The sequence below is a fragment of the Pseudorca crassidens genome, chromosome 19 (genome assembly GCF_039906515.1).
Source record: "Pseudorca crassidens isolate mPseCra1 chromosome 19, mPseCra1.hap1, whole genome shotgun sequence".
Taxonomy (NCBI): domain Eukaryota; kingdom Metazoa; phylum Chordata; class Mammalia; order Artiodactyla; family Delphinidae; genus Pseudorca; species Pseudorca crassidens.
This window is the reverse complement of record NC_090314.1, coordinates 41,565,758-41,634,623: the sequence shown is the minus strand read 5'-3', so window position 1 is coordinate 41,634,623 and position 68,866 is coordinate 41,565,758. Positions and strand designations below refer to the sequence as shown.

General features: G+C 50.8%; 4 protein-coding genes and 1 long non-coding RNA gene across 7 annotated transcripts; 1 reads left to right on the top strand and 4 right to left on the bottom strand.

Annotated features, from left to right (window-relative positions):
• Window positions 1-16,902: 16,902 nt before the first annotated feature.
• Window positions 16,903-18,235, bottom strand: HOXB1 (homeobox B1). Its single transcript, XM_067715470.1, has 2 exons — window positions 17,668-18,235; window positions 16,903-17,231 (listed from the first exon to the last, which is right to left on the bottom strand). Exons 1-2 carry the CDS (start codon window positions 18,233-18,235, stop codon window positions 16,903-16,905), a joined length of 897 nt encoding a protein of 298 aa, XP_067571571.1.
• A 9,335-nt stretch (window positions 18,236-27,570) lies between these two features.
• On the bottom strand, window positions 27,571-30,000 carry HOXB2 (homeobox B2). Its single transcript, XM_067717602.1, has 2 exons — window positions 29,439-30,000; window positions 27,571-28,673 (listed from the first exon to the last, which is right to left on the bottom strand). The coding sequence occupies exons 1-2, from the start codon at window positions 29,815-29,817 to the stop codon at window positions 27,991-27,993; spliced, it is 1,062 nt and encodes a 353-aa protein (XP_067573703.1). The 5' UTR covers window positions 29,818-30,000; the 3' UTR covers window positions 27,571-27,990.
• A 64-nt stretch (window positions 30,001-30,064) lies between these two features.
• Window positions 30,065-36,050, top strand: LOC137213134 (uncharacterized). 3 transcript variants are annotated; one of them, XR_010937797.1, is made up of 5 exons: window positions 30,065-31,591; window positions 33,297-33,375; window positions 34,835-34,892; window positions 35,307-35,357; window positions 35,925-36,050. It is a non-coding gene; the product is annotated as an uncharacterized lncRNA (long non-coding RNA). The 3 variants fall into 3 exon arrangements; XR_010937796.1 differs by having other exon boundaries at window positions 35,896-36,034; XR_010937795.1 differs by lacking the exon at window positions 35,925-36,050 and having other exon boundaries at window positions 35,307-35,447.
• HOXB3 (homeobox B3) lies at window positions 33,788-58,815 on the bottom strand. The gene is made up of 4 exons (XM_067717601.1): window positions 58,769-58,815; window positions 40,572-40,659; window positions 36,994-37,590; window positions 33,788-36,133 (listed from the first exon to the last, which is right to left on the bottom strand). The coding sequence occupies exons 3-4, from the start codon at window positions 37,439-37,441 to the stop codon at window positions 35,301-35,303; spliced, it is 1,281 nt and encodes a 426-aa protein (XP_067573702.1). The 5' UTR covers window positions 37,442-37,590; window positions 40,572-40,659; window positions 58,769-58,815; the 3' UTR covers window positions 33,788-35,300.
• A 1,817-nt stretch (window positions 58,816-60,632) lies between these two features.
• HOXB4 (homeobox B4) lies at window positions 60,633-63,348 on the bottom strand. Its single transcript, XM_067717604.1, has 2 exons — window positions 62,741-63,348; window positions 60,633-61,913 (listed from the first exon to the last, which is right to left on the bottom strand). The coding sequence occupies exons 1-2, from the start codon at window positions 63,195-63,197 to the stop codon at window positions 61,615-61,617; spliced, it is 756 nt and encodes a 251-aa protein (XP_067573705.1). The 5' UTR covers window positions 63,198-63,348; the 3' UTR covers window positions 60,633-61,614.
• Window positions 63,349-68,866: the final 5,518 nt, after the last annotated feature.

The window sequence follows — 68,866 nt, the reverse complement described above, 5'->3', positions numbered from 1 at the left end:
ACCTCCCTGGTGGTCCAGTGGTAAAGAATCCACCTTCCAGTGCAGGGGACTTGGGTTCAATCCCTGGTCGGGGAACTAAGATCCCACACGCCACGGGGCAACTAAGCCCGCGTGCCACAACTACTGAGTTCACACGCCTCAACTAGAGCCCATGTGTCGCAACTAAGACCCGTCGCAACCAAATAAATAAATAAATATTTTAAAAAAAAGAAAAAAGTTCTGCAGTTGGTTGCACACCAGTGTGAATGTACTTAACCCTAGGGCTCTGTATGCTTAAAAATTATTAAAATGGTAAATTTTATGTGACGTGTATTTTAAGATATTTTGGGAAAGTTAGAGAAGTTTGTAATGATCTGGGTATTATTGCTACATTTTTAAAAATACATTTATTTTTATTCATTTATTTTTGGCTGCATTGGGTCTTCGTTGCTGCAGGGGCTTTCTCTAGTTGCAGCGAGCTGGGGCTACTCTTCGTTGCGGTGCGAGTGCTTCTCCCTGCGGTGGCTTCTCTTGTTGCAGAGCACGGGCTCTAGAACGCAGTCTCAGTAGTTGGTGGCACACCGGCTTAGCTGCTCCGCAGCATGTGGGATCTTCCCGGACCAGCGATTGAACCTGTGTCCCCTGCATTGGCAGGCAGACTCTTTTTTTTTCTTTTTTTTTAAATTAATTAATTAATTTTTTTATACAGCAGGTTCTTATTAGTTATCTACTTTATATATATTAGTGTATATATGTCAATCCCAACCTCCCAATTCATCACACCACCACCATCCCCCTGCCACTTTCCCCCCTTGATGTCCATAGGTTTGTTCTCTACATCTGTGTCTCTATTTCTTAGCAGGCAGACTCTTAACCACTGCACCACCAGGGAAGTCCCACTAATTTCTTTTAGGTGTGACAACTGGTTATATAGGACAATGTCCTTTATTCTTAGGAGATGCACACAAAAAAATTTAAAGGTGAAGTGCAACCTATTTTGAAATGCGTTGATGGAAGGATGGATGCATAAATAAAAAGTTATATGAAACCAACCTGACAAAATGGTAACCACTGAATTCAGGTGGTAGATGTACAGTGCTCATTGTACTATTCTTTTAATATTTTCTCAATATTTGACATTTTTCATAATAAAAATTTGGAAAAAAAAACCTTTTAAATCACTGTATGAATCCAGGTGAAGAAAATAAAACCAAGCCACCATATATGCAAAAAATAATTAGATGTTTCAGTATGAGTTACCTCTGGGTATGACTGCCAAAGAAAAAGTCAACAAAGCAAAAAATAACCACGAGCTGTATTAATAGAAACACAGTATTTGTAGCGTGACTCCGTTCAATGTATTTATCCTCTGTAAGTCTCAGTTCCATTGTGAGCAAAATGGGAAAAGAATTAAAGGAGACAATGTGTGTAAAGGGCTTGAAACAAAAGCCAATGTTCAACAAGTCTCCATAAGTAGCTGGTAGGACTACAAGAATGAGGAAAATGTTATAGTCTTAATGGATTTCTATGCTGGTACACCATGCAGAACAGTTTACATTTTGCTCTGGGCATTGTCAGAGGATATTCCTCTGGTTCCTTGTGTGACACTGTTGTGTCATATAATGAGTTGCTGAAGGATAACAGGGTTTCACCTGGAGTGGGAAAGACTGAGGCAAGGAAGGCGTTATGAATGTCTTCTGGTAGCTGAAGGAATAGCAATAAGAGCAAAGGGGGAAAGTTTCAGTAAAACAAATTTCATCTTAAATGAGGAAAAGGAGTCAGAGTGGTTTGAAGAGAAAATTGACTGTCTCAGGAAGTTGTGAGCTCCCTGGATCTGGTGATGGGTGGGTTGCAATCAGAGGCTGGACAACCACTTGATGAAAACATTGTCATAAAAAAGGAGATTGGGCCAGATAATCTTTACAGTCCCTTCCAATCTAGGGAGTCTAAGATGCTCTTAAAATATGGCACCTGGGGGCTTCCCTGGTGACGCAATGGTTGAGAGTCCGCCTGCCGATGCAGGGGACACGGGTTCGTGTCCCGGTCCGGGAAGATCCCACGTGCCGCGGAGCGGCTGGGCCCGTGAGCCATGGGCACTGAGCCTGCGCATCCAGGGCCTGTGCTCCGCAACGGGAGAGGCCACAACAGTGAGAGGCCCGCGAACCGCAAAAAAAAAAAAAAAAAAAAAAAAAAATATGGCACCTGGAACTGAATGTGATGCTATAGATATGACTTAGTGAGCCAAATACCCGCCTTAATAAAGTTATTGTTATTTCAATCTTGAAGATCTTTATGTTAGCAGGAAGAAGATAGAAAACCAAAAACTAAATACATTTGCTATATCTATCAGCTATTAATATCATGCCACCTATGCCAAATGTTGCATCTGTCTCATCTTTACTCTTGTATTCATTCATCTTTTCAATATTCCGTATATATTTACAAGATATGTCTTTTCCCCTAGGTACTAAAGATACAAAAATGAACAGACATATAAACAAGTGATACATGCAACATAAGGGCCCAGTGGTGGAATTAAGGAGACATGGACTCCAATAAAAATTAATAAAATTTTTTTAAAAAGGAGACATGGGTAGAGCAACAAGGATAGAGATTCACTCTGTCTAGGGATGGTGGGAAGGCTTCCTTGAGGAAGTGATGTTTCAGCTGCATCTTGGGAAACAAATAAGGTTTTCCAGGCATAGAATGAGTAGAAAATCTTTCAGAAAAATGGAAGAGCTTATTAGGAGTCAAAATAGAAAGAGTGTGCCATGTTTTGGAGGGGAAATTAACCAGGTAAGACCGGGTCTCAAGGATATATGAAAGGCCAAGAACGTTAGGAACATGTATCATAATTCTAACAGGAGAGAGAGAAGGAGAGAGAGAGAGAGACTTAAACACCCAGCCTTCTCTTTCTTCTCACTTTTAGAGATCTCCCTCCTAAAACCTGGTGTATTTTCATTCTTTAAGCTGGTGACCCCATTCACACTATGTTTATCCTTCCAGTTATCCTTCAAGAGAATTTGCAGCTATAGCAATCTGGAATTAATCTTTCTCGTTGTACATTTCAGATTATTGAAACTTCGAAGTACACCCCACCTCCTTACTCTACCTTTCGATGGGCTTGTCTTGGATTTCCCATCAGAACCCTCTCTGCAAGCTTGTCATGTGTGGGGCACTCTCGGGTTCCTCCAATATTGCCTCCAATTAATTGAAATTTCTTGTTCCTCCATTTCTTTAGCTAACAAGCAGGGCTGATGATGGGAAGGATGAAAGAGTGGAAGAGACTCATGAAGCCTTAATTTTTTTTTAACATCTTTATTGGAGTATAATTGCTTTACAATGGCATGTTAGTTTCTGCTTTATAACAAAGTGATGAAGCCTTAATTTGACCTATAAAAAGAACTCTAATTCCTGGCCCCTCATCACTGCTATTTAATAATTTTTACTGATTCTCAGCAAAAATTGATATTCCCTTTGGTCAGGGGGCTGAGTGACTATCTGCAAAGTAAGTGAAGTATGGCGTGCTTGGAGTCCCTTAGCTTGTGAAATTACCAAGACCCATTATTTCAGCATGGTTGTCTCCAGGCTGGCTCCAACACAAGAAAAAAGGACTGGTAAGATGCCTGGCTCCTGCCTTCCCATCAACTCTTTAATTTGTTTGACACATCTTACTGGTAAAAGCTCAGGTGAAGGGATACTGAAGCCGGATGAGGGCTGGGATCTCTAAATATGTTGAAAATGTTATCTGTTCTTTCTCAAATATGTCTCTCCCCTTCAGGTATTTGCTCTGTGATAGCCTTTTCCCTTGGCAGTCGTTGAGTCTCTGTGCCTTGTATTTCAAAACCGATAAGGAAAGGCGCATTGCGGGGCACCTGGGGAAGAGAGACCATGTGTGACTTGGGCTGCGTAGCCTCACAACCAGCGCTCACCCACCTCCCCCTTGCTGTGCATGCCTTGCTCGGCTAGAGAGCAGAAGGTAACAGAAAAGGAGAAAATAAATGGGCTTTCTCTGAGGGACTCACACATGCATTCTCTCTAGTGATCTCCTTATCTGCAGACTTTGCAAATTCTTTACAACATCTGATCAAGGAAGGGCTTTTTTGATGTTTCTGCATGTTCTCGATTTACTGCCCTGCTGCTGGGATATGATGAGATGCCCTTATCGGGAGCCCCTTCAGAGCTTTCCAGACGGGTTGCAAAATCTGTGTATTTTTAAATAAACAGCAAACTAGTCCCGGAATGTGGCTTCTTTGGAGCTAAAGCAACATTTGCATAAAGCAGGAGGGTAGATGCCAGACACAAGTGATCTACTACCCCTAATCTGACTCTGTGTCCCTCCTCTCCCCGCTTCCTGTCTCTCCCTAGACTCCCCATCATGTTAATTCTGCTGTCAGGACCACTCTATAAGTCCCCAGGACCTGGCCTGAGTTACAGGATGGGAAGCCGCTCATGGCCTTCAGGCTTCTACCTTGCATCTGCCTTGTGCCTGGCTCTGCCGACCAGTCCTGGGAAGGTCACAGGTGGAAGGGGTTGGAGACTTGGACTTTCTGATCTGCTTATTCCTCAAAGTCTTCAAAGCTCTGATCTATATGTCTACCGTGATTAGGATCTCCAACGAAGTGGTGGGGTGGCGGAGATATAGGGGGAGGCTGATTCATGTGAGAGCGGGCGCATGAGGAAAAAAGCTGAAAGCCCCCAATTCTTTTTTTAAAATTAATTAATTTTTATTGGGCTATAGTTGTTTCACAATGTTGTGTTAGTTGCTACTGTACAGTGAAGTGGAGTTCCCCTTGTGCTATACAGCAGGTTCTCATTAGGTATCTATTTTATACATATTAGTGTATATATATATATATCTATGTATATATATATACACTATATATATGTATATAATATGTATAATATATATGTATATATAATATGTATATATACATATATGTATATATATGTATATATGTATATGTATGTATATATATGTGTATATATATATACACACATATTAGTGTGTGTGTGTGTGTATATATATATATATATATATATATGTCAATCCCATTCTCCCAATTCATCCCACCACCCCCCTTTTCCCCCTTGGTGTCCATATGTTCTTTCTCTACATCTGTGTCTCATTTCTGCCTTGCAAACCAGTTCATCTCTACCATTTTTCTAGATTCCACATATATGCGTTAATATATGATCTTTGTTTTTCTCTTTCTGACTTACTGCACTCTGTATGACAGTCTCTAGGTCCATCCATGTTTCTACAAGTGACCCAATTTCGTTCCTTTTTATGAAAGTTCCTACTTCTTATCCATCCCTGTATCATGACTCCCAGTACCTAGGAAGTCATAGCATTTGCATACCCATCATAAGAATTTGGAAAGATGTGTCCTCAAGGAGAACCCCTTCCCAAATTCATGTTAATAGCCCCCTTCCCATTGCCCCCAGGGTTGCTGTAATATGCCAAACCTGAACCCTTTCAACATCCAGATCCATCATGTCCGAAGTGCCTACATCTTTCCAAACTTGGAGAAGACCCCCCACTTCAAGTGGAAGGTCCCTAAAGCAAGACCTCCCATAATGGCCAAACCCTGACCTTTAGAGGTTTTCACAGAATTTGCGAGTCAACCAATATCTGAATTGGACACTATTTGTAGGCATTCTCAGTTACAAAGACAGAGAGAGAGATTCCCTAGTTAAACCTGGTAATCTTGAATATTGGGGTAGTCTGCTTGATTTCTCTCCTCCAAAAGGAAAAAAGCAGTCACCTCAGACTCTAAACAACGCCTGGTGGTCTGATAGCGAAGGCAGCGTGAAGAGGAGAATGAGGTGGAAGAGAGGCTGACATCCTAAATGCATTGCCTAGTCCAGATATGTGGGCTTATATATAAATCCTAGAGGGCCAGAGGCACAAAAAGAAAAATGATATGTTGCTTTTCAGGTATGTGATCTTGGGTACCTTATTTATTTTCTCTGAGCCTCGGGCTCCTCATATGTGAGAATAATGATCATACGAACCTCCCAGAGATGTGATGAGAAGTAAAGGCTAACAGCAAAGTTCTATATAAATGTCAATAACAACAACAGTGATAACAAAAATAATAACAGCTGACACCAAGAAGGGAAGTGGAACAAGCATTGTGAGAGAAGTAGAGTTACCTGGGCAGCAATGATAAGCAGCAGAAGTGGAGTAGCTGCCTTAGCCTAGGTAAATCGGCACTTCCTTCCCTTGAGATAACGGGGCCACTCCTTCTCACCTTTCACATTGCTTCTCTACTCGAATGCTCCTTTCCCTTCTCACAAATTAAACAGGCTCTGCTCAGCAAATGTTTGTTCCCCATAACGGCTGCCAATCTGGCAGCTCCCTCACAGAGCTTGGGGATTTGTGGCTCATGGTCTCAGTGACTAATGCAGCCCTAGAGGTCAAGTAGATGGACACAGTCTGAAAGAGAGAAAGGACTCCTCCCATTCATCAGCAGCCACCAGCCTGCCCCATTGCCCTTTCCTGCCCAAGCCATCCTGCCTGTATCAACAGAAATATAGTGCCCAGATCGAGGGATATAATATTTCCACTCTACTTAGAACTGATCCAGTCACACTTTATATTTTCCGTTCAGTTTTGGACACTTTGTTTTGTGCAAAATATTGACTAAGGAAGAAAGAACAGGATGGGGAAAGAGCTGGAAATCAGGTCTTAGGAGAAACAAATTAAGGAATTGGGAATGTATATTACTCTAGGGACACACACGACAGCTGTCTTCAGATATTTGGAGGGGTAGCATGTGGGAAAGGAATTGAGTCATTCGATTGGCTCCAGAAGGTAGCAAAGAAGTAAGATCAATGGGTGCAAGTCCCAAGAAGACGAACTCATATTCCTTATAAAGAAGTATTTTCTAGCATTTAGAGCAGTCCAACATCGGGAGAATCTCCCTTATAAATAGCAATCTTCCCATTGCTAGAGGTGTCCAAGCCCAGGATATTGTAGTAAAGATTGGGTGAAGGTATAAAGGGTAAAGTCTCTACGTTCCTTCCATATCCAAGCTTTCAGTTGTCGTTTTGCTTTGATTCGTGCCACTTTCATTCTCCTAAGTCTATCTCAGGCGGGCACTAGTAAGGTTGAGAAAAGCAAGGAATTCCCAGCAGATGTCAACTTCAGCCCTGATATGTCTTGGGAAACTCACTCACCTAAGGAGAAATAAAAAAGCTCCTGGGTTATGTTCAGGAGGTATATGGGGAAAGAGAGAAAGGAACCAAAAAGAGTTCAGTGATGCAGATTCCTCACCTCTCTGTATGAGCTAAGAAGCAGCTAGATGGCCATCAAAATATCCAAATGCAATGTTGATTTGAAATCTGGATCAGTAGTTAATGGTATCTCATTCTTGGGCAGGATTTTCTCTACATCTGCCAAAGTTCTGAAGAAAACACCTCTCCGTGTTGCCCGGAAGCAGATTTACAAGTAACTCCCTCCTCCTCTGTCTCCATTCCCTTAAACAGTAAAATTCCTTCATTAAGCTTGCAGGGTGATTGGGGGTGTGTGTGTGTGTGTGTGTTTGTGTTGGGAGGAGAGGAAAGTCCTTTCTCTCCAGGTTCGCCTACATAGAAAGACCTGCTCTTCACACCTATCAGGGACCCATGAGCTTTTCTCTCTCCTCTCCCAATCAAGGGCTTCAGACCTCAACAGAGAATGGACCCTGTGACTAAGGAGGCTGCTCTCAATTCCATGCTGAAGTGGAAAGGGGCTCTAAGGGTGCTGAGTGAGACCCTCTCTGACTCCAAAAAAACTATTTACGTCTGGAGCCCTGCCTCAGTTGAAAGGAGAGGATGGAAGAGGGCTCCTGACCCCAGAGAAGAATCTGAGTTATGTCTCAGCAACTGAGCAAACATTTACACTTGTCACCAAAAATAAAACTGAAAACTAAACTTTAAAGTTCTGGGGAGGGAAAAAAAAAAGAGAGAGAGAGAATCCGGTCTTCTCTTGTTTTCCAAGGGGAAATCTAAGATTGGGAGCAGCTTAGCACCTGGCCAATGCAAAAGACATAAAAGCAAGAAGTTTTTGTACTGATTAAATTAAATTCAAACCCAGGACCCCCTTTTTTCCAGAGAACTGTGTGCAAGAGGGCTGGAGGAAGAGAGAGAGTAAAGCAAAATTTTTTCCGGTTTCCACATCCCTTTGACTTAGAAAGAGTAGAGACGGAAGGAAGACTGCTGCAGATAAACCCCTTTCTTATTCAAAGAGAGGAATTTAAAAAAAAAAAAACATTTTTTTTCTCTAGTGAAATAGAGGGAGTTTTTCATAAAGGGAGGATTTGGGAACACACTCAGATTATTTTTGGTAGATTATTTTAACACCCTTTTGAAACTTTGTTTTTTCTTTTTCTTTTTTTTTTCCAAAATAGGCTGTTGAAGAACCCAAAGTTAGTATTGGTATTGGGCACTAACTGGGTGCTACTTTTCCTTTATTTTTGTATCTGTCCCTCTGTTCTTCATCATTAAATTCTAGGGATGAGCACAAGCTCTTTTTTCTTTTTCCTACTTAAGGTGGGAAGACTCAGGTAAAGCTTACTAAACTCTGGGTCCAAACACCCAAATGAAAACCAGGGAAAAAATCAGCTTTCCAGATCTTTGGTATTCTGTGAAGGAAAAGTAGGAAATTAGTCACGTTTGGGATTTTTTTGTTTGTTTCGTTTTCTCTTAATTTTTGCTTTCCCTCTGAGCGCGCAGCCACACACCACCCAACACAGAGAGATAACTCATTACTCGCCTCCTTCCTTTTCACTTCCATTCTGGGAATTCTGTAGAGATGAGACTGAAGCATTTTTAGCAAAAGGCCCTCTTCCTTTTCACCTCTATGCGGAGAACTCTTCTATTTTCCACTCACACTTCTCAGGAGCTTCATTTGGTACCACTTAACAGTCAAAACGTAAACTCCAACGAGTGGAGAGAAACAGAACCTTTCCACGCAGGTAACAATACCTGTCTCCCCAGCCCACTTTCTCTGGCTGTTGCAGCCACGTGTGCAGAGCTGTGTACGAGGTCAGTTTATTTGCCGGTCTGAGGCACAAGTAACAACGCTTGTTTACAGACAGGTCTGCGAACGTGTGAGGGAGGTTGGCGTGTCTCTTCGGGAATGTGTCAAGGTGTGGATTTCAATGGGTTTTGAAATGTGCCGCTTGGTAAGGCGGGAGCCTGCAAGCATGCAGACTCTTTCAAAGGTGTCCTTGCAAGGCCCCATCCAATGCACCCAAATCACTGAATTTGAATTGCTGAATACAGACCCCCTGCTGGATTAGGAATTGCCCCACCACCCCACCCATCCTCCAAGGAAGGAGCTGCCCTCTTGCCTACCTCTAACTCTGGGTAGTGTCCCTCCTGCCAGGCTCGGAAAGGTGGGGATTGAAAATTGAGTTCCGGAAAATGACTGAGTGTAAATTGGAGAGACAGTGGAGTAACTGGAGGTGGTGGACGGTGGAAAGAAAGCTCAGGGCTGGAGAGGAGCGTGGGACAGCTCTTTCCACCAGCTGCCAGCCTATTTCCTCACATACACCTCAAAGGCTTTTCTTCTGCACATCTTGTTGTCCAGATTTTGCCTCTTCAGACTCCCCATCCCCAAAAACAACAGCTCCCAGCAAAGGCTGTGTCTGAAATGGGGGATCATAGAACTCTGGCCAAATTGTCAGAGCCATGCCCAGAAGCCTTGAACCTTTGAGTTTTTTCAGGTCACTGCTGAGGAATTCCATTCCTCAACTCCGTTCTTCCTAGGGGGCCCTTGATCTGGAAATCTAACGCCAGGGAGGAACAGGAGGTGGAGGTGACTTTTCCTTTTCCTTGACACTTTTCCCTTCCCTTTTCTTGCTTTAAATCAGGTTTCCTGTTCTGTGATCAGGATCCACGTGTGTAGGTCTATGGTGCGAGTGTGCAAGAGGATGTCATCAATTCCCAACAATTTCCAAAAATGGTAACTGACCACACCAGAATGGGTGATATTCTCAAGCGTTCTGAGAAACTTCCAACAGGTGACCATCCTTGCCCTCGAGTTCCATTAAGCATTAAAAGTAACGCTTCCCCTTGCTGTCCCCTTTCAGACCCAAACGAACCTAAGTGAATTCACTTTATTGGGCCTAGAAGGGGAAGACTTCCCAAAGGTTTTTAGAAACGGAAAACTTGGTCCATTGGCGTATAAAGGACACTGCACGCTGTGGGGCTGCATTGGGTGATGGAGAGGAGAAAGGAAGGCTTGTCTGCAGCGGCTGCACCTGCCTGGATCTCTCAGCAGAAGGGTTGGCTTCTCTGTCTATTTTCTACCAACATTTCTACCAACCTAAACATCCAGCTGGGCCTTCAAATCCTTTACATTTCTAAAGTTGAGTCTTTTCTTCAGTTTATGCTTGCTGAAGTAAAGGAAGTTCAAACAAAACAAACAAACAAAAACTCTATGGGTGAACCCTCCTGGGGAGCAGATTCGCCCTGAAGCTATAAAAGAAACTCTGTCATTTGCCTGAGATAAATACCTTTAACGAATGAAGGGAGAGTCAGAGAATAAGAAGATGCCTCCCAAGTCCCATTCCATCACTTGTCCTACTTTCATTATTTTCATATGAATACACTGATCAGGTAACACTCTTGGACTAATCAAATGTCTAAAACTGATGTCATTTCAGAAGACCATTTTGGGGGGGTGACTGGCTTCTAGCCAAGAGAAATTTGCTTCAATGTTCACTTGTCCAACAAATATTTACTGAGCATCTACTACATGCCAGGCATTGTTCAAGGCACTAGAAATGCAGCAATGAACAAAACAGAAATCTCAGCCTTCATGGATCTTATATCCTAGAAAGTTAGGAGGTTAGAGACTATTTTTCATATATGGTTGCTGAGAACATGCGTGTCACTTCTTTATCATATTAGCCCTTTAGTGTCTTTGGAAAGGGAGTCCAAACTATTACAAGTTTACCAAATTTCTCTCCCATTAGACATAGTTTATGACACTAATAACATGCAGATATGTGGCCCTTTGCAGTCCTGGATGATGTTCCCAACCTGACAGTCCCATTTTAGCCAATCTCCCTACACCCCTTCCCCAAAAACCACAATCATTTCCTGAGTCGTCTCTCCTCTAGGAGGCTCAGGCACTGGTCCAGCAAGAGTGGAGAGACCAGGGCATGACCCCACGACCGGGACCCTTCCCCCGCCCTTTGGCCTCAGCAATCCCCTGGACAGGCAGCTCCTCCAGGGCTGGGGGTTGGGGGGCTGTAAGCCATTTCAGGGCTGAACTCTCCATGAACCAGGAAGGGAAGGGGGTGGGGGCTGCAGAGCAGAGCCAGCAGGAGCTGGCTGGGAGGCAAGGCTTCTGGGCAAACCTCTCCGGCTGAGTAAATACTGAGCTGCCTCATCTCCAAGGTGGGGTAGAAACGGAGCTGTCAGGCCAGAGTAAACTGAAGGGAGCTTCGGGCCTCTCAGGAGCAGAGGGCGCATGCGTTTTGGGGCATCCTCCCTCCTAGGTTCTCCCTTCAGGCAGAAAGGGCTACAGGGGTCAGAATTGCCTGGACCCAGGCCAGTGATCTTGAGAGCATGGAGGAAATTGACTGGGGGGTGTGTGGAGAAACAGTCATTTTAATTAGCTCCAACTTGGCCAGTAGACTATGTGGGACATGATGCTTCCCCCATCCCACCCTACCACCCCCCATCCCAGACCAAGTTTAACATTCTTTCTTACTTACAACTTCTATCATCAGAGGGAAGGATGAGGAAAGCTGCAGTGAGATAATGCAGCTTATATTAAAGACTGGGAAAGCAGGCCCAGAGTGGTTAAGTGATTGATTCAAGGACACACAGGAGGCCCTTGGTAGAGGAAGCTCTGGTCTCCTGACTTCCTACAAAATTCTTTCTTCTCTGAAGTACCTGATCCACTTATTTCCCGATGAAGAGAATGACAGTGGCCAAGAGGTCCTACTCTGAGCTGCAGTTAATAGCTGCTTAAGCCTATCTGTTCTCCCAGAAATGGGCACTAAATATTTGGCATCTCCGACTCCTGTTCCACCCAGGACCCACTCTGAGGATATAAAGCATTTAGAGAGCCTGGGAAATAGCAAAAGTTAAAGCATCTGGAATATTGTGGTTGAGTCATGTAAAGGAGGCCATGCAAGGAAGTTCTTAGAGCTAGGACTGAGCCATCAGGAAAAAATCTGGTACAACTGCAGGGGGTGCCAACCACATGGACCACAGTGAGAACGTGCTCCCAGAGTTATGCAATGAGACTGTCCTGCCAAAATCATGTCTCATTACGATGCTGCACTTACTATGAACTAGTATTCTGTGGAACTACCCTGAAGCTTTTCATTCATAATTATTTTATTCCCTGGCAGCAAATTCCATGGTTACGGTACTAGATGGGTCTGCAGGTACAGTGCTGGAGGATGAAGGCTAGCGAATGTCTGCTTCCGTCACACCAAGGCCAAGAAAAACTCAGTACAAGAAAGTAATAAAAAAATGTCTTGTATGAATATATAAAACAGAAAATCTCTCCTGAACACTGCCAGGCAGTGTTTTAAGCATGTCTCATATATCTCACTTATTCAACTTCCCTCATTTTACATCTGAAGAAATGGAAGCACAGGGAAATTGAATAACTGGCATGAGCTCACTCACCCAGCTGATAAGAGAGGAACCACGTTGAAAGCTAAGTTACCCTTCAGAACCCTTGCCCTCCACCACTCTAAATCAGGAACTCAGACTGTCTGCGTTTAGGACTTCTGAGCCTTCCTGCCAATGGAGAAGGGAGGGAGAGTGCAAGAGGCCCAGGACAACTCTCCTCTTCTACAGTTGAGTGGGCTGAGACCTGACGGTAAGGAAAGGGTCTCAGCCAGACCCACCTGGGTGTTCTCAGCTGCTAAGAAGGGAATCCCCTCTACCTGTCCTTAGCCCCAGAACCTGTCTCTAGTATCATATACCTATCAGGGATCAAACAAGATATGAATGTGAGAAGTGAAGAGTGTGTGTGTACCCCAAAGGGTCAAGATGTGCCCTGGAATCAATGAGGGACTGTAGGTAGGGGAGAAGGCATGTCCCCTTTAATAATGATAAGTATTATTATAGCTCATATTTATTTATTAGAGACTGCTCTCGAATATTTTACACATAGAAACTTATTTATTAACATCCACCCTACGAAATAAGTATGATTATGATGCCCATTTTGGAGAAAATGGCCACAAGGCTGTGAGAGGCAGGGCTGGAAGGATTTGAACCCACATATCTTGGCCTTCCTCTCAGTTTCATCTGGATCTGCGTGCTCCCCGGTCATCTGGAGATGCCCCCAGCCTCCCCATCTCCACCCTCTTCTACTCCCCACCCCACCAACTCCCTTCCAGCAGCCCAGTGGTATTGCTGCAAAGAATGTTCATAACAAAGAAACCTACAGTAAAAGTAAGAAGAACTTTAGGGTTTTTTAAATCTTTTTTCCTTGTCTCTCTTGTCCTGGAGATCAAAGGGCCTCACGTTGGGAGAACAAATGCTGAAGAAGAAAGCAAATGAAAGAGGAAAAGTTCACACTTGGGGCTGAGAAACAGATGGTGCAGAGTGTTGGGTAGAGCGGAGGCTCCGTGGTGGAGGAGGGGCCGGGAGATACTCCTCAGAAACCTTGACAAACTTTCAACCCGAGAAGAATTCTCCCCCCACCCCAATAAAGAATCAATGGGGAAAAAAATCTCTATTTTAAGATTTTTATTTTCAAAATAGGAGACTTTTTGGAGATTTGGTAAATGGAGATGTTGGAGTGGAGGGCTTTAAATCTTGCAGAAAATGTACTTTCAGATCTTCTGGTAAAGATATGATTCCCTTTGCCCCCTCAGGGGCTGTGAAAAACCCACCTATCTGAAAGGAGTCTAAGAGGGAAGCAGTTTGTCATCTATTCTGGAAAGTTTAACAATGTGTTTTTGTTTGTTTGATTGTTTGTTTGTTTTTACCAACCTCTCCTTTGTCATTTATGATAGAAAATACAGTGACCTTCTGTTTCTGCAAATCAATGCTTTCTGTGTAGACCAGTCTGAGGCCTCAGATAAGTGGGATTTTAGGAGAGCACAAGGTGGGGAAGGGGTTAGGATCAAAGGAGATGGGGGGGCTCAGACGTATTGCAGATTCTTTTGAGCCTGCCCCTCTGTTAACAGAGAATTGATTTGCCCCTCATCCCTCCCTGGGGGAATCTGATAGTTCCTTCTGCTGTGGCCAAAATCCAAATAGACCAGCCTCCCCCAGGACCTGTCAGCCCCAGTCTGAGGTCCAGCTTCACCATCCTTGGGGTCCTGCTCTAACCAAAGCTCCTTCCTCTTCCCTGATTTTCTGCCCACGGGTCCAAAGTTTGCAGGATCCAGAAATATCCCAACCAGAAGGCTCTACCAGCTTACACTGAATGGCTCCAAGCAAGAGTTTTGTTTCCACAGACACTGCTCTGTCTCCTCTGTCAAGGTGACCCCCTTGGGAAAGCCAACCTTGGTGGCAATTTTAATTAAATGCAGAGAAGCAGTTAATAGATTTTTTTTTTTAAGACAAAGGCCAAGGCATCAAGCTCTGGGAAAGCTGAGCTTCCTCTTGCAACACACTTCTCTTCCCCTCCAGCTGGACTGTGCCATTATTGATAACTTGGCCTCTCCTATAATAGCGCCAATTTCATTAGGAAGCAAACGCTCGGCTTTTCTTGCACACACTCCTAGTCCTTTTTGCTTCTTGTCTTCCTCTGAAAGGTCGAGAATTCAGTAGATGGGGTGGGGTAAGACGCCCCCCTTGGTCTTGCTGCCCGACCCCAGCTGTCTTGACTCCAGGGCATTGGGGGGTCCCCGGAATCAATAAACCGGTTGGGAGCCCGCAGGCCCGCGTCCTCTGGACGGCACTGCAGGGCGAGAGCGCTGGCGGTTAGGCGGCCGTCGCGGCGCTGCCCGAGCCAGGCCCGCCTCCGCCGCCCCCAGCCTCCGCCGACCAAAGGGTTGTCAGTGGGACCCGCCAGGAGACAATAGCTGCCCCCGCGGGCGCGCCGTCGGCTTGTTTGGAAAGCCCGGGGGCGCTTCGAGGTAAAAAGGTCAGCGCGGGACCGGGGTTTACCTCGGCCTCCTTCGCCCACCCCAGGCCTTCGGGACTCCAACCTGCCGCTCCCGCCGCAGCCCTCCCTTCCCCGCCTCCCCCTCGGCCCTTTCGCCTCGCCTCCGCTGCTGTCCAGCGCCGGAGACCCGGGAGTCACCGGGAGCCGGGTGGACGGCACTTCGGAGGCGGGCGGCTGCGGCCAGAGTCTCTCAGCCTCCCCGGCTCCTGAGCCCCGAGGTTCCGGTTGGGTGGAAGGGCGCCAGGCTGGGAGCGGGAGTGGAGGGGTAACCTGTGTGTCAACCTGAAGTTTATCGAGGGACCTGTCCTCTGACTTTCTCTGAGCAAGAATTGGCGGGGAGGGGGACGATGCACAGCCTCCGCAGCACATATTAATATTTACCGAGGCACACTCTATGCCAGGCCTCGCTCTGGACGTGGGGGACGCAGAAGGGAGAAGGGGTAGTGGGCCCTTTGCCTCCCCCCGAACTTTCTCCTCTTTTCAAACCCTTTTCTGTTCTCTCCAAACAGATCCGTTTTTCTTCTTTCCTGCCTTCCTTTCAGGACCCTCTCTGAACTGTTTCCTCCCCACCACCTTTTCCCTCCAGGTCTTCCCACATTCCTCCAACGACCTGAGGGCTGACGGCTGTCAGATCTGGAAACCTAGGGTGTTGTTCTGCTTAGGCCCCACCCAGTAAGTCCTTCTCTTTATCCAGCTGAGCTCTTAAAGCTCAGCTCCTTCCAGCCCAACCAGCCTGCACCTACTCTTTCCTCATCTCTCCCCCTGGGCTCTTGGAGAGAGCCTCCTTTACCCCTGGGTGGAGGAGTAGAAGAGGCGGGAAGAGGGGAAAACACACTTTATTGAAATGAGGTAGTTGGAAGTACAGAGAGAACCCGATGGCTTGGGGCTCAGGTTTCCAGAAAGAGTGGTACCTCCACTGTCTCCAAGGTTCAGAGAAATGTTTGCTGCTGGTAGGAGCTCTCCCTGCACCTGGGCCTCCCTGGGCTGCACCAGGGGTCGGGGTGGAGATGAGGAGGGTCCTGGCTTTTCCAGGAGGCAATAAATAGGGGAGGAACTAGTGGGGGCGTGCCTGCGCCTTCCTGGTAGAGGCTTGCTGGGGTCCAGCCTCAAACAAAATTCCAGAAGTCTCCGAAGTACCAAGTTCCAAAACACTTTGGTAGCTTAGAGATGAGGTCGCTGGTGGGAGGGGAGGCAGGTCTCAGAAAACAACCTCTGGAGGCTGCTAGTGCAATACAAATGTGCCAGGTGGGGGTTAATAGGCTTAGATTGGCGGGGGGGGTGCTTTTTGGTCTGTCACAAGGCAGCTGGTGCTGTTGTAAGGTCTGTGGCGACTAGAAAGATTAAGCATTGGTAATATGCCTGCACCCAAACACCTCCCCCACAAGAAACCTCAAGGCCTTCTCTCTGTCCTGGGCCTAGAAGGGGGAGTTAGGATATGAGTGCATGAGGAGAGTCCTCGAAGCTCAAAGGCACTGGACTGAACAAATTGAAGTTGGAAGGGAAAGGAGAATCCAGGAGGTTGGGACTTGCTTCCACCCCGCCCACGTGCTGATCCCCAGATTAAAGGCCGAGGGAAGCCCTTCCCTTCACTCTTGACAGGTTGGGTGTCTCCCATGCCTCTGGTCCTCCGGTAGGCTCCCCAGCCATCAGCACCTTGCCCAGACCGGAGAAAAGGGGTCCCCCATTCCTCCCCAGAGCAGCTGTAAACTGGCGCCCCAGCCTTGGTGAGGATCGCCTGAGTAGTAAAGCCGAGGCCCAGGGTTAGGGAGAGCAGAGGAGAGGGCTGGACGGCGGCGCTCGGGTGCCGCGGAGCCCCGTCGGTTGGGAAGTTTAGTTCAGGAGGTGACGGAGCTGGGCGAAGCTTCCGGCGAGGTGCACGTGGACTGGTCGGAGGCGTCTCCAGCTGCCTCCTTGGGACAGCCTGAAGGGGCTGGGGGCACCCGGCCTCCCTCCCGTTCGCGCTTCTTCTGCTTCATGCGCCGGTTCTGGAACCAAATCTTGACCTGCGTCTCGTTGAGCTCCAGGGTGGCGGCGATCTCCACCCTCCGGGCCCGGCTCAGGTACTTGTTGAAATGGAACTCCTTCTCCAGCTCGGTCAGCTGCCGCGTGGTGAAGTTGGTTCGGAGGCCACCGGGCGCGCCCAGGCCCAGCTCCGACACCTTCGCTAGGGGCGGGGCGAGAGAAAGGCCACGTCAGTTCTCTCACCTCTTTCTCCTTCCCCTCCCCTCCCCCCTGGCCAGCTCCGCACCCCCATTCACCACGCTGTCCCGCTTCAGCTCTTGAAGCACCAAGCACCCCTCCAGGTGACCTGGATCAGCCTCCCCACGCTCCCATCCCCCATCCCTCCGCAGGACACCGGGTCCTGGGCCTGAGCTGGGCACACAGATCCGGAAGTGCGGGTATGTGTGGAGACTTACTCTTAATGGGAACCGGGCACTCACTGGGTGGGGAGAGCCCACCTGACCTGAGACCGGGCAGAGTGCTCTTACCTGCCTCTACCCGGCGGCGCAGAGACAGGAACCCAGCCCAGGACACCTCAGTGCAGAAGCAGCAGAGCCGCTCTGAGCCCCAGAGAGGGGGTAGCCACCTCTGAGCCCTACCTGTCTTGGGTGGGTTCCTCTTAACCTTCATCCAGTCAAAGGTCCGGGCTGTGGGGAGGCTGGTTTCTGACGGGCAGGGCGACTCCTTGTCCTCGGAGAGGAGCTCAGCATAGGCCGGTGCAAAGTTCCCTGTCTGCTCGTTCCCGTAAGGGGGCTGCGGCGGAGGGTATGGCCCCGGGCCCGTCCCAGCAGTTCCATAGCCGTCGGACAAGGCCCCTAGCTGGGCCCCATAGCTTGAAGGATGAAAATAGCCTCCATCTCCTTCCGGCTGGCCCAGAGGGTAGTACTGAGAAGGCCCGTAGCTGGGGCTGCAGGCAGTCGGGGTGTACCCCGAGGTCCCGGAGCTGGGGAAGGGCACCCCTAACGCCGAGGGCGGGTGCTGGGCCGGATAGCCTGAGTTCTGCTGGAGCGCGGGGCTGGGCAGCCCCCCACCATAGCGGGTCTCGCCTGCATAGCTGTCAACAGAGGGAGCCGAGCTGGGGGGGAAAGAGGTAGGGGCGCTGTAGGCGCTGGGTGCCCGGTTACAGAGTGGGTACTCTAAGAAGGAGTTCATCCTATTATAGTCCATGCGTCGAGGCCGCAGGAGGGTCGGCCCGTTTGGGGGAGACACCCTCTTGCCCTACAACCTTTCCGCAGTATGTCACAGCGCCGAAGCTTGCATCCATGGCCTAACCCAGCTCGCCTGGGCCAGGGCTCCCCCAGGAAGGGGGTAGGGAGTGGGGGTGGAGGGGCGCATGTGATCTCTCCCAGACCAATGGGCGCAGCGGGCCAGAGTTTGGCAGCCCCAGCGCCCATCCATCACCCCCCGAGCATTAGCATGACAAAGACACTTCAATCACCCGCAGCCCATCCATCTGAGGGTGACGTGGAAGCGTCAAAAACATCTTTCTTCAAAGACTTTTGGAAAGAAGGGACCAGAGGGAGAGGGGGGAAAAGTTAGAGGAATATTCAGGACTTTCCTCCCCTCCCAACCCCCAAGGCCTTCAATAGCCTCCTAGGTTATTAGATTTGGACAAATTCAACCCAGCTGCCCTTCATTCTTCCCACCCCCCCACCCAAAGGAGCCTTCCCCCCTCACCAAGTCTGTAGACCAGGAGATGGGGAATCCAGGCTTCTTTGCCCAGAACTCCCGCTCTGAGTTTCTTTCTCCCAATTTGGGGTGATGGGCTAGGACAGCTGAGTGAGGTATGTTATTTTGGGCCAAATGGATGACTGTGAAAGAAGAGGGTGGAAAAACACCTAAGGGTGTGAGGCAGGGCCTAGAATCTAGAGGAAGAGTTAAGTGAGGGGTGGGAAACTGGCATATCAAGGAGCAAGACAAGATGACAGAAATGTGGAGAGGATGAGAAATGCCCCGCTCCTCTCTCCATCTCTCCACATAACCACTCTCTCCTCATTCACACATGCATTTCTCTCCCTCGGCTTCTTTTTGTATTCTCTCTGTCTCAATCCATCTCTCTGTTCGTCCGTCTCTCTCCATATTTATATTCGTTCCCTACCTATCCATCAACTCATTTCTCTGGATGTATTTATCCTCTCTCTAGCCATCCATAGCTGTAGCTGGCTCACTCACTCAGACTCAGATAACCCCCCGTATCTCTCCAGAGAGTCACAAGGAGCACAGAGCTAGGTAATGTTTACTTACAGGTGAAGAGGAGGGAATTTTTATTCTCTTTCTGAAGTGATTAAAACTAGCGTAGTGCATTCTTCTGGTTCCTTCCTACCCCACAGCACACACACACACCCCCAAGCCTCAAATCCATAAATTCAATACCAATTACATCTTAAAGATGACTCAAGTTTCTGAGGACTTTCTAGAATAGGTCAAAGGAGTTTGCTTAGAGAACGGGAGCTCCGGGCTCAGGAGCGGGGTCTCACGCCTTTCTGCTCCGTGTGTCTGTTGGGTTAGGGCTGGGGGAGGGGAGGAGAACAGGAAGTGGTTCCTTCACTCTATTCAGACACGGATGGAACTGGAAGGGAAGCTCTTAGGTAGAGCCCATTGATTCTCCTCCTCCAGACTCCGAGGACAAGAGCTTGGCGCAATCTAACACCCACGCTCATTTGTAACCTGTCAGGGTGTCTGCCTGGCCGGAGGCCTGGGGCCGGGGCTAGGGCAAGTCCAGGAGGGCAAGAGTTCAGGGGAGGATCTCTGTAAACAATTGAGCTGAGGAGAGGAAGGGGAAGCAGGTGGGACAGGTCCAGAGAGGACCCTCAAAACTTCTCAGGTTTCCCTACCCTGAGAAGGCAGGGTGGGTACTCATCCCTCTGCAAGGAGGCCCAAAGTTGTCCCTCTCAGTCACTGTGTCGCTCCCTCTCTCTGTTTCCCATCCCCTCATTTTGCCTGTCCTCTCCTACTTTGTGTCTCTATCACCAGAATCACAGTGCCTTTCTCTTTTCTTAATAACTGTAAGCCTTGCTTAGCCCTCAGCTATGAAAGAGCTTAGAGCATTTCACAGGACCCCTGCCCCCCTCCCTCCTCACGGGTACTCTGCTTCAGACCCTGCCTCAGAGCAGGACAAGTTGGGGGGAGGGGACCAGCTGGCAACTCCTTTAAGAGAGATGCAATGGGGGAGGGTGAGAGAATGTTCAGTGCAAAGGGATGAGGGCGGACAAAGGAAAGGAGAATTGAGGTGGGGGGTGGGGGCGGCCTACAGAGGGATTGAAGAGAAAAGGAGTGTTGAGGTGAGAACAAGATTTCTTTCTATTTCCCCTTTTGGGTTTGTAGATGCTCCCAACAGTTTCCTCTCACTTTAAGATGTTCTCCACAGAGGCATTTGGAGAAGAGGGAAGTAGGGAACCAGGGTTTCTCTTCAAACCCCAAATCTGAGCTAGGTCTATATCTGACCTGGCTGTCCTGCTTCTGGGAGACTTGGGACTCCACTTTCCACCTTTCCCTCAATCCAGGGAGAACCTCCTCCCCTCATCCCTCGCCCTCCTAATTAAGGGAACAATTTGAGGTCTAAAGGGGGAAGTAAACTCCAAATCAGTTTAATAAAAGAGTAGAAATCATTCTGGGAGTTGGGGAAATGCAGTCTCCCTAGTAACAGCTGAAGTCACCAATAGTCTATTATAAAGAGTAGAAGGAAGGGGGCGGAGAAAATGTGCCTCAAGTTATATTGTCAAGTGCAGTGGTTGCTTTGGTCTCAGCTCTCCCAATTCACTCTGCTCTCCAATTCATCCCTGAGCCTTGCTACCTTCTCTTGTGTAGCAGAAAGATAAAAACTTTTCAGATTTCCTGGTGGCTCTCCCAGCCCCAGCAGAAAAGACTGGGAGAAAAAGCAACATGGGACCATAGGTTCCCAAGTCTCTTCCTCCTTAAAAGAAACTCCACTGGCCTCTGGCCTGCGGAGAAACCCTATGGAGCCCGGATTCCTTGCTAAGCCCATAGCTGAGTGCAACACAAAACAAACAAACAAACAATGTAATCCACATCAGGAGTAATCTATGGCCTATAGGATTATCTGGTTGACCAAATTAAAGTCACCAGAGATGGTCTGGGTAGATCCAACACCAAAGTGAAATATAGTTGATTTCCTCTTTTCTATAATCTATTTAGACATATAGGAGAGCAAGGAAAACACAGGCATGTTTAGTACTGAAATGATCTTTGAGAGATGCTGACCCCTGTACCACTAAGGCAGGGAGACCATTCTAATCAGAATGGGGAAGTGTTAGAAGTTTGCACCTACTTCTGGCCTTTTCTATGGAGGAAGCTGCTTTAGCTGGGGGTTGGCAGAATCAATCTAACAGTTCTTTCATTAGGCCCTTAAGTGCCTCTCTGCCTGCTCTCCCCAGCCCAGATCTTGAAGACCAAAGTCCAAGATCAAAGATTGGAACTTAAGAATTTAAAAGATATTCAGGGTTATAATTTTTTTCTCCATAAGAAATGGTTTCTTGTTGCTGTTTTGGGGGAGGATGCAATCTGAATTCAGTGCTGTTTGTTTTACTACAAGCTCATTAAAATGTCACAAATCTGGTTGAGAACCATAGGCTATGAGTGGTGCATAATGTACTGGGAAGACTATTAGTTTTGGGGCCAGAATACTTGGGTTCAAATCCTTGCTTGGCCATTCCTTAGCATTATGATCCTGGACAAGTTCCCCGGTTTCTCTGAATCTCAGCCTCAGAGAAGAAGAATGGGTTTAATACTGCTTACTTCACTGCATTGTTAGTAGGATTAAAGCAAACAAGAAAATATAAACCATAGAGAACTCTGTAAGTGTATGATATTGGCATTCCATGCACAGTCTGAAATAGTGAGTCAGTCTTCAGTTTTTTAATATAACTAGCATATTAAAATATGGAAATATGTGATAGGGAAATAGCACATGTGCTATGTATTTATGTAACATATCACCATATATTGTACAATATGTACTTTATCATATGCAAATTTCATTGAGAATCAGAAGGCTGGCTCCGTTTAGGCAAAGGATTTTCGTCCAAACTGAAGAGTTTTTTTGAAAAGTAAAGCCTACTATTGTATCATCTGTAACACATCTAAATGATTAAAACCGCAGCAGAAAGATTTCAGGTTGGGTATTAGCCAGAACTTCCTAACCTTCCAAATTTTGGAGAAAAGTTTTCTAGATGTTTTCTCTCTTCCCTTGAAGGGTTTAGCTTAGAAACTGTCCTTCCCAAGGTAGGGGTTGAACCTGACTTCTGTGATGGCAGAGTAGGATATAAACTTTCACCTGGAGGGAAAAGTAAGTCAGAGAGTCGGGATGTTTCTAAAAGGAAAGATTAGAGAAACATGAAGAATTGAAATAACTTTCTACTTAATTGGGTCTATCCAGGTATGGTGGTTGCAGCTAAACTACCCACGGTGGAGAACTTACTGAACACCCATCAAGGTGAATTTATATCTGAATGACTGTCCAGACTGTGATTTTTCTGTGGTGGTTGGGAATTAGAGAAGGTTTTAGGAAGGCACTTTTACTGTTGACTCTCCTCAGAGGAGGAAGCAGTTTGTTAGATCTCCTTCAGGCACCAGATATCTGCCTCACCACTGAGTATGGAGAGGGATGGGGGTGGGGGAGCAGGAGGGCCGAGCTGGGCTGGAGAGGTCAGTGGAGGATTTGGGCCACACCAGCCATAGCAGGTGAAAGGAATGATGTAGGGCCCGAGAGTCTCCTTTCTGCAAACTGAGGACATGTACTTGATAGACCATATTTCAGGAAGATGTACAGTGGGGCCAGTGAGTGTTTGTCAGAGACCTGGAGGAAAGGTGGGCAGGGGGTTCAGCAGAGCTCTTTAGGGAGACCCAGAATTTGTACCTATGCTCTGATACCCTAGCAACCAGATAAAACCTGACTACAGGGGACTTTTAAAGTCTAGTACACTGGGAATTCCCCGGAGGCCCAGCGGTTAGGACTCCATACTTCTGCTACAGAGGGCAGGGGATCGATCCCTGGTCCTGGTCCGGAAACTAAGATCCCACGTGCCTCGTGGAGTGCCCAAAATAAATAAATAAACATTTTAAAAAATAAATAAAGTCTAATACACCATGGCAAAGAAGTTTGGTGCCTCTTTTTGTATAAAACGTCCTACTCTTTTTCAAACAAGAGTAAACATAACCAAATGCTGGGGAAGGTGGCAGAGAATGAAAGCCAGGGGAAAACTTGGCTAGGACACTTTTTTTGGTTTTGTTTTGTTTTCATTTATTTTTATTTTTTTAATTAACTGTTTTTAAAAAGAAAAGTTTAATTAAAGACCAAGTTTAGTTCAGAAACAATGTTCATCAGGCAATAAATTAAGCACCCTGTGTAGTGGACCGGAAATTCTATTTCTCTGCTGCCTTTACAGGAGTAGCATCACAAAGGTGAAACTGGTAGCATGTGATGCTCAAGTACTTGGTTCACACCTTCCTGAGTGTCGTGTCTCCTGTACCCAGCTCAGGGCACATAGTGGATGCTCATTAAACACCAGGAGGAAGCGACTCTGGGGTCTTGATGGAGGAGTGAGAGTCAGCCTGCAGGATCCCGAGACTTAAAAGGGCCGACCCTTGAAATAAAGAACACTGTCTAGCTACAGATGGTTCAGAGCTCCCTGTATGATGCTTATTCTCCTCTCTTAGCCCATCGAAATTTGCATTCTTGGTCCTCCTACTGTGGGAAAATCCAGCATCGCTGAAGTGTTGTCCAAATACTACAAACTGCATCACATTAAATTGAAGAATGTCATTTCTGAAGCCACAGCAAAACTGGTAACACTTTTAACTACTTTATTGGGACTTTTTAGGACACTTCTTAATACTCATATTCATTGAATACCTGGCACCTGGCCCACAGCACTACAACCAGCTACATGCTTGTTGAAAAGATTTCTCTCCCTGCTTTTAAACAGTGATCGGGGCATGACTGTTTGTGTAAAGATACAAATTAAAATTTGTTAAAATGGCTGTACCAGATACTTGGGACGTGGGTTATCCTCAAACATCACAAGTCACCACCTCCATTTAAAAGCACATGATACCAGCCATAATAAATATGTGATACATTGTTTGTGAAGACTAATGAATATACTTTTGGCATATACTGATGCAGAGAACATTAGAGGCATTTAGTTCTTCCATTTATTTTATAGTTGGAGAAACTGAGGTCCAGAAAGGGGAAAGGACTTACCCAGGCGTAAGTTAAAAAAAAAAAATTAATGACTCATGGTTATCATGATTGCAAATAATTCCTCAATCTAACGGTCTTTTGCTTTCACCATAATATTAATGGGCCATTCTTCTTCAAAGAATGACTCACCAAGAGCAGGGCAGACTGACCAGCAGCTTTCAGGACTGCACTGAAGCCTTCCCACTCCAACCACAGCCAGTTTATAACCAGTCTGTGCTACATACCACTCAAGAGGAGTCCTGCCCCATCAGGATAGGATAAGTGAGCACAGCCACCTGGCACTGCCCTCTAACCTGCCATCACTGGGGGGTCTGCTGCCTTATCTGGGAAACCATCCTCTTCTCCTTCCTTCTCCATAGCCAGCCTGGAAAACTCAGGTTAAAGGGGATGACCCTAGAGTTGAAACAAGGAAAAGGAGCTAATTTGGAACACAGGCATCCTGAATCCTGGCCCCTTATGAATCCTGGATTGCCAGGCATTCCTTTGAATTTAAAATTGGTTGGGATAGAAAAGAGGAGTCATTTCCTTTTGGAAATACCTTGCCTCTTTGTTCTGCTCTGGTGGCATCAGAGATGGTGAGTTTCGTGAAACATGGGACAGAAGAAAGAGAGAGAGGCTGTGTGTTGCCTGTGAAAAGAGTTCTAACTCCTCTCTAATGATCAGTCAAGGGAAATGCTGGATCTCCTGATTCCCTGACTTGGTTGCTTCTCACCCCCAGGACACACAAAGTACCTAGATCTAAACAGGTAGATCGAGCCTTTCGTTGGGCCCTCCACTCACTTTGGCAGGGAGGATCAGGGAATGATGCAGCCTCAGGCAGGAGCTGAAATTCAGTGCCCTTTGGGCCACTGGTTTAGGTTGGGGTAGATTGCAAGGCAGTGGCCAGGTAAAGTGGGTCAAAAATTCCTAAGCATGGGAGGAAGGCAGGAAGAAAGGTGGCATTATGATCCAGCAGTACTTAAACTTTCATGTGCATATAGATTACTTGGGAATCTGCTGAATTGAGATTTTGATTCAGAAGATTTGGAGTGGGGCCTAAGATTCTGCATTTCTAACTATCCCACAGATACTGCTGATGCTGCTGGTCCATCAAGTCTCTTAGAGAACCGGAACCTCAGAGGCCCCTGAGTACTGCAGACCAAGCCGTGAATCCTCTCCAGCGGAGCAGACCCTGCATTTTTGGCATTGATCAAGGGTGCTCTCCTTTTGACCAAAGAAAGCTGGAAGGTGGGCAATCAGCAAGGTCCTTCTGATATTCTTGCTCTTTGCTACAGCTGAAAGAGCATTTTTAACTAGACCAAATTATCTAGTTTGGCTGTCCACAGAAATCAAAACCCCAGCTGAAATGTCTTTATTTTGTTGGCGTAGAGATAGCCATGTGCTGTGATTTTAAAGATGTTAAACACTGTCCATGGGCATATTTCATGGAGGAATAAACACACAGCCCAATGAGATGTATAGTGTGGTTTTAATATATTATATGTTCACTTATTTATGGGGAAAATAAACACACAAGCCAATAAGCTGTGTATTATTACTTTAATATATTGAATTTATTTCATACCTATATATTTTACGAGGGAAAATAAACTAATAAGATACATGATATCATTATTAATAACACATCTAATTGTTCTATATTAATTTACTTATGAAAGAAATAAGTGCAATTTAATGTGACATAACATTATTTAATGCAGGAGATGAATTCTATATTAAGACAGTTTAAGGGATTAAATTCCAGAGGAATAAGATGTGTGTGCTTCCCACACTGAGGGACCAGGTTAAAAAAATATGCAAGGGCCTGTCTAGTCCTATATGTCACGACCTATGTCGGCTCCTGGCTTTTCCTGACAGTTGTTGCCTCTCGGTGCCTGGTACTCCAAGTCCCCGTCCTGCTGGTTCAGGGGAAAGTCTGGGAGGCCTGGGAAATAAACTGCTTTTCAAGAACGGCAGCATCTGCTGGGGAGGTAGCCCTGCGGTGTCTGTTTCTGAGCCCGAGAAATATTAAATAAACCTAAGGAGGATGGATGGCTTTCCAGGGCCCTTTAAATCTCCACGTTCCCCGGAACAAACCAGGAGGCAGATGGGGCGATCGATCCTTGCTTCCCGCTTACCGGGTTTGCAAGAAGCCTGGCAAGGTGCGGTGGGGGGTAGGCGATAGTGTTGAGATGGCAAATGAACTTGTGGGCAAAGACAGGTACGTCTGCACTTGGAGAAAGCTCTGGCCGGGCATCAAATCCCAGAGCGAAGGATCAAAAGTCAGATTCGGCTACGCAGACCCGGGCCAACAAGATCCGTCGTTCGCCCCCTCCCACTCCCACCCCCTCGCGGACCCTCCGTCCATCTCGCGTCCTTAGCATCCGTTGGGCTGATTTTTTTAAACAATACAAAAACCAAAAGGAGGCTCCCTGGCTTCTTTTCTTCACTGGCATCTGGACGATCCGGACAGGCGAAGGTGGGTGCGGGGACGGTCCCCGGGGCTGGCCCCGCGCATCCCGAGGCGGCCGTCATGGCGGCCACAATCTCTTCCCTCGCCCTCCCTGCCGCCCGGCCCCAGCGCCATTTTGAGCATCTTCCTTGCTTTCCTGTCTCCCTCCCGCGTTCCTCGCTCCTCCTTCGCTGCCTGCAGGCCAAGCGCCTCCCAACGCAGCCCGGGCTTCCCGGGGCTTGTCGCCCGGCAGCTCTTCGGACGCTCCTCCCAACTCCAGGTGCCTTAGGGTGACTGAGGGGCCCGAAGAGCATTGGTGCCCGGACCCCGCTACATTTTCCACCCGGTCTCCTTTCTTGTCCACTTGGAGGACAGTTACCATCCCTGGGCACAGGCGCTGCTTCCCAAGAAAACTCCCGACCGCACTCCACTACTTGGCCCTGCCCACGACCCCAGGAGTCGGGTCCCCAGGCGTCCTGGGAAAAGCTCCTCCACCCCGCTTGGGGCAGAGGCGAGAAGCCTAGGAAACCCTAGGACCCCTCCCAATCTAGCTGAACCTCTGCGCCTCCCACCGCGACCCCGAAGCCTCTTCTCTTGGCACCCACTTCAGTCGGCAGCGCACCCTCTCCCCCTACCTTTATTTTTAAGCAGAGCCAAAGGTTATCTGTTACGGGGTGGCAACAAACGCCCACTCTCGTCAGAGCTGCGGGCGGCCAAATAGGACCCCTTTTGTACCATCCGGGCTTAGTCGGCCCAGGGCCAGACAAACCTGGCGCTGGTCCTGAGGGAGTGAGGGCCGGCCTAGGGGGTGCGGGGAGGAAAGGGGCTGGGTCCCAACACAAACACTCGTTTTCGTATCATAAAGACATTTATTTAATCTATGAAAATAATGTACAATAAATACTTTTCCCTTTTCCTATTATTAAAGAATTTTAATAAATAATCTACGATCTAAAACTTAAAAAAAAAGAGGAAAATAAGTTCCTCTAGTTCCTTTTAAGAAAGCACCCCCCCGCCACCGCGCCAGAGTTTAATTATTCCTGAGATTTCGTTGGAAGGACTCTACCAAACGGATTTTTTCTGTGTGATTTTTAAAAGACGCCCGAGTGCCCAATATTTTAAAGAGAGAAGAAAGGAAATGGATTAAACGGTAATTCAATAATACCTGAATTTTAGCAAAACACATAAAGAAGTCTACACGGCTTGGGGAGGGGATCCTCGGCAGCCGAGGGGGGCGGGGGTCGAGGGCCGGGAGGAGGAAGCGGGTTATTAGGAGAACTGCAGGTCGATGGCACAGAGGGTGCTGGTGAAGAAGTCCAGCTCTTCTTCGGAAAAGGGAACCGGGCTGTCAAGCGAGCCCTGGAGGCTGGGGGAGAGGCCTCCGGACAGCTGGAGACAGGAGTCGGCCGCGAAGAAGCTGAGGTCGGGCAGGAAAGGTGAATCCTGTCGCTCCGGGAAGACGTCTTCTGGCAACGGCTCCGACCCCAGCCCTCCCGCCCCGCGCAGCGCGCCGCCCGGCCTCCGCGCGCCCGCGTCCTCCACGCGAGCTGCCAAAGGCCGGGGTCCCGAGGCGCTAGGAGGCCCCGGCGCGACCTCGGGCGGGTGACAGCAGGCTTCCCGAACCGCCTGCGAGGCGGTGGGGCGGCCCGGGCTGGCCACGGGCTCCTCGGCGGGCTCGCCGGTGTCCTTCGGCGCGCCGGCGCAGGCTGGCTCCCCGTCGGGCGGCTCTCGGCGCTGCGTCTGCCGCTTGTGCTTCATGCGCCTATTCTGGAACCACACTTTGACCTGCCTCTCGGTGAGGTCCAGCAAGGCCGCTATCTCCACGCGGCGCGGCCGGCACAGGTACTTGTTAAAGTGGAATTCCTTCTCCAGCTCCAGCAACTGCGTGTTGGTGTAAGCAGTGCGCAGCCTGCGCGCCCCGCCGCCCGCGGCCTCCTGCAGTCCCGGCCCATCTGCAGGGAAAGCGGGCTGGGCGTCAACGCTGGCCGTGTCCTTAGCCCAACCTCGACTTGGTTGAAATAAAAACCACCCCATCAGCCCAAAACAATAGCAGCAGCACCCCCGCCCTTACCGCTTACCAAAGCGGCTCGCTCCCAAGGCTCTGGCCTTCTTTCCCGTCCCTGTCTCGCCTCCAGACTCGGCCCGGGTCAGGGCAAAGCATTCAGAGAGCCGCCCACGAGCCACGCATGGGGTAGGAAGCTGTTCCCTTTCTCCCCCAGAACCTCAGAGCCCCCTCCCAGGTCCTCTGAATGGACCCCTAATTTCGGCACTTTCCAACTCAGCCTGGGGAGAGGGTTCATAAAGAAAGATTGTTCCTCACCTCCTTTCCTCCCTAGCTCCCTAGGTCTCAAATTCTCCCTCTTCTCCTAGAGCTGGGGTAGATGGGACCGAATCTTTTCCTGCCTCCAGATTCGACCCCAGCCAACAACACTCCTCCACACAGATAAAGGTGAACCTCAATCAAATCCCTTTCTTCTAGCAGAAATAAAATGCTCTTCCCCAACCAGCTTCCAAAATCTGCTGTAGAAAGAAAAAAAAAAAAAAGTGCAGGCAGCGGCCAGGCCTGAACCCCAGCGGTCTTTTCTGCTTCCTCATCCCTGGAACCGACGGGGGCAAGGAACCCCAACAGGCTCGCCAGCTTTTCTACCTCCCCCATCGCTCCTTCTCCCCCTTTCTTTCTAGCTGCCCCTCACCCCATCCCTACCGCGCTTACCGACCTGCGGGCGATCCGACCCCGGAGGCCGGGACGGAGGAGGCGGCCGGGGGAGACGTGGCGGATTGGCTGGGTTTCTTGGCGGATTTCTTCTCTTTCATCCAGGGGAACTCAGGAGCCAGGGGGGCAGCGGGGAACGGCGGCGGCGGCAGAGCGGGCCCATCTTCAGCTCGCTTTTGGCTCCCGGGTCTCTGAAGGGTGGAGGCGCCGGGCTGGAGGCTGGGGAAGGTTTGCTCGAAAGGAGGAGGAGGAGGAATTAATGTCGACTCCTTGATTGATGAAGTTTGAAATGTGTCCAAGACAGCGGGGAAGGAAGTCAGACACTCGGCGAGCGATGGCTGGCTGTTTATAAACCCAATCTCCCTCTCAAATTCAAAATTCATGGCTTTCAATGGTGGGGGAGGGGGCCTGCTGGGGGGGCGTCAGGAGGGAGGATCGGAAGGGACCCCCCCTCCTGCCCCCCCCCCAGGTCTGTGTGATGGAGCGATTTTGGGAGGGGAAGATTTTGCTTTTTTTTTTTTTTTAATTTTGGGCCTTTATAATTGTATATTGCTGATAAATACAAGCGTATGGGGACTCTCTCTATTAAACCCAGGACTCCGGCGAAATTGCAGGGAATTCATGGTCACGGGACCGGCCTTGGCCAATCGCTTGTCTGGGCCTGGTGGAAAACAGAGAGCGTTATTTGCTTTAATTGATTCAAAAACTGTAGAGGACCATGACCTGGACACCATGAGCTCCCCAGTCCTACACTCCCTCTCCGCATGACTCACTTTCTCCAGAAAAGCTAAAGGAACCTTTTCCTCATCCCCTTCAGAGGATGGGAGGTTCTGGAATCCCAGGAAACAAGAGAACCTAAGGGAGAAATCGTCCTCTTCTGCAAATATTTTTAATAGAGTAAATTAAAGCTTTCTTTACAAGGCCAGCAGCATTCTCTTCCCCTCCCCCCCCCCAAAGAAGCTGAGTGAGGATCTCAATGTGAGAGGAAGAGGTAGTAAAAAGAGGCTTTCGCCTTTGGGAAAGGTCGGTGTTACCGCGCAGCAAGGAAGAGATTTGCAAGCATCAGCAGCTATCCCCAACCCACCCCCCAAAACAACAGATAAATCTTGGGAAATCGACAAGCACTCCTAGGCTGACACAGAGGGGTGAGAGAGATAGTGAGGGGCCCTTTTGCACCTCTGGCCTACATAGCTGTGTGGTCTCAGTTGCCTTCTCTGCCCAGCGTTTGCAGCACTACCCCTGCCCCTATGTCTACCTGCCTCCTCACCTGGAGGCATCTGCACTCCTATATGACACCCCCAACAGACAGGGTCTAAGATGCATATGCACCCACCCACTCAAGCCTCAAGCCTGTATCTGCATCTATATCCAGCAACAGGAACAAGAACCAAGGTAGCCACCGATTCAACTTAGAGAACTCTCAAACCTCAGGTCAATGTATGGGGTGGAGGTGGGGCTTTTCCCTCAAGGAATCCCCCTGCCATTTTTGCCATTGTATTAATTAATATCCCTGACAAGGTAGAATTCCCTAAACATGGAGGGGGTGAAAAAATAATGACTACTGAGACGATATTCCATTTCTGGCCCCTGGGGGGAATTGTTGTTGTTTATTTCTTTTCAGAGGATCAAGATAGTGTGAACTTTAGGGAGTGCTGTAATTTACGGGAGGGAAGGGATACAAGACTCAGGGCCCCAAGCAATCGGTGGGAAACTAGATCTCAAAACAGAAAATGAAAAGTCGATCTGGGGTAAGATTTTTAAATAAGTGGGTCAGAGGGACCGAGAGGAGATGAGGTGATCAATCTTAGCCCCCTGACAGCTCCCTCGGATGGCATCAAAGAATTTGGCTCTTTGGGAAAGCAGAGGGAACAGCCGAAATTCCACATCCCTTTAAAAGGCCTGGGGATGGGGGGTGCTAGCAAAAGAGAAGGGTGATTCTGGGAGAGCAGGGAAACAGATGGGAAATGGGGACAGAGGAAGGGCGCTGGGTTGGGTGGAAAGTTTGTCTGGAGAACTCCCACGGCTCTGGCCTCCCCTCCCCCTCCTTGCTTGCTGCCTCTTAGCAAGAAGGAGAAGGCTGGTTAGCAGAGAAATGGCATCTCGGCCGGGAGCTGGAACTAGAAACTTTCTGTCAATGTAACAGACGCGTGGGTGGTGGTGAGTATTCATCCGCGTGGGTGGTGGGTGAGTAAAAAAAGACAGAGAAATCTGAGGAAAAGGGTGGGGTGGAGGAGAGCCAGGAGGAAAAAAGGGGAGCTGGAGGCAAGGGCTGCAGGGCAGGGGGCGGCAAGCTCTGGAGGGTTCAGATCCAAGAGAGCTGCTCTGAAAAACTGGGCAAACTCGCCAGAGACGGTTAGTTGTGTCCAGCTCAGCTCCAAATAAAGTAATTTTTGCTACTTGGAGGAGGGGATGGGGGTGGGAGTGGGGAGTAGGCAGAGAAGAATCTGAAGAGTAGTTGTCTGGAAGTTGTGCAGTGAGGCCTGGGAGAGGGTTCTTCCTCCGGCCACCCCCTTGAAAAGCCCTGCAAGTTTTTCACAGCCTCTCCGGCTGGCTGCAGGGTTGAGCGCTTCTCTCCGCAACAACTCCGGCTGCCCCTGCAGGAAATACGGCTCTCTCTAACCCTGCTGACAGATTTTATGGCCAGATTAGAGAACAGCAGAACACTTGGGTGTTAAAAGGGACCAAGAGAACCTTCCTTCCCCGATACACCGCTTCCCTGCCCCCTTGCTGTGCTGTGAATCTTACAGCGCAGATATTTCCCCCTTCCCCAGATATTTTCCCCTTCCCCCTGCTTAGCTAGGGCCTGAAATCCCTCAGAAGGAAGGGTAGGGGACACCAAGCCAAGGCAGCCCTTATTTTTCTTGTTTGCAATGACAATTTCAAGCCAAGGCTCAGTTTTTCAAACTTGAGCTAAACTCTCTGACTTGGCCTGCCTTTCTCCTGCTAGATAAATAATCTATCCACTCAACCCCCAGAGCCAAACGCGGCGCTTCACCTAGTTACATCATTCAGAAGATGTTACTCAGGGAAGAGGAAGAGAGAGAGAAAGACAGAAAGAAAGAAAAACCCTTGAGCGTTATTTGATCCCAATCAAACTTTGCACGCTCTTATGCCTTCAAATTATAGCCTGACCCAATGCTAAATTGCTTGCTGGTTAGGTGAGCCTAGTCCAGTTAAAATCCTACTTGGTGGGGGGGGGGGGGGGAGTGTAGAATTCAGGTTGCTTTTTTATTGTTATTTATTGTTGCATAAAGACTGTAATTACTAACCTTGGACTGCCAGGATGCAACATAAAAATGAAAATCAGCTCTCGCTTTAAGGCTGAGGGCCTGGAACGATTCTCACCGACACGCCCCCCCCCCCCATCACTATCAACAAATATATGCTCCTAATTAAGCAATGCGGGCGCATCGCTTACAATCAGAATTATGCAACTCTTCAGCAAGCAGCCATCGCCTCTCTTTCAACGAATTAGCTCCATATTTCAGCCTGTCTCCTCGCTCTTATCGGCTCCAGCGACGCGGCAGTGACATTTCATCTTTGACAGACTCTCTCTATCCTCGCTCCAATGTGATAAAAGTTTTATGGAACCACGACTAAGAAATGAAGTTTTCCCAAGGATCGTGGAAACAGAGCAGCACATTAGCCTGGGGACCATTTTATTTACGCTTGGATCCAACAGCTTCTCCTACCCTCCTCCTCTCCCCTTTCCCTGGCAGTGGAAATCAAACACGCCTCCTCTCCCTCCGCCCTGAGTTTTATTTAGTGATTTAATTTCACTTTAGTTTTAAGGTTTGACCTGAGAAGTCTAGGCCTCAGATTTTTTTTTTAGATTAATCATTTTCCTTTGTTTTCATTTTAGACCCAATGGTGGTTGGGCTTCGGGTCACGTGACGACTTCTTTGTCGCTCCGGAAGAGAACTGTGAAGTTTAGGTTGCGTGTAAGAAGCAGTAATGGGCCAGGTTTTTGTTGTTGTCCATAGGGTGGGGTGGGGTGGAGGGGGTGGGGGGGCGGTGAGGAAGTTGTGGCCAAAGAAGCAAAAAGACAAAAGACCAATCAATGAGAAAAACTGAGAGGCAAAGAAGCCAAACAGAAAGATGGAGAGGGAGCGCCCAAGTCTCCTGTCCCCCCAAACTTGTTACTTAAATCTTAGCTAAAGAACTTGGCAGAATGTTCCAAGCTTGCGTGAGAAAAACCAAATAAACCTGAGACACAGATGGGGGAGGTAGGGGCCTGAGCAGGGGAATAAAAAGGCCAGGATAGGGTCTTCACCATTCTTCCCTTGGGGGAAATCTGGCAGTCAGCAGCCTGCTGCTCTGCTATCTAAATTGGACCACCAGGACAAGATAAAATTGATAACAGAAAGTTTATTCAAGAATTGTTTGACAGACAACCCTTTTAAGTAAGGAAAAAAGTAACTACAGAAGAACAAAGAAAGTTCCAAGAGGGAATTAACTCTAATTCTACAAATTCAGGACTATACAGTGACAATTAGGAGCTGAGTTCATGCCTTTTAGAACTAATTACAATTGCTCATAAGTACGAGTTTAACATAAATCTACAGCTCTTTTCTAGAGTACAATATAACTAAAATAGCTGGTTTTACATGACAGGGAACACAACATCCTTTATAACAAGTAAATACTAAAAAAAAGTACAATTTTTTCCTTTTTCCTCATATAAATACATAATGTAGGGGGATAAATAATACAAAAAAGGAAAATATTTTAACAGGCTATAACCAATAAATATATATGAAAATGTTCACTAGAACACACACTTTTTGAGCAATGCTGGACTCCTGCAGGCCCAGGCATCTCTCACAGTTGTTTTTATATCCATTAAAATGTAAACTCTAAGTGCAACAAAAGTGTCCTGTCCCGGTTGAGCAAGGCACACAGGCCCAGCTGCAGACCCCGCCTGGGACAGACAGTTTGTTAAAATATACCCTGTTTTCACGTTAAGTCAAGAGAGCAACGGAAGAAAAGAAAAGTGTAGAACCTCGTGTCACCGACTGCTTTCTGTGGAGAGAGGGGGATGGACCTGGAGCTGAGATGCGAAGCAGCAGAATGGGCAAACCTTCAGTCCTGACAACTTGCCTGCCCTCACCTCCCAGCTTTGCCATAAAAGAAAATATATATATATATATATTTATAATATAGACAGCTCTGACTTTCAGGATCTCTCACCATCCCTGAGCCCTCTGTAGACTGTAATTGATGGGGGCGGGGTATAGATATTAATGTCCTAGAGCAGGAAAAGTGTGGGACTAGAAATGGAGGGAGTGCCCAATCAACCTCAAATCGATTGACAGAAATTTGAGGATTCAGGGAAGTGGGAGGGGTACGTGCTTTGTGCCCTTGGTTTTGAAATGTGTTTTAATTTTTTTTTTAAAAAAGGAGAATTGCCAGGAAAAAAAAAATCAAGATTTGGGGGAATTACCCACATAGATGTAAGGTAAGTTGGTTGGTTGGCTGGTGATGGCCTAGCCATCTTGTCTGTTTTTTAAAATGTGCTTCTCTGCGTTGTTTCCCTATCTCCTCTTTCTCTACCCCACTCTCGAGGGTGAAATTCCAACTGGGTATTGCTGGAGGCCTAGGATTGATAGGGTCATCTCCAATCTGCTGTAGATTCCTTTCCAATGGGTGGGCAGGCGGACTTAACAAGAGCTGCAGGACTTAAAAAAGCAACTTCTCAGGCCAGGAGAATGGGAAGGAACTCCACGCCCTTTCTTCCCGGGAAGCCTGGCTGCCACCTCCCTGCCTCTCTTTTCAGACCTCCAGGCTGTCCCGCAGAACTCCACAGCCCCCGCCCTTCCTGGGTCTCCCCCACCCCAGGACCTGCCCCTCAGCCCTCCCTCTTCCATCACAGGTGTGTTAACTTGGGCGCTTCTTGGATTCTACCCTGAGGAGGAGGCGCATGGTGAGAAGAGAGGTCTGTGTAGGTGGGGTGGGGGTCGCAGGGTCCGTGATGCTGGCTGGGGGCCATAGGAAGCGCCCCGTTGTAGTCCAGGTTCCCCGAGGGGTGGTGGGAAAGGTGGTTGAGGCCGTAGAGGGAGGGGCCGGCAGAGGGCGGCAGCGGATCCGCGTAGCCGCCCCCGCCCACGTACACCGGGCTGCCCTGCATGGTGGGCGTCCCGTAGGCGCCCCCGTTGGCTTGGAGGACATGAGGCTCATAATCGGGCGCCGGGGTCGGGGGGTACTTCTGAGGGGCGCCGCAGCCTTTGAGGGGGGGCTGGTAGTTGGAGGGCAGCGCATAGGCATTCTGGTGGGCTTTGCCGAAGGCGGGCGGGGACGGGCTCTCGTAGCTGGGGGTCATGGAATGCAAGGCGTTCATGAAGCCGGCCGTGGACTGCATGGGCTGCGGGGGGCTGCCAGCGGGGGAGGGGCCCCCCGAAGACGAGGCCAGGCCCTTGGCCTTCTGGTCCTTCTTGTACTTCATGCGCCTGTTCTGGAACCAGATCTTGATTTGCCGCTCGCTGAGGTTCAGCAGGTTGGCCATCTCCACGCGGCGCGGCCGGCACAGGTAGCGGTTGAAGTGGAACTCCTTCTCCAGCTCCACCAGCTGCGCGCTAGTGTACGCCGTCCGCGCCCGTTTGGACGCCGCCGAACCCGGGGGGCTCTTGTCCCCTCCCCCGCCGCCGCCCCCGCCACCGCCACTGCCTCCGCCGCCGCCGCCGCCGCCGCCGCAGCCCTCTGCTGGATCCGAGGGGGAGGGGTGGGAAGGGGAGAAAATGAAATAAAAGATAATTACTGAACACGCCGAAATTGAATGCATCGTTTCTTAATAAATCCAGGCCTGGACTCGGAGCGCCCGCCGCCCTCCCCTTCGCGTCCCCGCCGCCTCCTCTCCACTGCCCCCCCACCCGCCCGTCGCATTAGCGGACACTCTATAATAGTGGCATTTATTAAGAGACCTGTTCGCCTCTCGCTGCCCCAGCTTATGAAAATTTGATCATGTCACGCAGACAGAGCCGCATGGCCATTTATTTAGGCCTGGATTTTCTCGCGCACACTTCCTCCCCCTTATTCCCAGTTCCAGGTGTGGAAGACACTCCTCCCACCCCCACCCCCACCCCGCCCGGTCCTGTGGACCCGGCAGGTGCCTGAGGAGAATCCCGGGGGGGGGGGGGAGTCTGGACATTCTGGGCAGGGCGCGGAAATGTGGGGCGAAGAGGCTGTAGTGCCTGGAGGCCGGGACCCCGGGCCGCCCAAGCGAGTGATTAATGCCCACAGTAATCATCCTTAATAATAATCAATCGTTGACGACTCTGCGTCTACTGGCAGCGTCTGACTCTGCGGCCTTGCGAACGGCTGAGGCCGAGCACCTGGACTTCTGGACCTCTCAGAAGCTCAGGTGGAGGGGGCTGGAGGGAGAGGGTGTTGGCGGGGTCAGGGGTCATCAGGTGGTGGGGGGTACGGGGAAATGCGCCGCTAACGCCGCCACCTGATATTGTTCCCAGGCCGCCGCCTGGGCGCCTAGGGGCTGGGTGCTAGAATAACAGTGACATTCCTGGCCTGGACAAACGCTGACGACGAGGAAGCCAGAGAGCCGGTACCTGTGCCAGGGGAGATGTTTTTCAGCTTGGACGTTTGCCTCGACTCTTTCATCCAGGGGAATATCTGTTTGGTGAGGGTGGAGTTGGAGCCGGGACCGCACTTGGGGGGGCCGCTTTTGCTGGGGCCACCCCCGTTACTGCTGTTGCTAGTGGTACTGGTAGGTGCAGCGCTGGGCGGGGGTGAGCCGGGCGGGGCGGGCAGGGGCTCGGGGGCCAGGCCGGGCCTCATGCAGCTGCCGTTGAGCTCCTTGCTCTTGGCGTGCGGGGCGGCGTTGCCCAGGGACTGCAGCGAGCACGCTGAGCGCTGGTAGTCACCCTCCAGGTGCGTGGCGGCCTGGAAGGGGGGTTGAGGGGGACCGTCGTAGCCGAAGCCATTGCTGCCAGGGTACGAGGAGTAGCCTCCGAAGAGTGCGGCCGCAGCGTTGTCGTAGTAGGTGGCTTTCTGCATCGCTGGGCGAGGCCCGGGCGGTGGGTGGCAACTTGCAAGGGCTTGATACCCTCACGACCGGACATTGGCACCCCTGGGGTCACGTGGCTCGTCGGACCCCCCTCCCCTTTCCGCCCCCCTCCTCCCGGGGTCTGTTCGTAGCGGTTGACCTGCGGGGTGAGAGAAGAGACACAGGGGGAGAAGAGGACTGGGGCTCGAATCCATCTTAGGAACTGAAAAGGGAACTGACATCAATAGGGTTTTTCTACTCCCCCACCCAACATCTTCACAGCAGATGCTGAGGCCACTTCCTTGACCTGAAATGGATTTTTCTTATTGCAACGCTTTAATTTTAAAAGAAAAAGCTACCAGTTTTCATTTCCACTCAAAAAATAAGGACTCTACTCCTTTGGGGACTGCCTAGATATAGAATCTTACTATTGCAAGGGACATTGCTTCTCTCCTGCCTGAACACTAGCCCCTGACCTCTCCTCTTCCCTCCTTCTACACCACCCCCCCAATCTGGGATAGGTGTGTGTGTGGGGGGGGTTGCAGACTCCAAAATAAAAGCATCATCAACACCGTCCTCTGAGCTGAGAGGCCTCCTGCCTCTGCCTCCATCTAGGTTCCTTTCATCCAGGGTCTAGCCTGGAGAAAAAACTGAGTATCTCTGAAAGAGGCAGGAGGGAGAAGCAAGTTGAGCAGGGAACCTTCTGGTGTGAGGGATACTCTCCTTCCCCTCCCACCTCACGAAGACTGCAGCCTAACCTAGAAACTTCCTGAAGATTTTTAACCTGCAGAGCCAGTGGCACTGAGCCTCCTCCATGGCCTTGCTGCAGGTACCAACACCTCCAGTCTGAGTCTTTTCTAGCCAAGTCTGGGACCCCACAGCCAGCAGCCCCCATGGGGCCCCCAAATGGAACAGGATTGTTTTCCTGGCGGGGCTGGTTGGTGCTGTGACCATTTGGCCCAGGTCTCCCCCCACCCTCTGTTTTTTTTTTCATCAGGCTTAATTTTTTCCCCACCCTTTTCTTGACAGTCTGTTTCCTTTGATTTTTCTAAAGAAGAAAAGAAGAAAGAAATTGGATAACTGCTGGACTTCTCCTGAGAGATGGGAAAGTGCTTTCTAAAACAGAAAATTTTTTCCCTAGGAAAAAAGGAAGTAAACAAAGCAACGTGAACAATATTATCCTCTGGGTTGGAAACTGGGTGCCCCTGTTTACTGAAGTTCTCTGAGGCCAAAAAAAAAATGATTATTTTAATGCAGGCTTTTAAAAGTGTGCTGGAAAAATAAAGGTTCAAGCTGTCACAGGATCTTGTGTATTTCTTCTGAAACTTCTGACTGCATCCCCCCATCTATCTTACCAACCCCTCACCATCACTTTTCATAAAATCTTCAGACTGACCCTCTCTTCTGACATATGAGTTTGGACTACTTAAATCTCATTCAGCCCAGCTGGTCAACTCCAAAGAAAACTAAAAATAGGAAAATAAAACAAAAAAGGAGTGCAGGTGAAGGAAATCCCCCCCACACATAAACCCCCTTCTTAATGGCACAGATTTATACTCAAAAGGGAGCCGGGTAGCCCTGAGTTCTGATTGGGTTCTGGGAAGAATTTGTTTCTGGGAAACACGCATGGGTCTGCAAAGCAGCAGGTCCTTCCAGGGAGGAGAACTGGAGTTCAATTGACCAGGCTGACCCAATCCCTTTATTATTATTACCATTAGCCTCTGATGATTTAACCAAAATTAGCTTCGGAGCAGCCCTGGCTGAAGGGGGAATTAATTAACAGGCATCAGTTGAGTTTGTTATTAATAGATAGGAGAATGAAATAAAACTGTTGGAGGGGGTTGGCTGGCTGGGCCCTGGCTTTATTTAGTCTAAATGATTGTTACAGCAGTAATGATGATGATGATGATGATGATAAAACAATAATTTGACTAGACGCCTGGGGCTGAAATTCCTGTCGCTCCCCCTGCAATAAACTCGCAAACCATCGCAGGACCGAGGCCAGGAGAGTGTGGGAAGCAAGAAGCCAGCGACGTGATAGGAAAGAATGGAGACTCCGCTGGCGGCGAGAAAGGGCCGGGAAGGTTTGCGGACCGAGTTAGCCCCTGGCTGCCGCCGCCGGGCTGTCTCGGCTGCTGCTGCCGCGGTGGCTGGCGATGAGCTATGTTGTCCCAAGGAGGCGAAGAGAAAGCGTTCAGGACACGGAAACGGTTAGCAGCGGCAGGTTCCAAGCACAGCCGGCCGAGGGCCGAGCCCTAGGGCAGCAGCAAGTTTGGGCGCTGGAGGTAACCGAATTAAAAGGCATCTTAGCAACTCCGCACCGGGACTTTGCCAGGCCACACTCGGCTGGAGGGCGCAGAGGCCTGGCTGATGGGACAGTGAAAAGAGGGAAAGGTGCCGAGGGGATCCGAGATCTGGGGATCCAGGAAAAGGGGGGGTGGGGAGCAGCTCTACCAAGCCAAACATGTCTATTTCCCTTGCCTCCATGTTGGAAAAATCCAGGCTCCATATGGCTTCTCGGGAGAAAGGGAGGGAGGGAAGGAGACGTGGCTCCCGGCTTCCCCCCAGGGTCTCGCTGAAGAAGGGCGGTGAGCCACCCCAAGAAACCCACCTTTCCAGGCACACCCCCGAAATCCTGGGAGAGTAACAATAGCTGGGAAGCCCTGGGAGAGGGGATAGGCCACCTTCCAGGACTTAAAAAAAAAAAAAAAAAGGAAGAAAAATAAAACAACAAAAAAGGAAAAGAGAAAAAGATGAGGCTCTTCTTAGCAGCGGGGCAAAAATTCAGCCCTGATCTGACTGCTTAAAGAAAAGAGAAGAGAAAAGGAGAGAAGCAGGAAGAGAGAGGGAGAGAGAGAGAGGGAGAGGGAGAGAGGGAGGGAGGGAGTGAGAGAGAGAGAGAGGGAGAGAAAGAGGGAGGGAGGGAGGGAGAGAGAGAGAGGGAGAGAGAGAGGGAGAGGGAGAGAGGGAGAGGGAGAGAGACAGAGAGAGAGAGAGAGAGAGAGAGAGAGTCGCTGCGTGGAAGGAAGCTTAAAGCTTGTGAACTCTTCTTGAACCGAGATTGGAGTCATATGGGCCATAAATCATTGAGACATACTCTCCGCCATTCACAAACTGATAGCCTATTTCAGTCCAGCTTACCTTAGCCACCGATGAGGGGAGAACAGGCAGACATAATATATATTCACATCGAGCCCCAGCGCGAGCGGCAGGCGAGAAATCTCCCCTCCTTGAAGGCAAAGGAAAAAAAGACCACTGTTTAAAGCGGCGTCGCCCCCCTCCCCAATAGCCACCCCGGCTGGGGAGTCTGAGGGGCAGACCGGCCGGAGGAGCCGCGCGGCGTCCGCTTCAATTCACTCGGCTTAGGAGCGGGGGTGCGCAGGAGGGAGGGGGTGGGGGAGCGGGAAAAAAATAGAAGAAGACCAAAAGGTGCTCGGGCGGCTCAGCTCGCTGAGAATCCAGCTCCGGGCTCCGGCACGGCCAAGCCGCCACAGTGTGGTTGCCCTATAAGACTGGTACGCCCTACTCTCTGTAACAATGGCCTCTGCTTTTGCACAGGGAAAAAAACCACACAGACACACACACTCACACACTCACTCACTCACACACACACAAGCTCACACACACCCCCACCTCTCCCCCTTTAGCAAGCTTAGATGCCTGATAAGGAAGGAAGGTGATGGTGGTGATGGGAGAGGGGGAACATTTTGAACCCCCCCCCAATTTAAAAAAAAAAAGAGTGAGAAAGGAAAGGAGGTAGAGGTTTTGAGTTTTGTTTTCGTTTTTTAAGAACAGGTAAATTTTTAAATTCAGATTTTGGCGGGGGAGGAAGAGGAGCGCAAAGATAAGGCAAAGCCCGTGGAGTTCACAGCTCCCCCCAGCACCACTAGTAAACCCTTCCTCTAATTGGAGAAGTAGCTTGGGAGGCCCTGGGGGGGGGCGTTTCCTGGGTGCCCCTCTGCATTCATTCGCAGTGGGAACACTGGGACTTTTTTTTTTTTTTTTAAAGTAGTTTCACTCTTGCGGGACTGGTGGCTGCGTCTCTGGCCCTCTGGCTCTGTCTCCCTCCTTCCGAGTCTCCCATAGTCTCCCAGTCTCTGTTTCTTCTCTCCCCCACACCCTCTCTATTCCTCCTCTCTCCCGGCAAATCTCCTGGCCCAGTTTCCAACCTGTAGGGGGGGGTGGGGAGCCAGACCTCTCTTTTCTTTTTAACAGACCCCCCCCCAATTTGAGAGCAGACAACAAGCGGTGAGTGATTATTTTAAAAATCCAGACCATCTTGTAGGGGGAGGGGGGTTGAGGAGAGGGTGACAAAAGGAGGACCTTGTGTTTAGCTTGAGTTCCAGACACGGCTGCCAATAGAGAGGCTGTAAGAACTGCATGAAGAAGTTTCTGTTGAGATTCTCACCTCTGGAAGGGCAGAAGGGGCTAAGAGGTGATAAGGGCATTTGTACTTCTAAGAAGATGAGAAGAACCCGCAAAATGGCTTAATTTTAAATGCACTGGCAGAAGAGATGGAGGATAGTTATTTATATTATTATTATTCAGAACAAACCTGTTAATTTCTCTTAGCTCTACAAGATTTAGGACTCTTGGAACAGGTGAGGAAGACTACAAAAGCTCAACTTTTCTTCGAGTGTGTTTTACAAGGGCAGGAAAAGGCGAGGAGGCCTGTAGGAGGAAGACAGGAGGCAAGAATGTAGGTGTCTGCAGATTTGGGGTGGGGGTGGGGAAGAGCCGTTCCTGGAGGAGGAAAAAGACAAAAAGAGCACCAGGACTTTTCCAAAAGCAGGAGTGTCTGCAACTCTGCCGAACTGCTGACTCGGGCTTAGAGGATAAAATAGAAGGCCGACAGTCTCTCTATTCTACAAAGGCAGCTTGGAAAACTTGTTCTCTTAACTTCTCCGTAGACAGAGCCAGCCACTACCTTGTGACATCCTGGTTAGAATCCTTGGCTTTTGCCTTCTCCCATCTGGATGCACCAGGAGAGAAGGGACTGGGAGAACAAAGGTGAGAGATGGTTTCCAGCTATTGTCTCCCCTCCAGGAGAGGGTGGCTGTGTCTGGCAAAGCTTCCCTCACACCCCATAGCTCCCCACTCACAGGCTTTTCTTTGGGCTGAGAAAGGGTCCTACTATCTACTCTCCTACTCTCGTAGGGGGTGGTCCCTGGCTCCCTCCGGCCCCCACTTCTTTCAGGCCCACTAAATCAGGCTTCGTGGGCTGCAGCAGCCAGCTTCCTGGGGCCCTGCTGAATGGGGGTGGAGGGGGGGACCCATGGCCTCTCTACCCTCTAGCAAGGAACTGCATGAAGAGTCTCCCACTGTGATGTCCTGAGGATCCTGCCGCCTGCCTAGAGAGTTGGTGGCTGAGGGAAGTGTGGTGGGGAGGTGAAGACGGAAGGTGGAAGCCATTTTCTGTATTTATTAATAGTATCAAGGAAAGAAAATGCCCAAGCCAGACCCAGTTCTGGTGCTTAAGCCAGGACCCTCAGAGAAAGCAGTCAGGGCTACAAAGAATCTGTCCTGAGATCTCTGGACCCTGGTTAGAGACCTGCTGGATTGGACCTTATGTAGCTTTGGGCCTGGTGGGTCAGGGACTCGCCCATGGCGGCTTCTAGAGGCTTTTAGAGAACAGCACCTTTGGGTCTTTTCCTCCCCAAATTAAAAAGTCAAGAGTGTACCTCAGACCCTCCAACTCTCCCAGCTGTTTCTACCACTAGCTAGAGAAGGTCATCGTGAAATTAAGAGAAGAGGAGGACCTGTTCACTTGTGGGACTGCACAGCTTTGCCCCAAGGAATAAAGAGAGCCCAGGGGGCACACAACTAGCTGCGGGCCTGCAGGAGGATCGGCCTGAAGCTGAGCTGAGGGGAGAGGACTTTTCCAGAGACAGCAGTGGACGCCTCCCCACTCGGAGCTTCAACTCATGTGGTCCCCTCTGGCTACACAAGGAGGTGGGGTGCAGTGGGGCAGGAGCAAAAAGGAGGGCTGGGAGCAAGAGAGCTAACCTGGAGAAGATTTTCAGAGCACACATACCCCCAAATGTGGTAGGAAATGGGGTGGGGGCTTCTTAAGGAATTCTGAGAGCAGAGCCCATTCGAAATGCTTGCGACGCAATTAGATCCCCGTTCGGTTTCTTTCCTGCCTTTTTTATCCCTTTCTCGGAGATTTCTGGCTGGCCAATTGCCCCTGTTTGGGGCTGGGAAGGTGGCGGGTGGATGGTAGAACTGGCAGCCCCAGGACACCCATTTTGTTTGCGGTGTTGCTGCAGGCTAGGGACCTTCCAAACTTCAGGGGATAGGGCAGGGGCAGTAAGGAGCCTGGGCAGGGACCTTGGGGTGGGAAACACCAGAGGGGTCTGAGGGAAGACTTTGAGGTCTGGAAAAAGGAGGAGAGAGGGATTTATCACCCCTGACAGTGAAGTCATGATTTAGGCACAGACTAGAGAGAGGAGAGGGAACGATCTCTTCCTGGATTCAAGGAAGGAAACTTGAGCACCTTACCATGTGTGAAAGACAGAGAGGGAGAGAAAATGAAAAAGAAAAATTGAGAGAAAGATTAAGACACAGATAACTTACTGTAATCTAATAAGGGCAGAAATTAATAATAAAGGCAAAAATCAGAGAAAATGTCCCCCTTCATAGACATTCTTTCCTCTCAGATTCAGTTTCCCCAGAGCTGGACCACTCGCTCCCGCACTCCCCTCCCCCACTCCTAATCTGTACCCAGTACCAGGGGACGGGCCCTTAAAACCCCCTTGAGGGATCACTGGGTGCCCATCCTTCAAGGCCTTGGGGGATCATGTCTCTCCCCCAAAAAACCATCAAAGAGCAAACGAAAATTCTCCTCTCACTAAGCACAAACTGGCTGGCTCCCTTAAAATCGATTTCTGATATCAGCCTTTGGGATGACCAAGGATTCCCCCCTCCCCCAAGCCCCCAGCTCAGCAAGCCCCAAATTCGCCTGGCCCGCTGGGCTCCCTGAGAAGCCGGGACCTGGGAGTCGGGGAGGGGGTGGCGGCAAGGCTTTTAGCGATCTCTTTCTTTCTGGTCCTGTCTGGGTTCCCGGTCCCACACTCTTCAGCTTCACTGCCCAACTTTGTGGCCGCGGCAGAGTCGTGAAAAGTTCACACACACACACCCGAATCTCCACCGCTTTTAAATATTAATAAAGATTTCCAAGCTGGGTGTTGTAAAATGGGAATTGCTACTGCAAATCGCTCTTGGTATTTGGATCCCCAACTCCCACCTCTCTAAGATGCCCGAGCGGGAGGGAACAAAGGGGCTGAGGAAACGAGAAGATTCCGCGCCTGGGCGGAGGCCCGTGTAGACCCGGCTCAGTAGAAGCTGAGATTGAAAGAAGAAAACGGCCGCTAAGATTGGAGAAGAAAAATCCGAGCTGCACTCTCCCCTCACACCAGGCGTGGGAGCGCGAAAAGGAGGCAGGACAAAACAGGGCAGCCACGAGGGTTTGCAAAGTCTGCTCGGTGACCAAGGAGGCCGTGCCAGGGGCTGATGGTGCTTAAGGCCAAGTCGGGAGTTGGGAGCTGGCGGCGCCTGGATGGGAATGAGCCCGACTGAATTGGGGGTCCCGCCGCATCTAGAAGCTCTGTCCTGCCCTGGCAAACCCCACCCCGGGCGGATGTCGAGACAAAGGTGGGCAGAGTGGAGAAGGCAAGAAGGAGAGGGGAGAATCTTGGACAGCTTGGGGAGGGGTAGGAGTGGGGGTGGGGGTGGGGTTTGCTAGGGAAGGAACAGAGAAGCAGACAAGAGAGGAACAGGACGCAGCCCGCTGCGAGGGACTGCGCAGGTCTCTCCTGACAGATTGGATGTCTCTCCCAGTGACCTCTGTTTAGCAGACAATAACTCACCGGATTAATGACCAATCAGCAGAAGGCCTTCCAAATTGCCTCCGAATATAAAAAGTCAGAATGGGATAGGGCCAGAATCTGGGCCTGCCGGCCCTTTTGGTTTTTTCTTTCTCTCTCTCTCAAGTAGGGTTTGGGGTGAGGCTCTAAGAAATGGATTATCTGGCCAGAGACTCTGATTTCCAGAACCCCGAAGATGAATTTGTTTCTTATCTCTTCCAACTTCCTCCACCAGAATTCATATCCTTGACCACACTTCCCAAGGCAACCTGGAAGCCTCTCCTCCTCTGCTGGCCTCCTCATATCCCTGATCCTACAAGAAATCTCCCTTCTCACAACCATGCAACTTCTGAGAAGCCCCCATCTCTTTTGAATCTTATTTTATTTTTTCCCAGTTAGGAGAAGAGATGGAAAATAAGAGCAAGAATAGGACAGGGGTCATCCACCTTGCAGGCTTTCTGTCCTGGCTGCCCTGGGAGGAGACCTGGTATAGTGCTGTGGTAGCCTGCGTGTGTCCTCTCCCAAGAAGAGGGGACCCAAAGGCCCAGGGATCAGGATCAGGCTGGAAGTAGTGGTGGTGCTGGCCTGCTGTCATAGAATCTAAATTCTGAAACCACAAATCAGTCCCTGGGCTATACTGCCAACAACTCCAGCCTCAGCTCCCATGCCTGGCGGGGAAAGTGCCTTGCTCTGAGAGGCTGAGCCCCTCCTTCCTTAGCACCCCCTCCAAATGCCAATCCCGGCCCAACCCACCCAGCCAGCCCCTCCCACTGCCTTCCATCTCCACTGCTCTAGGCCTGGGCTTCTCCTCTGCTGAGAATAAGGACACCTTCAGGAGGAGGAATGGTCCAGATTGCAGTGGATTTCTTAGAGCCAGTCTGAGTAACCATGCACTGCTCTGGGCATATGCAAACTCCCTGTATATTGCAAATATGCATGCAGTGACCTATACTCAGATGCCCACAGAACTCCAGGACACAAAAGGGAGCTGCTCCCAAGCACTAGAGAGTTACTCAAGGTCAGAACTGGAAAGAACTCAGGGAGTGTCCTGTCCAACCCTGCCATTGTCAACGATAGAGAAACTGAGGTCCAGAGCCAGGAAGTGGTTTGTCTAAAGTCATACTTGGGATAGGCTTGGAAGTCAGGAGGCTTGGATTCTAGGTGGTCCAGATTGGCTGTGTGCTCTGAAGCAGAGAATTCATTGGGCCTCACTTGTCCCCTTCTGTAAAGCCAGATCCTGTGTGGAGGGGAGGGCTTGGGCTAAATGATCTTCCAAGGTCCATTTTTTGGGCTGACAGTTTGTGGTTCTCTGTGTACTGATGTAAAAGTGTGACAATAAGCAGTAATAAACTGAGTTCAGACAATAATGGGCACCATCTTGGCCAAAGGCAGACTATTTCCTCTCGGGAGTTCAATGCTTACACCCTCACAACTGAGTACCAGCCACACTCCTGGTCCTCCTTGTCCCCTCAGAGGCTGGTGCACTGGTTTTTACTGCTCTTCTGTGTCAGGGGTGGGTTATTCTTCAAATCAAAAGTGCTATTTTTGGACACAGCAACCTGAGCAGTAAATAATTAATTTGTGTAATTAGAAGAGGAAGGCTTAAAGCTGACAATTTTTAACCAGGAATCAATGCACCCATTGTACCAGCCTGGCCTTCTCACCCGACCAACCCCCAACACTGCCCACACACCTACCAGCTTCCCCAACTGCCTCCCTCAACTGGGAGACCAGCATTCCCAAGACTGCCAGCAGGGTTCATGGAATCAGACTCTGCTCCTTCCCCAACAAAGTTCCATTCTCTGCCTTCTCCCCTACAGAAATTGGTCTGCCTGCAGCTGCCCCTCACAGCTTGCTTTCCCGACCCCCTAAAGCTGTGCTGGGCTCCAGGTCCAGGCTCTCTGCTCTTGGGACACATGTAATCTACCTCCCCTGCTCAAGATGCCCCAACAATTCAGGGAGTTTGCATTTCAAGAAACTCCCATTAATATCAATTTACTTCACTGAAACCTCGGGTTCTTCATCAAGTTGATGATTTATGATAAAATCAATTAAATTACAGCCACTTAGGGCCCAGCCGCTTCCTCTCAGATTTCATTGGTGCGGGGCCCAAGTGTCTGGTGGAAAAATGCAAGTTTAGCTGGAGGCGAGGAAAGATAATTCTGCCGCTGAGAAAATTTAATGCAAAACAATTTCCAGGCAAAGCCGGGCGTCTGGACAGAAATGCAAGAGCCACCAGTTGGCCTGCGGAAATAACTATCTGGGGGTCAAAATATTTTTCTCCCCACCTCCATCATCGTGCATGGCTCCTTTGCTCTGTTCCCCTTTGTGCTCACCCATCCCCTCCCAAACAGAGACTTTGGGGGAGTTTGAGCAGTACTGGTGGAACCCAAGCCAGCCTCAAACCAACATCCCCTACCACTGCAGGCCTTTTTCTCCCCTCCCCCTCCCCTCCCCCCTCCCCCCTCCCCCCTCCCCTCCCCCCTCCCCCCTCCCCCTCCCCTCCCCTCCTCCCCTCCCCCTCCCCTTCCTCCCCCTCCCCTCCCTCCCCTCCCTCCCCTCCCCTCCCCTCCCTCCCCTCCCTCCCCTCCCCTCCCCTCTCCTCCCTCCCCTCCCCTCCTCCCTCCCCTCCCCTCCTCCCTCCCCTCCCCTCCTCCCTCCCCTCCCCCCTCCCCTCCCCTCCTCCCTCCCCTCCCCTCCCCTCCTCCCTCCCCTCCCTTCCCCTCCTCCCTCCCCTCCTCCCCTTCTTCTCCTCCTCCTCCTCCTCCTCCTCCCCACCCAGCTGTGCTCACTAATTCCTCAGTCTCCCATGGCAAAGTTAAACGTTCAAAGTGAGTATCGGGCAGCATGGGCAGATGGCACGCAGGGGCCAGGGACCAGGCCGGGTGGGCGCTGTTGCGCGTGGCTGTGGGAGGAAAGAAAGCACAGGCTGAAGGAGCACTACTCCATGGCGAGGGCACAAGGCGGCAAAGCGTGTCCAGAGCTACCCCTTGCCAGGGTACCAAGACCTGAGAACACCGAGTCCCCCCTCGGGCTCCCTGTGTGCTCACTTGTAAAGCGATGCTGTACCCAACAAACCCCAACCCGAACACAATGTGCACTCACACAATACACAAAACACATCTACGTGTGTGTGCTTTCACACTCTCCTTATACCTCACATTCTGTCCCGGCAAAGGGACAGTTCCCACCATCTCCCCACATCTGGGAAAATAAATCCCAGCGAATCAACCTGGCATTGCCTTCCACTCCAAGGAGAGAGGCTTCTCCCGCCTCTGCTCTCTTTGGTTTTTGGTTTCCAGAGCAGGCAGGGAGTAAACACATCTTCTCTGAAGCCATAAATCACCCCCTCTCCTACCTTCTCAGTTTAACACCCGGCCTCAGCGCAACCCCTTGTAGTTTCAGCTTCAAATAACCCGCGAGGTGCTATTAGGTTCTGGCCATAGGTGGCGACTGGACTGCGGGAGCAGGGCCCAGCCAGCCCCCACCCCAGCAGATACCCCTCACATTTGCTGCACAACCCCAAGCTCCCAACTCCAGCGGAAAACCGTCTGCAGCCTCCAACCGTCTGCAGCCCTTCCTTAGCGAGAGCGCTCCCCAGGCCCTAACCGGGTCCTGTCCACACCCCACATTCCTCCACACCTCCCCGCACCCTCCGCCCGCACCGCCTCTTTAACTCGCCCCCATCTCTGTCTTCCAGTGTTGCGATCCTCCTCCTTCCCGACCCGGGGGCGGGGGTTTCAGGCACCCCCCGCTCTCCACCCGGAGCCCGGCCCGGCGCCCGCTCGGCACCGACACCTACCTGTGCGGCTCCGCTAGGGCGCGGGCAGCGGCGGGGGGCCGGCCGGGCCCGGATCCCGGGGCGCCAGCGGGGGCTGGGCGGCCGGCCGCATCTCAGTCCCACTGGCCGGCGCGGGGAGAGGCCCGGAAGCGCGCCCCCAGTCCTCCTCCTCCGCCGCCGCCGCCGCCGCCGCTTTGTTCGGCCCTCGAAGCGGCGCGCGGCCGGCCCGCGTGGGGCTGCGGGAGGCGGACGGGCCCGGCTTGGAGCTGGGTCGCGGTTTCGCTGCGCGAGCGGGCCGAGCGGCCGGGCGGGAGGAGCCGCGTCTGCCGGGGGCACCGCGAGGCGAGGCGCGGGGAGCCGGGGGCGCCATGGCGGAAGGCGGGCGCGCAGCGGCTTTTCAATGTCACCGGCGAAATGGGTTCCATATGTCCGGCTCGGCGGAGGAGGGAGGGGAAGGGAGAGCGTTGTGGGCAGGACGGGACAGGAGGATGGGGGGCGCGATGGAGGGAGCCCAGCGGCGGCCAGGGGGTGATGGGAGAATTGGAGAGGCGAGAAAGGTTTGCGTTTTCCATTTTCCCTGGAGTTGTCTAAAGCTGCTTAGGCTGGTGGGAACTTTCTCTTTTCTTTCCAGAAAGATCGGGGAGGGAGGAGATAAGCGAGGGTAGCATCCGTTTGTTCAGACGGGGGTGGGGGTGGGGTTCAAGAGAGGAGATGCGGATTGGAGGTGAAAGGGAAAGTTCTCAGGCTGCTGGAAGATCAACTTCTTCTCCCTGTCCCCGAAGAGGGAAAGAAGAGACCAAACCCAGGAGCAGCAGAGAGGCCAAGGAAGGATTCCCTGGGTCTGGGTGTGAGAGACCGACACCAACCACCAGCCCACCCACCCAACCCCACCCCACCCCAGGGATTCAGTTTTGGGAGATTCCAACCTTTAAGTTACTGAAGATGGTGGTGGAAGAGGAGTTTGAAGTGCCCAAGACATCTTGGCCATTCCAGACACTTCAGTTCCTGCCCCAGCTGCCTCACACCTGATTTAGCACCCCCAGGGCCTACTCTAGTCCCCTTGTTTCTGGGATGGCCTCGGCTTTGGGCAGCTGCTGGTAAGAAAGCACAGAGTCTGGAGGAACTTCCAGACCCTAGAGCCCTCTCCTCAGTCTGTGCCCGCCCGCCCCCCCCTCCAAGGGGATGGGTCTTTCTCTGCATTTCTGTCTCTATTTGTTTTTCTCTCTTCTCTTTTCCCTTCCCTTCCTTTCCTTTCCCTTTCTCTCTCTCTCTCTGCCTTTTCTAACCTTCTCTGTGGTCTCTGTCCCTTTCTCACAGTCCCTTTGTCTTCTCACACTCTGCTTCTTTGTCTTAAGTGAATTTGAATTGTGCCTTGCTAAGGACTTAGGATTGTCTCCGGAAGTCACTTCTGGCCTCACTTATTAGGCTGCCCCTCTGAGCAGTGTGGAGCCCTTGGCCTCAGAACCCTGTCCTTTTGGCGAGGGTGGGGAACCCGTCCTCTGCCGTGGAGACATCTTCTTCTACAAAGAAGGGGGCAAAGTGAGTGGTTTCCTTTCCACCTCCCTTCTCACTTAACTCTGGTTTTGTGAGTGTGTTTGCGTACCCATCCAAGTTGTGGGATGTCTTCTGCCAGGACAGCCTCCCTGCCTCTCTGAGTGGCCTTTGTCTCCATTCTCTCTGTCATCCTTTCCTTGGCCTCTGCCTTGACTTCCCACCTCAGAAAAGGATCCTGCTGCTTGCTCTCTCTCTGGGCCCTCTCTTTTTACTTCAACCTCTCTCTCCTCATCTTTCTATCTAACTCCTGTGCTCATTAAAGCATTAACAGCCCAGTTTCTTAAAGGCATGGGGATAAACACTATAATTATATACAGAAAGTGGACACCAGCAGTGTCTGGGGAGAAGACAGAGTCAGCGGCTTTCCTAAAGCCCCTTTCATCAAATACATTCTATCCCATCTCCTGCACAGCAGAAAAGCAAATGGGGTGCGTGTGTGTGCAGAACTGGTAAGAAGCAGGGTGATTCGTAGCTAAATGAACCAAATGCATATATTTTTTAAAAAAACAACAAACTTGCTGATTTGAAGGGTAGGCCTATATGCCTGGATGGAGGGCATCAGGCCTCACACAGGGAAGTTTAGCAAGGGGCCAGCGATTGACTAAAAGATAATGGTGGAGAGGGATGGTTTCTCTGCTTTTGTCTCCTGGGCAGAGTCTGAGTGTGAGTTGGGGAAAGGGAAGAGGAGGGGGTATCCGGAGGGCCAGAAGAGACAAAGACCTGACCGGGCTGAGAGAACGGAGAGGAAAAGCGGGGAGACCAGGCCTCCACGTCACAGGCAGAGGCAGCAGAAGGAGGGGAGACGGAGAAGGGGGAAGGAGTTGGAATCACAGGGGCCGGGGCCTGTGAGATTGGCTCCCAGCTCTCCCCACTGGCTCCGGCCTGTCCCAAGGAGCACATCCTTCAGCCTTCTCCTGCTATTCCCCATCCTCCAAAACAGGTTGAATTCAGAAGCTACTAACACCCACCATTCCACCCTTCATGTCCCTTTTCCTCTCCGAGGAAGAGTTAATCCTTCCCCCTCTCTCCGGCATTCTAAGACTTTGGCCTACATTCTGGAGCACTGGATTGGGGGTGAACTCACCCTCTCCACATTTACCCCCCTTCACTTTCCAGGTGAGGGAGAAGGAAATCCTTGCTTCCCACTCTGAGTGTGTATGGTATTCTTCACCACCCAAGGATGGGGGGCCTGAAGGGTATGGAGCCCACTATCCCTCAGGTCTCTCTGCTGCCTCCTCTGACCCTGCCCACCTGCCCCGTGAGCTCCAGCCCTGTCAAAGCTGCCCCTGAATCCAGACTCTCCCCAGGCCCTTTTAGCGAGGCCACGTAATGTCCCCACCCATCCCAGCCTAGGGTCTTGGACTTTTCCTTCTCTTTCTCCCTAAACCCTTTTCAACCCAGACTCCCAAATTAGGAGGCCTCACCTACCACCCACCCTAAAAGCTGCCTGTTAACAAGAAGAGGGCTCAGCGCCCACTTGGAGCAGAGCGTGGGAGTGAGCTCCTGGACGCCAGCACTGGGGCCTAAGCCACCACTCCAGGACGCAGCTGATGCCATGAATAATTAACACCTGGGCGCGGCATCACTAATTTTCCTGCTCAAAGGTTTACACTAGCAGGCAGAGTTAAGTATCACAGATAATAGTGGCTATAAAGTCAGTTGGCCAGGCTCCAACCAGGGACGGAGAAGCTAGCAGCCCCGACTGAACTTGGCAAAGGCTCTGTCCCTCATCCATAACAACTTCGGGGCGCAGCGCATAATATCCCCAAAAGCCGCCTCTGGCTTTGCTCTCTACCAGCAGACCCTTCCCTACTGGGGAGGTACTGAGACCTCCATATGAAATCAGAGGGGAAAGTTACCAGCTCTCCCCCTCCCAATCTGTACCCCATTTGCTCCCTTTTTGGATGGAGGTTTAGTGAGAGGAACACACCCCATGTCCTGAAACACTCTCCAACTTTCTGAGACCACCTGATTCCTGGAACATTTCTTTTCTAGAACAACTTAGAGGAGAACTCCCTCCTTTAGCCCCAGACACATATAGTCCCTCACTGCTGAGGAAACTTTCTTTGTTTCAGGAGGTCGAAGGAAGGCTACCGGGGTGTGAATTCACTTCCTTGTTTTGTTAGACAGGAGGGTGGGAAGCCAGAGCTTTCAGCTTCCCTCCCTGCCCTTCAGCCTCTGCCTCCATTGTCTCCCCCAGTTTGGGTAGCTCCTTCCCCACCCTCAGCTCCCTGTCATATATTCAATACATCAGTCCTACAGGTTAAGCTTTAATACTATAACTGAGTCCCTCCAGCCCCCTCCAGTTGCAAAGGATCCACTTGGTCCCCCTCGACTACAAAAATCTTTGCCTTCAACTTCAGTAATTTTTTCCCCTGCCTCCACCTCTCTTGCCCCCAGGTTCCTTCTGCCTTCAGAGTTGGGTTCTTTACCCCCAGCCGGCGTCAGAGCAACCAGACTCCTGGAGGGGAACCGCTGAAAAATGAAGCTCTGTCTGCTGCTGCAGGAATGTTGGCTCTATCAGGCTCACAAACATAATTTTTATATTAGATCGTGGTCTTTGACTGGGTTTATATGCCAATGAGGCATTTCTGGTTTACCAAATTTATACAGATCTCACCTTAACTGATAATCACAGATACTGCAATTTAAGACCTCCAGCTATAGAGCTTTCATATTAACTGCTGATATATTACTGAAAATCGTCTGAAATAACCAACTTCTGGGAACAGAGCAGAGAGAGAGGAAGTGCCTCCGAGAGTGACTCTTTCCCGGCCACAGAAATAGCCCAGCTTCCATATCATTTTCTGTGAGAAATGATTTATCGAAGACATGGCCATAAACAACACAACTCACTCACAAACACACGCAGATGCGCGCGCGCATAGGCGCGCGCACGCACACACACACACACACACACAATGGCTGGCATGCCGGCCGAGAAGCTGACACCCATATTGCTATAAATCAAGAAAAAGGTTGGAGGAGAGGGAGAGGGAGAGAGATAGAGAAGAGGAATATTCCTAAAATCTCTATGCAATGCCTCAATGGGTATAAACACACAGAGGACCATGTGAAGAGAAATGGCAGGAAATGAAGATGGCTATTTGTCATATTCTACGACAATAACATTAATAACAAACAATAAATTTACATGGACATATAAGACGCGGTAGGTAGTGAGAAATCCCTTCTACTTACAATACCCCAGCCCGCGGTGTGGCTCCGGCTGCGGGGCTGTTTTATTGCTGCCTCCCTCTCTTTTTCTCTCTCTCCCTCTCTCTCCCCCTCTCTCTTTTTTTTCTCGGGGTACAGGCTTGTTTTTCAAAGGACAGTTGAATTGCACGTCAGAAACAGGGAGACCGAGCCTGCGATTTTCCTGACGAATACATATCTATTCTGCAACCTCGGCATTAATTATTTAATGAATCACGTGACCAGGAGGGGGAAGGGGGTCTTTCGATTTCAGGCTCAAAGGACCACTATGACCTTCCCCTTCAGGAGGAGAAATTTTCCTGCAAAATAGGTTCCCCCCAACCCACAAATGGAATAGTAGCTAGTTCTCTCTCCCACATTCACATCTGTATCTGCTGTATCTGCATTCCCTAACCAGCCCCCCCAGAACACACACTTACCCACAGCCCACCTCTCCTCTCTCCCTTCTCCTCCTGCTCTGCTTAGTTCGTGGAGGTGCAGAAATAGTCTGCAGGGGCTTCTGGGGGGTGGGGTGGGATGGGCGCAGAGTCCTTCTCCAAGCCCCTGCATTTCTCAGCAACCAGTTCCTCTCTCTGCATCCCCCAACTCTATTCTCTCCCTCACTCCTAGGGTATTTTAGTGGGACCCACTCCCCCTCTTCCTTAAATAACCAACAAAATTTCTAAAGAGACCAGCTTCAAAAGAAGCATTTCATAAGTCCAGATTGTATATGTGTAAAGAATGGGGCTTCTGGCTTTAATTCTCTTTTTAAAAAGATCTTTTGTGGTACCTTTTGAAAGGGCAGAAAAGGGACAGGGTGAAGAGATGACTCGGGAGCTTCCAGAGTTGAGAGTAACCACAAGGGGGACTTGTTTTCGTTGTGTTGTTACTATTATAGGGAACCGAAGTCTACTGACTGACTGAGAATATGCTCTAGAGACAAAAGACCTGGACTAAGTTTCCTACACAAAAGAAGTGGACACTCAGTCTCTCTGTACCTATGTACACTCAGTCTCTCTGTACCCATCCTGTCTCACCCCTCCCCACCCCCCAACACACCAGTGAAGACAGCTGGAGATTTGAACTGGAGGGGAGGAGAGGGAAAGGGAAGAAAGAGGCTTTGAAGTTGGCCTGACAGCCCTGTCCCCATTTCCCAGGTGTTAGTACCCCTTGCTTCCAAGCAGCAGACAATGGAGACAGATCAATAGGAAAAAGATGGGGGGATTGCATATTAAAGTGTTAAAACACTGGTGATGATAGGAGAAATCCAGTCCCTTGGCCTAGAGAGAGAAATGTACGCAGAATTCTTCATCTCAGATATGAACAAAACAAAACAAAACAAAATAAAACATGCCCCCAAACCTTCACATACAGCTTGGCGCCAGAAGAAGCAGACCAGTTACGACCAGAATCCCAGAACCGGAGTATTTGGCCACGGTGCGGGATGGGGTTGCAAAGGGAAGCAGGGAAGACATTCCTGAAGGAGCCCCTCGCTCACACTCCCAGCCTTATCTTCAGCAGCTCTGGGGCAGCGGCAGCGGCTGGTGGACTGGGAAGAACAGACGTGTTTTGGGGAGGGGGGCATGGGGCCCAGGGGCCGTCAGCGGTTTGTTTGGAGGGGTCTGAACCAAAAGCAACTGGATGGGGAGAAGGTTGAGGACCCAGGTGCCCTGACCACCCCCAAAGAAACCGCCACCCCCGGGTGGTGTCCGGTCCAGCGGGTAGTGGCAGCGCAGCCCCTGCCTCGGGCACTGGGCCGGCCTGGTCCCTTCGGAATCCCTCTCCCAGCCCTCGGGTGGGGGCGCCGGCGGGCCTGGGCTCTGTAGGGGGGTGGTCGGCTTTGATTGTGCAGATACAAAACCCAGGCTGGTATTGAATTCAGCCCCGCGCCTGGCTCCCATGAGGGCAACTCCCCGCATGGTCCTGGCCAGAAATCCATTAAAACTGGTCCCCCAAAGAAAAGCAGTCCACTAAAGTCTAAAAGAAAAATACTAGGGCGTGGGGAGTGAGGGGGTGGGGGAGAGAAAAGAGGAGAGAGAATATGCTGGAGCATGGGAAGACAGCAATCTCTGAAACGGAGAAATTATTTTTAAGGATGAGCAAAAGAAAAGCCAGTGACACGAAGGCACGCCGGGCAGGTTCTATTAAAATGCCCACACTCTTCGGATCCTGGGAATGTCCATGTTCAAATAAACAAGCGCCCGGGCGTGAGCAGAGTGCTTTCTTGCTGCCGATAAAGCGAACGTTTACACTGTGAGAAAGGCGAGATTGATTTACGAATCTGAACGTGCCTGTTTTATGGCCGATCACAAATCCGTCAGCGCTCAACTCACGCTGGGAAACTTCCCAACTCCGCTTTCCAACCAGACCCCCCCGCTCCCGGACCGCCGCTTCCCAGGGAGACCCACCACGGGCGCTGGGGCTGCCCCGGCGGCGACAGGCTCTGGCAGGACCCGGCAGCCCTACTCCGCCCAGACCGGTGCAAGTAGGAGCGAGGGTGGTGAGGGCCCAGGAACTGGAGGAAGAGAGGTCCAAAGATTCGGAGGATAGAGGTGGCCGCTAGAATCGTAGAAGGTGAGCCCAAGGGGCTGGGGAGCGTGCCCGTAGCACTCAGCTCTGCAGAGGTTGGGGTCTGGGAGTGAGGGAGGGGGAAGGTCCCTCAGTTCCCACCTGTGGGGCTGAAACCCTCAAAGGAACCCCAACCTTCTCTTTCCATTGTTTTCCTCCTCTTTCCCTTTGGTGGACCTCTAATCCTCACATTGCAGAAAGCAGGTTGTAAAGACTCAGGTGACCAGATCTTTATCACCTGAGCCTATAGAGGGCTCACAACTGGTTATCTGCCCTTATGTGTTATGGGTGTACATCGCCCCAAATATTTTCATCCCAGGAGCAGTCCAGCTTGCCTTTCTGCTCGCTCTCTTTTCTTACCAAGGCCTCCAGCTCTTGCATTTATTAAACCTCCCAGGGACAAAGGAGAGGATACCAACCAACACCAGTTATTTCTTGCCTGAGACAGTCCCCAAGACATAGGAGACAATTTACAAAACGCAAACCAACACCCCACATACATCCCAGCAAGTTTCTTTCTCTCCTAGTCTTAACTCAAGGGAACACTTCCTTCTTCCCAGCTGGAGTCTGTCTGTCTGTGTGTCTATCTGTCTCTCTCTTTGTCTCTCTCCCCTCCTAAGAGGATGGCTGCTGGTGTAGATTTTTAAGATACAGCAAGTAGAATATAGATTTGAAAAGGCTCTGTGTTCAGAGTTCACTTCTTAGCAAATCCTCCGCACATCTCTCGAAAGTTGCTGGAAACTTTGGTTAACATGGCACAGCTGTCCCTGGCGATGGTCAGAACAGCCTGCACTGACCCTTGTCCCATCTCTCTTGCTCCTCTGGTGGGGAGGTACTCCTTGGGCTCTGTGAGTAGCTGGGGTGGGATTGGGGAGTGGGGAAGGGGTGAGAGTGATTATAGAAATAGCTTCCTAAACAACGGGACTTCAGAAAATGGGTTAAGATTTTGTGGATTTGGATAACAGACCTCGAGAGACAGTAACCACAATGGGGGCCCTGTGTCTCCTTAGGACCCAGGGGTTTGTCTCCCTAGCCCTCTGAAGCCCCTGGATCTCTCATATCTGCCTCCCTTTGTCTTTCTTCCCTCAGCTCCCTCCAACAAAACAGGAAAGAGGGAGGGATGAACTGGACATGGATGGCAGGGTGAGTCTGCCTGAGGGAAGGAGCTCTGCACAGAGAGAGACCAGCACCCTACTTCCCTCCCCGACACGAGCTAAAAAATTTTTTTGTTCCTTTTCTCCCCAATGGACAGTAACAGAAAAACAATCCAGCAATTTCAAGATAGCAAAGAAGGGGTTGTGGGGGCTGGTGGGGGGTGGAGAAGATGGGACATACAACAGCCCAAGGACCCCTCCCTGTGGAGGTGTGACTTTCCCTTCTGGGCAGGAGGCAAGAGCCAACACAATGTCCAGTCTCAGAGAGGTCAAGGGGCTTCCGAGGTCATTTTGTGGTTCTAATACTGAGCTAATCGCCTAGAAAACGTGGCCTCTCCATGAACTCTCTCTCCTGCCAGCCTCCTACTTCCAAAGCCTCAGTGAGCCCCAGGGAAAAAAGGCCAGCACATTCTGGTCTGAGGCAGAGCTCACCGGCTCCCTCACCTTCAGAAGCGGGGCCCCAGAGGGGAGAACAGAGCCCCCAGACCAAGAGAGCAAAAGGAAACCAAACTAAACTCTGAGCCTCCAGGAAGAAGGAAGGGAGCCGAGTGGAAGAAGAGGAAGATTCCGGCATCAACGAACCTTGCCTGTGAACAGAACAGTTTCCTGCTCCAGAGAGTTGCAAATATTTGTCTAGAATCCCAACCTAGACACAAAAAGAAAAACTGAAGACATCCACCTATACCCCGCTCTGAGGTTGGGGCATTCCATTTTTCCAGGAGGTGGCAGTGACAACTGCTCACTGGTAAACAGACCTGTAGGACACCAGCCCCCAGTGTAGACAAGCAGAGTCACGGAACCCATGGGCCACATGTGCACCTCACCTCGCTACACACACACACACACACACACACACACACACACACACACACACACACACACACACACACACGCTGGGGCTCCCAAGGCCCTCCTGCATTTTCTAAAACCAGAAAGCGCTTCTGAGCTGCCTCATAAACAACCTTTTCTGGGGTTTTTCTGGTGCCTAACACCTCAGTCCCAATCAATTCAAACACTCTCCAGGTGTCAGTCCCTGACCCAAGCATCTGTCATCATAAAAGGCATCAAACCTGACCAACCGTCCACCATAAAAACCCCGCAAAGATAGTTGAAAAAGAAAAAGAAGGAGGCGAGAGAGTGTTTCTTCTTTCCCTAGTAAAAAGAGCTCATAAAACGATTAAAAAAAAAAAAAAAAGCCAGCCCAGGCGGGGGCTTTGTTACCTTTGAGCCTCTCGCCTCCTCTCGCCTGAACTCCGCGGATCCCATTCATGACGAACGGCTTCTTCCAAACTGAGAGAAAAAAGTTTTCAGCTTTATGGTTCCAAATTTTTTCCCCCTTGCAGATCCGGGAGTGGCGGCTAACACTTTTTTCCCCCAACAGCCGGTCTGCGGAGATTTGCTGTTGAATAATAACAAAGGAGAGAGGATACGTATTTAAAGAAGTGATTAATGGTTTTCTGTATAATTCTCACATTTTTCTTAGCTCTTGTCTACACAGAATGGCTGTGAACTTTAAGCTCCATAGAAATCTTTTTTATTCTATTCATACCTTCCTAAGAGCAGCTTTGATTTGGTTCTATAGAGACATGGGGGGGGCATATGCTTTTTAAGAACTATTTTCCCCTCTAGAAGGGAAGGGCCGCCGCACCCCTTGGCAGCTAAACATCACACCGCGATTCCACCGAAAACAAAGCTCGCCACTCTCAACCTCCAGGTCCGGGTGATTTGCTACGAGTCTCCCCGCAGCATTGAAACGAGCGGTTCAAACGCCCCTTCCCGCGCGGTGGACCCCGGCCCAGTCTCTCCCGGGCCCTACACAGTCTCAGACGCCCGGGAGCTGCACACCGGAAGAATGCAAAAGAAATCACAGTAAAACGCGCTGGTGGAATTGGTTATATTTATTTTCTGAAGGGAGATGGGACCGAAAAACGACTTTTAAATGCATCTGCTCTACCGAGCCCTGAGCTTGTGGGAGGCGAGATGGCTGTACCCGGAGCAACCACCGGACCAGAGCCCCGGGGCCGGAGCCCCCAGACCTTAGAACTTCTCTTGGGCTCAGCCCCAAAGCGGCCCAAGCCTGACAGCGCTTCTGAGGGTCACCTGCACCCCTCCCTTCCCCCACTCCATTCTAGGGGTGACTGGGACCTCAGAGACAGAAAGCTATTTGGTCCCCAGTCATACTTTCGATACTTTCTATGAGAAAGAAAATGAAAATTAATACAGGAGCAGGGCTTCACAAAAGAGGCCATTTGTCTTCTTGATTATCTATTTGCTTGTCAGAGTTTGAGCTATGGCACTGGCTAGCTCCTTTGTAATATAAAAATACTCTGAAAACCTGAAAACACCCAGAAACATCTGTGCAAAAAAATTAGACTCATTAAAGCCTTAAACACCTCAGAGGAAAACGATACCTTCTTACGCGGGAGGAAAGAGGCCGGCCGCTCAGAATCCTCTCTCGGAACTTTAATAAGCAAAGAGCCGTCTGTCTAGAAGGAGACAGCTTTAACCGCATTTTATTTGCTTATGACAAATAAATCACTATTTGAAAGCCTTTGTCATACTTAAGCCTCTTGTGTTCTACAATGAAACATTTTCCCCCCATTAGGGATTGGAGTCAGCCCTCCCAGTCCTTTCAATCCATTTTTGGACTAGAGGGGAAAAATTAAGAGCCCCAAACAAAACACACCCACCCCAAAAGGAAAACAAACCAGCCACCACAATTTGGAGTCCTCTGAGATACAAATTCCCATCGGATCCTTTGAAAAAATTCCTCAACCACATAAGCGTGCAGTGGAACGGACTGGGGTGCCTACAACGTACTCTGGGAGGTATTTATCTGCATCTTTACATCAAGGTTTCAACAAAAACACGCCGTGCTGGTCACAAGAAACCAAACATTTATTTCTATTGTCACTCTGTACAGGACACACATTTTCACGCCAACAAAGGGTTCTAGACTCAGGCAGCCCCAGAACTAAGAAGGGTCCTGGTTTGGAATGTCAGAAAGAGCATAGGAGAGAGGACGCACATGACATAAAATAATTAATAATAATAATAATCAATGCAACAATGATAAACTATGGGAGAGGTCTCTGTCACCTCATCTCCCAGGTGGGAAGGGCATTTTATTTCCTAGTTTCACATTCACTTTCAGTCTAGAACAGGCCTCCACTGTACAACTCCAGATTGGCCAGAGGGTTGTGGCCGGCTCCCAGAACGCAACTGGCCCCTCACCCCTGCAGGCACGGCTTGACCTCCCAGAGGAAGGCCCTCCTGGTCTCTGGGTCCTCTCCTTCTCTTGGACTCAATTTCCCTGCCCTGCTTCTGCGTAGCCGAGGCACGCATCCCCCCGCCCGCCTCCACTTGTCCCCTTCCTGTGGTCCCTACCCCAGCCCCGCAGTGGAAGGGGGTGAGCCGCCAGCGTCCCCGTGAACGGGCACGGAGGGGGAGAGAGGTTGTGTGCGTGTGTTTGTTACCGTGGCCAAAACACTGCGCTATCTGGCAGTCAGAGGATGCTTTCGCTGGGTTTCAGGAATGGGGACAAAGAAAAAATATCCAGACTGTCTTCCAGCAGCGGCAGCAGCAGAGGCGGCGGCGGCGGCGGCCGAGCCGGGCCTCATTTGTTAGCGGGGTGTCGAGGTAATGGTCGCCACCGAGGCCCGTCCTCTCCTCGGCAGAGTAAACAAGACAGATGGGCCTGGGCCTGGCGTGATTAAAGATGAAACGTGGATCCATCTTCACCAAAGCTGAAAATGAGGAGTGCAGCCTCCTCCTATTTCTCTTTCTGTCTTTTTCTTTCTTCCTTCTTTTTTTTAAGGAAGAAAGCAAGAGACTTGAACCTTGCTTCTGGGGGGCCTCGCCTGGCTCCATATTGTCATTTCTATAAATAAAGCTTCCCCTCCCCCCTCCTCTGCATTTATTCGTGTAAATAGACAAAGTGGGGGGAGAGCAGGTAGGCTTTTTCGGACCCAGGCCTCAGGGTCCCCTCCCGCGTCTCCCCCAACCGCCCCCCCCCGCACTCGCAACCCACCCCCGCCCCGAGGTTCGCGGCTCCCACGTGGGGGACACTAGAGCGCGGGGGGGCCTCCGTTGGGCCGGCCAGGGGGCCCTCCGGCTGCGCCTGCGGTGCCACCCGAGCGGATCTTGGTGTTGGGCAACTTGTGGTCTTTTTTCCACTTCATTCGCCGGTTCTGGAACCAAATCTTAATCTGGCGTTCAGAGAGGCAGAGAGCGTGGGCGATCTCCACCCTCCGGCGCCGCGTCAGGTAGCGGTTGTAGTGAAATTCTTTCTCCAGCTCCAAGACCTGCTGGCGAGTGTAGGCGGTCCGAGAGCGCTTGGGCTCCCCGCCGGCGTAATTGGGATTTACTGGACACACACAAAGAGAGGGAGAAAGAGAAAGTTTTATTGCCCCGAAAGGGAGGAGGGAGAGCCCTTTCTTCCAGCTAACACAGTATCTCCCTCCCTCCCTCTCCCGCCACCTCTTCTTCCTCCAGAGGGGGTGGGGATGAAAGAGAAAGCGGGACCCCAGGAAGAGAAAGAGACCTCTAAGTTTTGGAGGATTGTGTGGTCACGACGTTGTTGTTTGGGTGTCCGGGGGGAGTGAGGAATCTTCACAAGGTTTTAATCGCTCCTCTCTCCCCGCACGTGGCCTGGGGCCCGGGATGGGAGAATGAGGGGTGAAAGAGGGAGGGGGCTTCATTAAACCTTTCTTCTGTTAGTTCCCACCCTCTGTGCTCAGATTCCAAGCAGTGCCTGCCCCCAGTAAAAACTTTTGCCCACTTCTCAAGCCAAGGAGCCAGACTAGAGGAAAGAAAGGAAAAAAAAAAATACAGGGAGTTGACTCAACTCTCAGCTTAAATACAGATTACCTCCTCCCCCCTTCTCCTCCCCCCCTTACACCCCTCCCCAATTTCCAATTTCACTGAGACTGCATCTCCCTGGCGAAAAAGTCGCTGGTGAGAATGGCAAAGAGGATGGGGAACCGACTTCAAAGGCGCGGGGCCCACCAGGCCATAAAAATTTATGGGGGATGTAATTATGTGGCTCTGAAAACAGGCGACCGTAAATCTCCGGCAATGGCGAGTTTATAGCGGGGACAATTGGCTTCCCCTAGCTCCCCCCCGCAATGCCTCGAGGTCCCTTTGGTGTAAAGCGCCAGGGGTGGGAGGGGGAAGGGGTGCCCACGCACTCACCCGTGCTCACGTGAACTTTGCGCATCCAGGGGTAGACGATGGGCTCTTTGCACGCGGAGTGGGACGGGCTGGGGTGCAGGGGGTTCTGAGCGCAGGGAGGCGGCGGGGGGCTGCTGCTGACCGCCTCGCAGCGCTGGCCGGGCTCCGGGAGGAGGGCCCCAGAGGGCGGCGGAGCGGGAGCCCGAGGGGACAGCCCGGGCGGTGGCGGGGGCGGCGGGGGCGGCGGCGGAGGCGGCGGGGGCCCAGGGTCCCGGCAGGCCGCGTAGCGCTGCACGGTGCACGCGGAGCGCCGCCCGAAGCCCGCCTCCGGCTGGAAGCTGCTCTCTCGCCTCTGGCCGCCGGCGTAGTACCCCGGCGAGTGGTCGCTGGGTAGGTAATCGCTCTGTGAATATTCCTCGCACGGAGGGAACTTGGGGTCGACATAGTTTGAGTTGATCAAAAAAGAACTCATAGCCATTAATTTCTGGGAATTGTCCACAAAATATACTAAAATTTATTCCGACCCCTGACTCGTTTTCCTGTTTCCGAAAGCCCTCCTACTTACTGTCAAGTGAACAAAGTTAGGGGCCCACGTGATCCTCGGAGCCAATGGCCGCCCCGCCTGCGATTCCCGGATAAGGAAATCTGCTCACCCGGACCCTACTCCAGCCAAAGAGGTTTATTTCCCCTTCTTCTCTTCCCCCCCCCTCCCCACCCAACACCAGGATTTACATAGGGCTCCTGCGGGGCGACCGCCTCCTCGCTTCTCCTCACCCGGATTGGGGAGAGGGAGGGAGGGAGATGGAGAGCGAGTGAGCAGGTTGCCACCCGAGGGCCTGTTGGGGCGCTGGGCGGAGCGCAATCCCTGGATCCCCTCAGAAGCTGGGGCTTCGGGTGTGGCCCCTCCTGTCCTGACTCACCTCCCCCCAGGCCTTCCTTAGGGCCCCAGCCCCTCCTCACGACGTGGCGAGGGAGAGCCCCTTTACCCGGCGTCTGTGCGGGGGAGTTAAGTGAGGGACGGACTAGGGGCTCCGCCTGAGAGGGGAACCCACACGGGGGAGAGGCACTGAGCGTGGGCCTTTTCTCTGCAGCCGCACGGGGAGGGGTAGGGAGTGAGAGGGGAGGCATCGGAGCAACCAGGCGGGTGCACGGAGGGACTTGTCAGAGATGAATGGAACCGCGGGCGGATCGATAGGAAATTCATGCACTAATTCGGGGAGACCTCGCCTTCCAAATCGCATTTAGCTGCGCTATTAGTTTGGCTGTGTCAGTCAGTCCGTCTGTTTCCCTCTCCTATCCACTCCTCCCCGTACCCCACGCGGCCCAAGCCGGGAGAAACGACTTGGTTTCCCACACTAAACATGAGCACTAGAGTAAAAAACCTCCAACTTTTGAGAGCACGCTGAATAGAAATTTGCTAATTCCAAAAGCACCGGAGCAACGCTAACCGGGCGTCGAGACGTTGTAATTGCCGCTAATGCGGCCGCCCGCGCAGCGAGCAGAAATCTCACATCCTTGTGATGCTGAGGATAGGAGACGGGTGATCCCCGCACAATAACACCCCTTGGTAATCGTGTGTTTCCAGGGCATCTTGTTCTGAACCCAAACGGAAAGGCGACCTCTGCATCCGTTTGAAAAGCAAATTTCCTTTGCCTTCGCACACTGAAGACAAGTCATTTTTACCGGATTTTCAGTGAAGCCTCCCTAAGCCCAAAATAGGGAATAGGTGGGCTGGAGGGAGAGGATAAAATAAAAACATCAGCAACAATATTAACCTTTTAAGTGAAGTGAAAAAGGACCAAGGCTCCCAAGGGCAGGCAGGGGGAGATTTCAGGTAGATGATTCCTCCATCTCTAAGCAGTTGAGGGAGAAAAAGAAAGAGAAAGAAGAAGGAAGGAGTCTTCGTGTGGTCAGTCACTGGATGGTCCTCATTTAGGAAAAAAAAATATTTTTTTCTTCAGGAAGAAAAAAATGAGCGGAGTGTTTATGTCAACTACATATTCCCCTAGATACGAATTTGTGACCACAAAATTCCTTACACAAATTCGGATCTACAGGGTATATACAGAAGACAGATAGATCTTCTTGGCCCAGAAATTTTCCAGTTCTCCTACTTTCCACGCGTCCTTCTTTTGGGGTGTAGTTTGAGTGCTTCGATTTGATTTCGTTTTGTTCCAAGTTCTGAGGTCTGGGAGCAGGAAAAGTCACTGCGGTTCCATTCCTGGGATTACAAGGTTTTCAACTCTCTTCCTCTTCTATTAGAGAGAAATAGAAGCTGCCGGTCCCGCAAAGGGACGCGAACCTCGGGGCCGCTGCGCAACTCGGCGGCGCATGAATTATGAGATGTAAACATTAGCTAAGCACAAAAGGAGGAAGGGTCATCCTGAGGCTGCAGCGTAGTCAGAATCAGGCCCTTCTGGGTGCCCTCGCGCCCCTCCCCTCCCCCCAGGACTTTTTTTTTTAAAAAAAAAAGAAACAAAACCCCAATCGGCAACTCCGTGCTCCTTGCAGCCTTTAGTTTTCGATCAAACGAATATCTAGATATTTTCCAAGGCGCCTCTCAGCAAAAGGAAGAGGGAGAGGCGGCTGGGTGTGAAGGGGGGGTCATAAAAGTCCTTTTAGAAAAATTCAATGGTAAAAAGAGAGAGAAACAGCTGTAAAGAAAAATGCTGGGAGACCAAGCAGATGGGGCCCCGGATATTTAATGATGGGCAATTCCGTTTACAACCTGAGAAAAAGATCAAAGGCGTTTCATTTCCGAATGAAGGGCAATGAGGAACCATAAAACATGCAGCCAGATGATATTCCGGCCCCTCCCAACCTCCCATACCTCCTGGGGCCAGAAAAGGGGGATAATAAGTAAAGTGTGAGGAGGAACCCCATTTCCCCCACCTCCCTAGCTCTGGGCAGGCTCTCTCAGTTTAAACTTGCTCATTCAGCCACCTGCTAGGCTTGCTGGCAGTGGAACCAAAATGGGGATCTGGGAAACCTGGGGGATCTGGAATTTCTGAAGGGACTTCCTGAGGCTGCCAGTAACCACTGAATTTACTAAGCTGGGAGACTGAGGATGGAGCTGAAGGGAACTGCGTCCTAGACTGTGAAAGCTGAGGGCCTTCACAGGGTGAGGAGAAGGGTTCACAGAAGCCTCTTCTGCACCCAGACTCCCCATTCATCTCTCTAGGTCTGAAGAATACTTGCATCCCTAGTGAACAAATCAGAATAATATCAATTTCTTTAACAAGTACATCAACAAAACAAAAAGCAACCCTCTAACCACCATGCTCTAAAGGTCTCTGCCCATCCCTAGTCCTGGGACCCTTGCAGGTGGATAGGAGGAGAGTTTCCACCTACCAGCAACTAAGCCCAGAGACCCTCTGATTTTCTATCCCAAATCTAGATTACCAAGGTTGGCTTCTGGGCCCGATTTCTAACTTTCTAACACCAACACTCTCCCAGCCAGGCTGGACTCACCTATATTTGAAAAATCACACACACACACACACACACACACACACACACACTAATATTGTAGTTATCTTTGCCAGGAGAGGGTCCAATAAGTAATCTCAGAACCCCATTTAGGCACCCAGGGAGACTGGCACCTGACCCTGGATCCACAGACAAAATGTGTGGATAGGACCCCCAACAGCCCCCCAGCGTCAAGCAGGGGCTTTTCCAAGTCTTGTCAAGGGCCACTTTAGTGAGGGGCTCCACGACCCCTTCCAGCTGGCCAGGCCCCTCCCCCACCCCATACCTCCTGTCCTTCTCAACTCGCCTCCCTGAAACCCGTCCAACTCGAACGCTTTTCGGAATTTGGGGAGGGCCAATGCGCTGGCCACCGGGGCCTCTCTGCTGCTCTACACTTTCTCAAGAGATGCGGTCCAGGTGCCCCAAGCACCCCAAAAGAGAGGGATGGGAAGCAGAGCCCGCGGGGCTGTGTGTGGCTGATTCTGGGGACAGAGCGCTGGGCGCTGAGAGCCGCCACCTGCCCATCCCACCGAGGCGCCGCACCCCCCACCCCAGCCAGTCCCACCGCGATGGGTGGAGGACTCGGTTTATCTGCGACTTCCAAGACGGGGTTCAGAGCAGGAAGCTGCCTCTCCCTCCACCCCCGAAGAGCACTAACATTGATACGCATAATAATAAGAACCAAGGCTCCACCCGCGTTCAGAGCCACCTCTCCGGCGCTCCCGGTGGCTCGCTGGCCCGCCGGCCGCCTTTTCCCTGCAGCTACAGGTTGCTGGAGTGACCTCTCGCTGCTCAGCCCCTCCGCGGTCCCGGGCGTGCCCAGCCCGCGCCGCATCGGCTACTTTTTGTCGGCGGGGAGGGAGGGACTGAGCGAGGGAGAGAGACCCTGAGGCCAGGAGGCCCGCACCGCCAGCGGCGCGGAGGAGCGCGGGCGGGAGTACTCACCGGGCCGCTCCCCGCGCCCTCCAGGCCGCCAACCCGCCCGCGGGCCCGCGCGGCCCCCGACGAGCTCGCTCTCGTCCACTATTGTGTGTTCGGAAAACCGAACCGCGGCGGCGGGCAGAGGAGCTCCGGGCCCCCTTGGCGGCCGGAACAAGACTTTTTTTTTTTTTTTTGGTGTGTTTTTGTTTTTGAAGCGCAAGTTTTCGTATTAATCTCATACTTTGGCAGTCTTTGTTAAACAGCTAGGCGCGTCACCAGGCTCTCGAACATTTTAATAATTTTTAGACGCCGTGACCTGCGGTTCACCCCTCTCGGGCCTCCCCCACGAGCAGGCAGTTACTATAATACGCTCGCGCAGTTCGCTCGGTCATATTGAATTTTGCGCAGGTCATTACTTGGGAGAAAAATGACAGAGCAAGGAATTTGATTCAGCTCATCCTCTCCAGCTCTTTTTGCCAGAAACTTCTCTCCCCTTCCCCCCACCCCCACCCCCAAAAAGTCCCATTCGGATAGAACTCAGCCCGGCCCCGCCTCTTCTTTGATATTCCATCATTCCTATATTTTTTGTCAGCTCTCGTTCGGGGGCCAAGAGGGAAAGGGTAGAACTCCGCGGGGGTTCCCTTTGCGGCCTGTGATGGAGGCTGGCACCTGGAGAAGTGGAAATGTGGGGATCTGGGTCCCAGAGAGCAGGCCTCAGCCAGAGCCCCCTTCCCTCCTTCCTCCCCTATAAATGGCTGTACTGACAACGACTGTATTCCCACCCAACTGCACACTGCATCTGCTTTGTTCTACCCCTCAATGCCAGAGAGACCCCCATTTCTGCCAAAACTTTAGAGGCTCCAGGGCCCCAGGAATGACCCCTCTACCTCCTGGTGCTGAGATTTGGTTCACAGGCCAGCATGTTTGGGGAAGATAGAATTCTGAGAGAAGGGCTGGACTGCACTGGTCAAAGCTGGGGCACTGGCTTTCAAAGGCTTTAGTTGTCCTTTAAAAATCAAACAGTATCCTCCCCATCTGCATTTTTATTTAAAACTACTTTTCATCTGTACAGTAACTCCTTTGCCTGCCCCCAGCACCACCACAAGGAGGTTGAGGAGGAAATCAGAGAGGTGTTAAAAATACTCAAGAGATTTTCTTTGGTTTGTCCCTCCAGGATCAGAAATAGGTGATGGGCCAGCAACACATTTCCCCCTTTCTCCAGCCTCCAAGGCACCAGCAGAAGTAGATCAGGTGACTGCCTTCCACCCAGTTCAAGTCTAGGGGGAGTGTCTGCAAGGGGGTATCTCCCTAGTGCGGGGAGGCCGGAAGAGAGCATCCCAAGGTACCCAGCTTGGCCTGGGATGGCAGAAGACTCCTCTTTCTCATTCTGAGGCCCCTCCAGCCCAGGACCTTGGGCTGCTCCAGTCTATTCCACAAAACTATCAACTTGCTAACATACTGTCCTGTAATGGAGGGAAAAGAGACTGAGGAGGAACAGAAAGAGATAGATTCTCCAGTTCAGGTTTTGACCTCTACCTCCTCCAGACCCTAGGAATTCCCTATGGCCTGACTCCCCAGAAAAACTTGCCTGAAGGCCAAGCAGAAATGAGGACCCACACCCAATTGGTTTAATTTTTTAAAAATATTGGGGTCAAATTGATTTGAAATTTGACATTAAACTGTGGTCTCTTCTGGCCATATTTCAAAATGCATCTTTATAAAAACTCCCAGGTCCTCTTTTTTTCTGGCAGACAAACA

Bases quoted from the DNA above. Each gene is read 5' to 3' on its own strand.
- HOXB3 (XM_067717601.1), bottom strand. From the start codon at position 37,441: ATGCAGAAAGCCACCTACTACGACAACGCTGCGGCCGCACTCTTCGGA. The intron at 36,134-36,993 runs GTACCGGCTCTC...CCTCGGATCCAG, and splicing joins AAACATCTCCCCTGGCACAG to CAGAGGGCTGCGGCGGCGGC.
- HOXB4 (XM_067717604.1), bottom strand. From the start codon at position 63,197: ATGGCTATGAGTTCTTTTTTGATCAACTCAAACTATGTCGACCCCAAG. The intron at 61,914-62,740 runs GTGAGTGCGTGG...GTGTGTGTCCAG, and splicing joins CAAAGTTCACGTGAGCACGG to TAAATCCCAATTACGCCGGC.
- HOXB2 (XM_067717602.1), bottom strand. From the start codon at position 29,817: ATGAATTTTGAATTTGAGAGGGAGATTGGGTTTATAAACAGCCAGCCA. The intron at 28,674-29,438 runs GTCGGTAAGCGC...CTTTCCCTGCAG, and splicing joins CGGGGTCGGATCGCCCGCAG to ATGGGCCGGGACTGCAGGAG.
- HOXB1 (XM_067715470.1), bottom strand. From the start codon at position 18,235: ATGGACTATAATAGGATGAACTCCTTCTTAGAGTACCCACTCTGTAAC. The intron at 17,232-17,667 runs GTAGGGCTCAGA...CCCCGCCCCTAG, and splicing joins GAGGAACCCACCCAAGACAG to CGAAGGTGTCGGAGCTGGGC.